General features: G+C 42.3%; 2 protein-coding genes across 5 annotated transcripts; one reads left to right on the top strand and one right to left on the bottom strand.

Annotated features, from left to right (window-relative positions):
- Nucleotides 1-18,714: 18,714 nt before the first annotated feature.
- On the top strand, nucleotides 18,715-23,658 carry LOC147891444 (uncharacterized). 4 transcript variants are annotated; one of them, XR_015542602.1, is made up of 9 exons: nucleotides 18,715-19,079; nucleotides 19,818-19,946; nucleotides 20,040-20,079; nucleotides 20,252-20,327; nucleotides 21,019-21,219; nucleotides 21,335-21,547; nucleotides 21,736-22,328; nucleotides 22,414-22,618; nucleotides 22,954-23,657. XR_015542602.1 is itself a non-coding variant. In XM_087389538.1 (7 exons), the coding sequence occupies exons 1-7, from the start codon at nucleotides 19,034-19,036 to the stop codon at nucleotides 22,096-22,098; spliced, it is 1,068 nt and encodes a 355-aa protein (XP_087245664.1). In that variant the 5' UTR covers nucleotides 18,715-19,033; the 3' UTR covers nucleotides 22,099-22,820. The 4 variants fall into 4 exon arrangements, 1 of the variants encoding a protein (XP_087245664.1); XR_015542601.1 differs by having other exon boundaries at nucleotides 22,428-22,618; nucleotides 22,954-23,656; XR_015542600.1 differs by having other exon boundaries at nucleotides 21,736-22,618; nucleotides 22,954-23,658.
- Nucleotides 23,659-33,922: 10,264 nt separating this feature from the next.
- Nucleotides 33,923-71,622, bottom strand: NTRC (NADPH-dependent thioredoxin reductase C). Its single transcript, XM_087389653.1, has 10 exons — nucleotides 71,237-71,622; nucleotides 62,471-62,684; nucleotides 61,991-62,096; nucleotides 61,604-61,869; nucleotides 60,907-61,186; nucleotides 49,678-49,785; nucleotides 49,501-49,587; nucleotides 35,004-35,108; nucleotides 34,509-34,639; nucleotides 33,923-34,316 (listed from the first exon to the last, which is right to left on the bottom strand). Exons 1-10 carry the CDS (start codon nucleotides 71,511-71,513, stop codon nucleotides 34,256-34,258), a joined length of 1,635 nt encoding a protein of 544 aa, XP_087245779.1. The 5' UTR covers nucleotides 71,514-71,622; the 3' UTR covers nucleotides 33,923-34,255.
- Nucleotides 71,623-72,089: the final 467 nt, after the last annotated feature.

Here is a 72,089-nt window from a genome sequence, read left to right as displayed (position 1 = left end):
GGTTGCTATAAGAGAGAGAGAAAAAGAGAGAGTGGGGTTTGATGCAAGGGGTCTAATGAAGGACCATAGATGTAAAAGATCCAAAGAAATTAAAGAAATTAAAGGTACCATGGAATGGGAAGAGGTAGAGAGGAACAAGGTAAGGAGTCTTTAGCTGAATGAGAGGGGTTGATGCAAAAATAGAGAGGGGGATTTTTATGTATAAAGAAAGAGAGGGGGGGCAGATGTATTTATATGGAGGGGGGGATTTTAAAATAAAAAGAAAGGGAAAGAAACTAGAAAAGAAGGGGGATTTTATTAAATGGGAGGAAGGAAAGTTAAAGATAAATAAAAAGAAGGGGGGAAAAAGAGTAATAGGTAGGGGAGATTTAAGAAACAACTATCTAAAAAGGGAAAAAGGGAAGGGGGGACATTAGATGTCGACGAAGAATTGTTCATGTAGAGTTAAATAAAAACATAGAGGGGGAAAGGGGGATTTAATTGTTTAAATTAACTTTTTTTTAACAACCCTTAAAGAAACGAAAAGGGGAGAGGGGGGGGGGGGAAACCAAAACAATGGAAGGAAGGGATAAATGACCTTAGAGTCCATGGAGAAGCATGACAGCGTAGACTGGGGTGATAAGGAGACGACATGGACCAGAAAGGACTAGGGCAGAGTTGTTGCAAGGATAGCGTAGGCTGACGGCAACTAGTTGCATAGAGGCATAGGCGAGGAGCGGAGTACGAGGTGCGGGTGTCACAAGGACAGCATAGACCGGTGGCAGCTAGTTGCAGAGAGGCGTAGGGGGCGAGCAGAGTACGAGGAGTAGGTGAGAGTGCAATGACTCAGTGAGCTTGCGGGGGGGTAGGCAATGTGTATGAATGGGCGGGGGGGTTGCGCAAGCCATAGAGACTACAAGGTTGCAGAGGAACGCATAGAGAAGGTGGTCGCAGCGTAGAGGTAGCGGGGAGGAGGATAAGTCTCGAGGGCTAGAGTCCATAGTGAGAAGTAGGTGAGGGGAGGGGTTTAATATATAGGGGAGGGTAGGGTAGTCGGGGAGTTGGGGGAGGTGAGGTGTCTAGGGGGATAAATTGCAAGGCACTAGGTTCACACAAGGACTACGGCCGCAACTCAAGGAAATTAGATAGAGTCGCATAGCGAGGGAGAGAAAAGGGATAGGCAGGGCGTGCATACAAGGTAAACTAGGGGTATAAAGTAAAGAGAGGAATTGAGGGATTTAATTTAGGAAGAGAAAAAAGGGGGGGGGGGGGAATAAAAATTAATAGTACAAAATTAAGGAAAAATAGAAAAAATAGGAAAAGGGGGGGATTAGAAAACTAGGAAAAATAGGAAAAAGGGAGATTAGAAAATAGGAAAAATAGGAAAATTAGGGAGATTAGAAAACTAGGAAAAATAGGAAAAAAAAGGGGGTTAGAAAAAAATAGAAAATTAGGGAGATTAGGGAAATAGGAATTTAGAAAAAATAGGAAAATAGGAAAATAGGGTAATTAAAAATTAGAAAAGATAGGAAAATAAGGAAACTAGGAAGATAGTGAAAAATTAAAAAGGGGTTAGGAATTTAGGTGAAGATTAGAAAAAAGGGGGGAATTAGGGAGAGAGAAAGAACTGAGAGTGTAAGTGTAATAAGGGGAGGGGGGGGGGGAGGGTAAAAATGTAAAGTAGCTGTAAGGGAAGAATGAAAGGTAAAAATGTAAAGTAGTTGTAAGGGAAAAATGAATAGGAAGTGTGTGTGTGTGTGAGTGTTTGAGTCAAATTGTAAACAAGTTTGCATAGTTTTGTTTTAGTTTCTAAACACCCTAGGATTGCACTCATCTCTCTCAAAGAGTTGTGTGTTGTAGTTTGGATTAGTTCCATTTTATGTTTTTAAAGACCTACCCTGGTGCTCATCTCTCTCTCTTGAGCTGAATGATATCGGTATGAGTTAAATTGCAAATGTATTTGCATAGGCTTATCTTATATTTTTAAAGACCTACGTGACCGGTCCTCTCTCTCTCAAGTTGTGTGGTATAGTTTGAGTTAAAATTTGTGTGTTTCATAGTCTCAAGTTTTGTGTTGTAGTGAGTGTTAGCATAGTTTTGTTTTAGGTTTTCAAGAATTGAGGCTAGACTCATCTCTCTCTTGAGTTGTGTGTTATAGCTTGAGTTAAAATTTAGAAACGTTTAGATTTTAATTGTCCATGACCTAGATTGAGGCTAGCACTCATCTCTTTCTTGAGTTCTATATTATATCTTGAGTTTAAAAACGTTTAGAGTTTTGGTTGTGTGTGACCTAGATTGACACTCAACATAGGCAAGAATAGTATAAGGATTGAGGCTAAAACTCATCTCTCTCTGGAGTTGTGTGTTATAACCTGACTCTAAAATTTAGAAATGTTTAGAGTTTTAGTTGTCCCATGACCTATATTGACACTGGACATAGGCAAGAGTAGTATGTTATAGTATGGTTTTTGAAATTACGATATTGCTTGAATTTTATTTTATGTCATAGCTAGCCCTGAATCCAATTTGAATTGTGTATTGCAAGTATATCACTACCAAATTTTCTAGATGGCTCACCTAGGTGAGTAGAGGAAGCAAGTTGATCATTCAAAACTCACTCAACCTCAAAGGAAAGTTTTGAAAAATGAGAACGTGCAATTCTTAATGATTTCCACCCAAGACATCATTGAGAGGGGTTTCAACAAATGGTGAAATTATTGGCATGCAACATCACATTGAAACCATGGCAGAGCATGGAGTGAGAACCCTATAAGAATAGCTCATATATATCTTCCCTAGTAATTTGGTAGACTAGTACTTGCACCACTTTGAACTCAAGAGTCAACAAAGTCTTCCTCAAATAGGTTGAGGCATCACCAGATGTGACACAATGTGGGAGGGTCTAGATGTTGAAGCAAGAGTTGTAGACATGAAGTATTCATGGCACACTATTCAAAGGAAAAGGAGATGCCACATCCTCATTTTGCATGTGCACCACGTCCTCCACAACCACAAGAGCACCCATATCCCCACAAGCACGCTTGCAAAAATTACAGCCACCATAAATGCACCCATGCTTGCAGTAATTGCACGCACAACCAAAAGTACCACGTCCTCATTTTGCATGTGCACCGCATCCTCCACAACCACAAGAGCACCCACATCCTCACAACCATGCTTGCAAAAATTGTGGCCACCATAAATGCACCCATGCTTGCAATAATTGCACCGACCATAAGTGCACCCATGTTTGCAACATTTCCACCCACCATAGTCTCTCTTTCCATATCCTCCATTCCTTCTAGGTTCAAACACTCCACATCCTCTTGCTATTTTCCTATTTGTTTCACATCCTCTATTACATCCACAACAAACAACCTTACATTCCATTCATTGCACGTCCTCCATCACATCCACATTGACCATATATTTCCCCATTTGTTGTTGCACATCCTCCAACATACTCACACCATCCTTCATACCCTAGATTCATTCTTCCCATTGCACGTTTGCTTGTGCCTCTTACTACACATCTGGATTTCTTTTCTACTAACACACACTTTCCCACACCTGCACCTATAGCCTTGCCATCACCACCACCAACACTAATATAACTTTTCAAGACACAACACCTTCACATACTACTTGACTAAAATTCCAGATCGACCACAACTCATGGTTCTCCAATGATGAGATGTGAGATTCACACTTGATACAACTATGGGCATGAGTACTACTGGGAATGCTAGTAGATGAGGCATCTGCATCAGCTTTATTCTTGGAATGTCTTAAGGAAAATCCATCTAAAACTTGGAAAGACACTTGATAATTTGCAAGAAAAATATTTGGAGCAAGCCACATGCTTATGAGATGTCTAGCATCATTAGACTGTGGGTGGAGTATAACTGATGAAAAATATTTTATTTCCATACCAAATAAATTTGGTATGGAAATCATTTGGATAGATGGTTGACCTATCTTGGCCATGATAGAAAGATTCCATCTTTGGCAAGACACTGAGATGACATTCATATGCATGTAAGAGCTCCACACGTATGTCAACATGTTTTGGATATTTTGAGCACACTATCCACTATATGCATCAACATAATGTCCTACATAATGATCTGCATGCACAAAACATTATGTTACATTTCTAGAGTCATCCAAATAAGTGTACTTGGGCATTCATGATTAGGGCATGAAGACACCATGGAGAATTGAAAAGCATTATCCATCATTAAAGAGTAACAATCCCACCATGGTGCACACATTCTGTCACAAATTTTATCGTACGGCACTGGAGTACTTGCGCAAACACTATTTTTAACTACACAAGATGTGTACACAACGTTTTACCACATCCTGAGGTGACATTTGTGTACCACCAACTCATATGGTCCAATGAAAGATCTACAAAGTAAAAATGCTACAAGATTTTGATATCGAAGGATGACTACTTGCCTCAATAGACTTTCTATCTTGAGCTACTTGCCAAACTTGCATTAAAATGTAAACTACAAATCATTTTAGATGAAGGACTTAGACATGTAGATGATTTCAAATAAGTTATACATTGTAATGCATTAAACAACATGAAACTTTTTGTATGCATTTCAACCCATGATGAGCATTTTGAATATTATTTTTTATTTTGAATCTAAGTCCTTTGTGGGACCTTATTACAACTACTTGAAGTTTAAATTGTTAATTAATATCTCCTCTTTAAAAATTCTTACATCCTACATTTTAAGTTCCATGCTTTATATTACAAGTCCCACACTTTATATTATGAATCACATGATTTAACTTGTGCCTCTCACGCTTTAATCCATACATCATAGCATTAATTTTTACGTCCAATGCTTCACATTTTAAGTCCTACGCTTAATATTATGAGTCCCATGGTTGAATCTTTATACAATGTGCATGGTTGTTATATGTTCTATGCTTTAAATTATAAGTCCCTTGCTTCACATTATGAGGCTAGTGCTCTAATTTCAAAGCCTTTGTATTTTTTTAATGACTTGTTGGCATTGTTAATGATTTTTGAAAAGATTTTAGCACTTGCTAATGTGATTGTCTTATTTCAAGAATTATGAAATGACAACATGAGGGGTCAACACCTTTATAGATCATTCTCAAGAGGAAACTCCAAACCCACCAACAATGGAGGGGTCACTTGATACTAATGTCAATTTTGTACCTCAAGAGCCCGATTTCGAGTTGAATCATGATGAGGCTTAGGAAATCTTAAGTGAATCAAAGAGTTCTTCTAGGAAAGGAGAGTTTAGGCATCTTTGACATTGATCCCATAGATGGTGACATGATAAGGTACCCATGATAAGAAACACATTATTACTTCAAACTAGAATTGCAAGAAAAAGATATTCACAATCCAATCTTGTAGGTTTGAGATAAAAGACTTTACCTTGCATCCTACTTTATTAGGTTATAAAGGTGGAAGAAAATATGCCAAAAAACCAATAGATTACCATCACCTTCATCCAACAAGTGTAAATCCATGATGTATCTACCATTGTATTGGTTGGATGGACAAAGATCACTTCTTTGGAATAGGTATGGGAAGATCAACTTGGCAAAATAGAGAAACAGGATCTCAAAGGCCTTGTGTGTTGACTTCACAAGCACACATCGACTTGGTTGAGCTAGCCACATCTATCATTTCTCTATGTCAATTGGGTGTTACCATCTAGAGGAGCGACAAGCTCAAATTACATCCTAGGTTAACAAAATCCAAACACTACAAGCTCACAACCAGGTGCTAGAGGCTGAGATCACAGTAAAAACATACATAACTATGTTTGGGGATATACACAAACGAGGCATTTGACTCGTTCAACTTTACCCAATCGACTAATATAGATAGCTAGGATATAAGAACAAGCAATTAAGGATCTATAGGCAGGGGCTCTAGTTCTTCTACTCCTTGAGGGTATGTAGTCTAATTTTGTGAACATATACACTTTTATGTTCTAGACATATGTTGTGTATGTAACTCTATGAACATGATTTTGAAGAGAGCATCCTTGAAGGAACATGATGTTTATCCTTGAGTCCTTTACATCCTTTCAAGTTATTTTTTAAAAATTAAGAATGTCTTTTCTTGGATGGTATTAAAGATCACATATAAATTTGCTTTAGAAAAACATCTTATGGAGAATTGGATGCCAAGCAAAGCCACAAAGGGCCCATTGACCTAGAAGGCATGTTTGATAAAAGTTCAATAATGAAGAAAAAGTAGCATCTGCATACCATCATAAATGCATGCCTCTAGTAGTACAAAATATTTACATCTCAAATTTATTACCTCATGAGTCTTCCAAAGACACATGGCATCCCCAAATGATGCTTTGTTACTACTATAGTTGTTATTTGTTTCCACTTCATGCCTACTAAGGTGTGAAGTGTGATAGATTGAGTGTCTCGACCTCAAGTAGTAGCACCATGTGCAATTAGAATATTCAAGACACACTAGGAAACCAATTGAAGATAGAAATATATTTTACTCAATCCACATACTACCAAGGCTCACATACCATTAAAAACCAAGATTACCTATGGAACTACGTGACACTGCCATGATATTAGCTAATTTTTCATTTCAATGTCATAAGAAACATAAATAGAGGGGGAGAGAGAATTATGCACATTTTAAAGTACACTGTGCATAATAATGTCTACAAATTGAGAAGTACCTTGTATAATTGAGGAGTATTGTTGTCTCTATCTCGGCATTGGTCATCTACAATTGTGTCATTGCTCATTGTAGCATAGGTGTTCACAAGTGTAGCACTCAAGTCATATTCTAGTGAGAGGTGGGTGAGAGGTGTAGACTAAAGCATGGAAAGCAGCTATCATGCATGCTTAGGTGAGAAAGAGGTCTTGATCACAATGATGGGTGAAGTCTCTCACCTCCATGGGAGTTCAAGGGTTAAGAAGGGGGTTGAAATGTTAAGGGGATAAGATTGAGAAAGCTAACTAGGAGTCCCATGGTTTAGAGAGGGTTGTAGGGTTTAGGAGGAGTTCAAGGTTGAGGAGTGGAGAGCTAGTCTTCTTCATGACTTCAAAAGGGGCAAAGGGTTGAGAAGGAGGATCAAGGGAGGAAGGAGGAGGTGGGAGGAGGTGGGTGCAGGAGGAGGTGGGAGGAGGAGGAGGTGGGAGGAGGTGGGTGCAGGAGGAGGAGGAGGAGGAGGAGTAGGGAGGAGAAGAAGGGAGGAGGGGGAGGAGTACAAAGGAGAAGGATGGGAGTAGGGAGTGCAAGCATAAGGAGTACAAGGGTAAAGGAATGCTAGAACATGGTAGTGTATGGGAGCATGGATGCAATGGAGATCAATCACATGAATACATAAGTGAATTTGAACACTGAACCCCAAATAGTAGGAGTTTCTTTCCATTGAGAGATCTTATACATCTCAGTTTCTACACAATTTGTAGGGGACTTGTCGATGGGACCTCTTTTGTAGAAGGCCTCTTGGGTAAGAGTCTCTACACTTTTTAAAATAACCTCAAGGGTGGAACCTCTTTTATAGGAGACCTCTTGGGGGTAAGAGATTCTACACTTTTTGGAGGAACCTTAATGGTGGGACCTCCTTTTAAGGAGACCTCTTAGGTAAGAGTCTTTACACTTTTTGGATGAACCTCAAGGATGGGACCTCTTTTGTAGGAGACTTCTTGGGTAAGAATCTCTATACTTTTTGGAGGGACCCCTTGATGTGGGGGTTAAAGGTCACTGTGTCTTTACCCCGGTTATGTACAATACTCAAGCACATATATAAATGAATGAAAAAGAAGATTAGGGTGTTCTGCACCCACCAAAACTTGTGTGGCTCTCTGTTTCTCTCTCTCCCTCTTCTGTTCTTGCTTCCGTTGAGAGCACTCTCAACTGGTATCAGAGCTTGGGTGATCTAGCTAAGCATGCGTGAATGCTTGAAGCTCAGCAGCTCTGTGGGAGGAAGGAGAAGCTCTGTGGGAAGCTTTGTAAGTGACTTTACTTGCATCCGAGTGTGTAGAGACCTTGTAGGAACCTTTGGAAAGGTCACTTTGGTTTTGCGAAGTGGTTTTGAGAGCCTGTTAATTGATTTCAAAGAAAAAGTCGTTTTTTGAGCTTTTCCCTATTCCGTTCGATGACAGAGACTCCGTATTGACTTGTAGAGGCAACTATTGCTTGCTTTTGGTGTCCACTTCACTTCAGGAGCTTGGAAACACCTTCATTCTTGAATCTGGGATCATTTCATTGGATTTCTGACTCTCTGTGTCAGTTTCTGCGTTTTTCTGCCTGGGTGTTGGAACTCAAGTTTGGAGCAACCATTTGCAGATCTATCAGTTCTGGTGGACTTAGGAGGTCCTAAAACTTCTATGTTGCTCATCATTCGCACTCCAGTGGAGTTTACAAATAGCTCTGTTTCCAAAAACGTCTTTTAGTCTGTGTGTTGGACCCAGTGATTGAGACCACGGTTTCCAAAACCGTCTGTCCCATTGCGTTCCGAACGCCCAAAAACCCCTACCTCTCAGTTCTTACGAGATTTGGTGGAGGATTTTCAGAGTTATAGATCTCTGTGTATTCGATTTCGTCTCTCTGTTATGCATTTTTCATTCTAAGGTTTTGAAACCTTAGATTTATGCCACATGGCAGTGGATAAGTGTTGACTCCCATTTCTCACTCATTGGTTGGGATTTTGGCATGCAACTGAGGTCAGTTGCAATCCAAGTAAGAGGGATGTTAACGGAAAATATATTGCTTATATATATCTTGTTTTGGACATTATTATTTTAGTCAAGTGTGACTATGGCAAAGTACTCCATAGGAGCACACCGGACGCAGCAGGGGTCCTAGTAGATACTTTGTGTGGTTAGTTGGGGATGCCTGACTAGCTTGTGTTTTGCCATGCTAGATGGTCGGTATTGTGGGTGATTCCATGTTAATACTGATGTCGCTAGTGTTATTGGTGTTGTGCTTGATTATTATGCTTTGAGCGCGGTTATGTTAGGATCGGTTGATTCGGTGATTCATTCAATTGATTGTTAATAACTAATGTAATTGGCGGCTTGAGTATAGGTGATGGAACTCATAGCGAGGATTGGAGTTAGTGCGAGGGTACCGATCGAGGTGTCATACAGCGCATTATATATGGCCATGGGCCAATTTTGTATTTGTTTTATTATTGCAAGTTTGAGCAATATATTTTGTTGAGGACATAATTCATTTTGGGACCTAAGATGGCTATGTAAAGCAAATCCCTCATTTTTGGATGAGAGGGATAATTTTGGCTCCTTGGTGCTTTTATGAAATATCATAAATACTCTAGATGAGGAAGCGTGAGCCACTCATCTAGGGGGGAGATTGTACCCAGTCTGCTGTCGCTCTCATGGTGTGATTGTGCTTTCCTTCTCCAATTGATTATGTGGTGAATTTGTGTGTTGAAAATATTACCTTTTGGTTTCAAGAATTGACCCCGACGTTGAAGTCCTTTCTTGACTATGAGTCATTGAGGGTACTAAAAGTGGAGGACACATGAATAGAGTCATTGCTCATGAAAGTCCATTTACTTGAAAAGACTATGTGGCTTTTTATTGCTTCAAAGGGATCTCCATAATGGGATGCTCTTAGCTTTATATGGCTCACAATCGCAAAAGACTAAAAGAAGAAGATAGTTTTTCCATTTAGGAGCCCTTAGGTTTCTAACAATGGAGGAATTTCTCATTAGCAATTGTGGCTATGTAGTATTAGGGTTTAGGATGGACTTGTTGATCCATGAAGTTGAGACTTTATAGGTTGCTTGCTAGATATCCACCACTCATAACCCTCCTTCACCCTTAGGCTTGGTACTAAATGACCATTTGGCTTACTAAATTGGTGATTTTTCCAACTTCTGACATAAAATTATTTGGCGTGATAGTGGTTTCACCTATACAATGAGTCAGTTATTCTAATCGATGTTTCAAACTCTTCTACAATCTTATTTTGATGAATACAAAAGGCTATAAGCACATAGTAATTTTAGCAACTTGACCGACATATGTCAACTTACATCTTCACGAGGTACAAGCATCTAATATGTCATGAGTCACATGGAAACTCTTATAGTTTCTAGGCATCTCCACTACTTAAAGAAGGATAAATTTGACGATTGTCACAAATTGGAGCCACAACGGCAAGAAAACAAAAGAGACATGTCCATGTTTGGTTTGAGAAGGGACCCAAATGTCTAGGAAATGAAGATAGATAATCTACTTTCATTGACCTAAGATATGTTGTGCAATGACAAAGTGACAAAAAAGTCCATGGAGCACTTTAGGCTTGGCTATGCATTGCTTTACTTGTGTTACTAATTAGTTTGAGTGAGAAAATTGCATCCCACATTAGTATTGCAAACAAGTTGAATAGATTCAAGAGGCTTTCCCATGGTTGCATCAAATTGGTGTGTGTATTGTAGTATATAGGACGGAATGGTTGCAGCAGTAAACATAGTTTGTTTCACATGTGTTGTGATTGTTAGTCCTTGCCCAAATGTGGTCTATTGTTGTGCGATGTATTGTAGTTGGTGTGTGAATGATCTACTGCATTTTGTGTTCTTGCATGAATTGTTTCATCTACACATTCTTTGTTTTGAAGTCCACATTGAAGTCTGCTACAATGTATCTTATCTTGTGTAGTAATAGTGCTAAGGCTTGTGTAAGTGTTGTTGTTTTTGCAGCAGGTGCTTTGTATACATTGATAGTTGCGATTTCTTCATGTTTGTTTGTTTTGTAAATTGTGATCAAACATATTGTTCTATCCATAATGATTTTGTCAACGCGTGTGATTTTGACTTTGTTTACAATATATGTTGCAATAATCGTGTGTTTTGATGCATGGACATGCATGAATCTTGGTAGTTGCATCGAAAGTGTGAATTCTCATGTGTTTCTTGAAAACAAAGTATAGATGCTACTAACATGTTTTTGTTTGCAAGAATGTCTTTTTTGTAATGTTGGAACGACCTTGTGTTTAGAGATTGTATGTTCATTTGTGTTGTTCTTTCCATGCTAAAGTTTTATTGAGTAGTGTTCCACTTCCTTTCTTTACATAGGTACTCCATTTCTTACAGCACAACATGGTCCACGTTATGTGTAATTGTTCTATTTACTGAGAAAATATAAGTTGGAAGAGTCATGAATGCAAGATAGTGCAGGTAAGTGAGCCATGTGTCTTGACGCCTGATGGATCAAATGCTAGTTTCTTCATGATGAGTCCTTATGCTCTATATATTGTCCTTGCCGCTCTGGTTGCCATGGGAATTACGTCCGACTGATTGTGCTAGGATATTTTTACCTACTTGAAATTCTCTCGTTACCTGAATGACGGGTGTCCAATGTGGGGGTAAGTCCATAGAACCTCTTGCTTTTATATCTTATACTTTAGCCAACCGTTGTGTCTTGGAATTGTACCCATAGAATTGGTGGGTCCCTATCCAAGTTTGAGTGCTTGAAGATCCCATCTGCGCTGATCACAATGCCATCTTCAACTCTAGAAGTCCTTCTTTAGATTCTATCCTTTTGTCTGTTGGGAGAAGTGAGAACTTGGCTGCAGACTTTCTCTGCAAGGATGCGTGATGATCAGGGTGCTCATAGAACCCGACTTATCCAGAGGTGAGGACAGCTTTCCTGGACAAGTATATGTGTGGTAGAGATCCTGATGGCATTTGTAGAGTGCTATGTTTATTGCAGCAACAGTCGACTCAGTTAGTGGATGAGTATGTCGATAAGTTCACTGTGTTGTTGAATAAATGGCAGGTGGCCTGAACATTGAATAGAAATGTTCATTTGCAATCATTTTGTATGTTTGCTTCATTTTCTCTCTATGTAGTCCCATTGTACGTTGCATTCGAAAGTCATAATGATTGTGCTCCCTTATGTTGTCAAAGGTTATTGATGTGGAAGTTTGAGGTGCATCTGATGTTGATTGCATAGGGATGGAGTATATTCTCTTGTTGACCGCTTATCTATCTTATTCTATGATATCCCTTGCACTATTGTAAAGCTCATGCCATGATTTGAACTCATTGTTGAGGCTATACTCCTCATGCACGAATGGCCGATTAAGCATGCAGAGGTCCCTATAATGGTTTTGGCTCCCTTGCTAAGTTGTAGTTGTTGAACCTTATAATTTGGTGTCTTCCCCTTTTCTTAGTTCTATTATTTATGATTTTGTACTCAGACACAAACCGTGTGAGCAAAAGATTTTTAATATGGAGGAGCTTTATAGTACTTTGTGAGGTTATCCTCAAAGAACACGTATGCACTATCTAGGTCCATCTTTTCTAGTTGGTGTCTTCTTTTGAGAAGGTTTGTTCACTAGTCCTCAGTTCTTGTTTTTATGTATGCAAAGTCTCTTGAACTACTTGTCAAAGGTAGCAACAATGCTAGGTACACTTTGTGCGTTGATGTGTTGTGCGTTTATTATCGCATTTCCTATTTTGCAAACTCTCTCATTTGTAGGCTCTTGTCCACAAATGATTGTAACGCTTGAAATATGGCTTGCATTGTCTTTTTGTCTGCTTTGGTCATGCATGACATATAATATGCTAATGCACTATGAGGGTTCAATGCAAGTTGAATATTCGTGTTCATTTTCCACAATTTTGACATTGTGGGGTTAAAATTATTAGTGTAAACATCCCTGGGTTCCCTCTTCAAGAATAAATTAGGATGTGACATTGTCACGCATAGAGCTAGAATGTGATCCTCCTCTCTCATCAAGTCTCACTAGATATGTATCAAATTCTATTTCCTTTGTTCCTTCATCCTCCAATGTGTTTTCTATGTGTCTTATAGAGTCCATGAGTGATGCACGTTCCTTTGTTGTTTCCAGTGGTAGTAGTATATTTGGTGCCGCATGGGTGGCTGCTGCGGGAATCCAAGTCTACATTTTTAGCCTCTTTTAACACAAGTCTTCTTGTGTTTATGTGTCTGCATATCCTTCTTAGGTAGCTTGAGCTTGTCATGTAGTTATCCATGAAAGTGATGATCTATGAGTCTGATGAAAGGTTGTATGTGGGTGCATTTTCAACCCATCGCAAGCCATGGTCATGCTTACTACCTCTGTTTTGGAATTATGTGACAAAGTAGAAGTCAAGAATTTTCCCAAGAATGGTGCAGTCCTTCTTCAACAATCGCTTCATTGCTTGGAATCTATGGATGTAGTACCTTGCAGTTGTGACAGGCTCCCAAATCAGGTCCCTTATTTTAGTGGCTATTTGTGGTGTCTCTATCGTGGTTTCTTTCCCAAGGATAGGAATTGTATGCACTCCACCAAAGGTTTCATAGCTTCTCCACGGTAGCAGAGAATGTTGCAAAGAATGCAGTGCTCCCAGTTGTCTTATCATAGCAAATAGATTTCTTTTGATTTTATGAAGATGTTCTCATGCATGTGAAGTCCCTATACCCTATTTGTGATTGTAAGAGCTTCTCCATATTTGTGTCTAAAATTGCGTCCCTTGCCAAGATGGTCCTATCCTTTAGTTTTCTTTTGCACACACGCACCACGTCCAAGACAAGACTTAACAACAATCTTCATTGTTTTGGAAAAAAGGTTCTCTATGAAGTAAGCAAATCATTTTTCTGCGTTTATGAGTTTCCATCTTGTAATGTCTTGATATGGTGTCCTTTTTGGGATCTTATATTTACATGCATTTCCATAGAAAATTTGTGGGAAGTCTAGCTCCTCACAATGGTTGTCCTTAAAATTAGACTCAATAATGAGAAGTCCTCCGAGGCTGCTATGTTAATTGGTTGTGCTTTAAAGTCTATGGCTTGTTGGCATGTACATATCCCATGAACTAGAGTGTCATTGTAGAATGATCTTTGTCCTGTGTTTGCCAACGTGTATCGCAATCATTGCTCACTATATTCTGTCCTTGCAAGAATCTTATGTTCTATGTCCATTCTGTTTTCAATTTTACATATATAAAGGACTCTCCAACAACTCCTCTAATGCACGTATCATCAAGTTGGGCCTCACAATATTGCTCATGTAGTTGTGTTTGTATTCTAATTTTCTCTTGATTGCTACTAGCACTTGTTGAAGAACTGAAAGGAAAGCATGAAGCTGAACACGAAATGAGAATGCTTGCTTGTTTATGGAATGAAGAAAGGTGAGGTCCATATTCAGGCACCTCTTACATGAGCCACCAAGCTCCACAATCATCTCCTCAATCAGCTCCTAGATTCTCTCAATCATCCTATGTGGCATCAACCACCACCTAACAGTGCTTATGGGCACCTAACTGTGCCTCTAGCACACACACATAGAAACCAAGGTGTGCCTAGGGCACACCTTGAGATATCCCATCATACCCCCCCTCAAGGGAATGCCTCAGGCTATGTCAAGGATACATCTAGTCTCATAGTTTCTCATGCCATCTCATGGTGGTCAAGGATAAATCTATGGCTAGGATCTCATGCTAGCAAGGGGTTCCCAAGGGTGTGAGGTAAACAAAAGGGATACATAAGACCTTCCAATGGTTATCTCCCCTGCATGTACATGCACACAATGTCTGCAGGAGGTACCATGGAGCAAAACACATACACATGGCCTACATCATATGGTGACCAGAGGTGTTTACAAAACACACAAAAGTTTATTTCATTCATTTTGGAGGACTATCCAAGCTGAGTACCTTGACTCAACATAAAAAGAGAGATCTAGAGCATATATGGAGATGGTTCAAAAAGCATAATCTTCATAGGATGCCTCATCTTGTGGAGGCACATCAACTGAAAGTAGATTGGCAGTTTCTGGCTTTGTAGTTGCTTCCTTTTTGGCCTTATAATACTTTTCATGGTGATTGTTTTTGCCACAATGTTTGCAAGAATTGATCTTGAAGCAATCTTTTGAGAGGTGATTAGTCTTCCCACAATGTTTGCAAGGGTTAAACTTGCCCTTTTGAGTTTTTATGGCATAGGCTGTGCCATTGCCTCTCCCGAGTTCCATGTGCCTTTCTTCTTCTTGAAGAGCAGTAATAAGACCTTCAAGAGTAGGATTAGGAAGATTTTTCAAAGTGGTAACAACATGATCATAATCTTCAGGCATACTTTTGAGCAACACTGCCATTGCATCATCTGTAGTGATTGGAGAGTTGATAGAAGCAAGTTGAGTCATGAGACTCCGCATGTGATTGACATGGGCAGCCAAAGGAGTGCCACTAGCCATCTTAAATTCAAAGAAAGCAATCTTAAGTGACAATTTTGAGATGTGAGAGCTAGCACCAAAAATAATATCAAGCTTCTGCCAAGCTTTAGAAGGAGACTCCAAATCAGAAATGTGATGAATATAGTCATCTCCTAAGCCAAGAGCAATAATGCCATAGGCTTTCTCCTCTCTAGTAGGATCTCATGCCAGGCATGTCGGAGCTGAGGATTCTCCAGCATTAGAGGCTGTTGAAGAAGAAGTTGAAGTAGGTTTGACAAGCCCCCAGAGGTTTTCCCTCATCAATGCAAACTTCATCTGCCATGTGTGAAAGCCTTTACTATTGAACTTATCCATATTCAAGAAGGTATCCATGAGAGGGTCTAACACAAAATGGCCAGTGTCTACTCTCTTACAAGGCTAGAAAGAGTTGAAGAGCTTCAAAGTACAAGCATTTAGAGTAGCAAAGACTTGTAACCAAATTCCATACTACAAATCATAATGGAAATGATGCTTCAACTTGCATGCTTCATAGAGGTGGCTAAATGAAAGTATTTCAAGAAAATCCACATATAGCAACTTAAAGGAAAGTTGTAGCCACAGTTGTACTAATGCTATTCAACACTTTAAAACATCAGAAATGCTAAAATAGCATCTAATGTAGCATCAAACTCACAACATTGTCAAAACTATCCAAAACAGAGGCCTGAATTTGGAGGGCTTGTATCTCACTCTTCAAAGCAAATAAAAGAGGGCTTTCTAGGTAGAAACAAAGCTGGTATACCAGAGAAGAGCCATTGAGGAGGAGAGGCGAAATGCCGCGTCATGTTGCCATAGTCAGCAGCTTGAAAGTCGATTGGTTTTTTTGCTGTTTCTCCCTCCCTGGTGGACCATTTCCCTTCAAATATGGACAGAAGCTAGCTCATACTGTTGTGCAAGCTTGGCTCAGAGGAATTTTGGAATGGCTGCTCCAGCAAGTCGCATTGCAAGAAAAGGTGTCAGGAGGAAGATGACTATTGCGCAGTTTCATGGGCAGCATTCTCTAATTCCTCTGACGTGGAAGTTTGCCCATACACGAGGAGTCTATAGCTCAGAGGATTTGGAGAATGGCGAAAAGATGAGGGAGAACAAGCTCTCACAAGTTTGGGGAAGAAATGGTGAAGATGAAGAAGAAGAAGATGGAGAAGAAGAAGATGATGACATGGCATCAATGGGCTCAAGGAGGATCATAGTGCTCTGATACCATGTTGAAGAACTGAAAGGAAAGCATGAAGCTGAACACGAAATGAGAATACTTGCTTGCTTATGGAATGAAGAAAGGTGAGGTCCATATGTAGGCACCTCTTACATGAGCCACCAAGCTCCACAATCATCTCCTCAATCAGCTCCTAGATTTTCTCAATCATCCTATGTGGCATCTACCACCACCTAACAGTGCTTATGGGCACCTAACTGTGCCTCTAGCACACACACATAGAAACCAAGGTGTGCCTGGGGCATACACCTTGAGATATCCCATCAGCACTGTGGCTACATCTTTATACTGTCAGTCAGAGACTGGATCAACAAATTTCAACAACCATTTGCTGCCCACGCCTGGCCATGTGGCAACCTACCACTGCCCGCCACTGTCTCACTCTGTTCCAGGCCCTTTTGTACCTATTGACTGGTCCAGTCCCAGACGTGAAGAAGAACAGTAAGCAACCTCAGGATGAGTCAATGGCACCCCAAGGACATGGCGTCTGCTAGTTTATAGTAGGTGTTTGGGTTGACACTGGAGCCACCGGTCATTGTTGTGTAAAGCAATTTAGAGAGAGCTCTATAACTAAAGTTTCTATACAGCTCAATTAAGCAACAAATGACATCTGTGTTCCAAGGGTTCTTGTCACAAAATTCTGTGAATCTCACAAAGTCATAGCCCTTCAAGCTATTTCTTGCTTGTTCCATGGGATTTGATGTTCAAGAGGAAGGTCTCACAAGTGCATGGTTATGGCCATCAGTGTCACTTTACATTCAATAGAAGGAGATTCCCTTAGAAGGGACACGAGATTTGATTGTTACACCACTCTGAAGTAACACAAGAGGGCATGCACTATATCGGTGGACATGCACTAAAATAGAGAGCAACAACCAATAGTAGTAGTAACTATCTCACTTGAGGGCACTTAAATGTAGAAGTATGGAGAGATAGATTGTGAAAGCAGAGGAGAGAAGACATATGAGCACGCACATGCCAATGGTGGACTAACTCCCAAACAATAGGAGAGGACTGCAATGCACATCATTGGCACTCATTTGCACCAAGCTGTAGATGCTGACATGGGATTGTTTCTGTATAGCATGACCAACAAAGGAACACATAGCCAACGGGGATAGTATAAGAGAATGAATTGCCCATTTTAGCACTGTTATAGATAAGAAGTAGTAAATGAAAGGACCATTAGACCCATTGAAGTGAATGTAGTGTCCGATGACCAGAATGAATTGTGGGTTATACAATGAACTAAGACAACTTATCATTACCTCTATGGCATTGCAAGGAAGAATGAAATCATCTAAAAAATGGTCAAAACAACAAACTCCAATAAGAAAGAAGATTGTAGTAAGAAGTACAGTCAAGCTCCAAGAAGGACCTCAAATGGGCTTCACATACCGACTCTGGTGGGGACAAAAGGAACACAAGCCACAAAGGCATTCCAAAGGTTATGAGGAGCCCCATGGTAAAACGATTAGTGTCTAAGATGAGCTGCTAGACTCGAGGTTGGAATAGTTGTTAGTGGTAGCTTAATAGAAGTTGAAGGAAGGAGCTAAAGACAAACCATGTGGCAACCATAGCGACAAGCAAAAGAAGCTATGAAGATAATCAATTGTGAGAGTAGGTCAGGCTGTATAGAAGGTCCAAAGATAGGAAGAAGGAGCTTGAGGTGCACAAGAGACGATTGTAGCAACTATAGGGGCCCTAAATGAGGCTCTAACAGCAAGCCAAAAGGAGTTGCACAAGTAGCAGAGGCTGTAGAGAAAGAGAGAAGCCCATAAACTAGTGCGATCAAACAAAAAGTGTAGCATGAAGCTGCAGCACCCAATAGAGTATACAAGAAGATGGCATGAGTGAAGACAAAACGGGCAACACAACAATGCATGGACCATACCATCGGTGAAGGCAGTTGTATATGATGCATGCATAGAGACCCTGCGAATTCAGAGTACATAAGATGTATCATCACGCACATGGTAATGGTTGGTTTCACTCTCATAATTAAAGGCCACTGAATCATGTCAACACTAAGCATGAAAGTTGTAAAAGAGAGAAGCCTCCTCATCTATAACACAGATATCCCCGACCATCACGTACGATGATGCACTCGGATTCGATGCCAAAACAATCGCCATGGCTTCAGCAGTGCAGACCACTAAGCTACTAGAGCGAACATAGCGTTGGGCACAGAGGAGAAGGAAAGCATCATATCAAGGCAAGTGGGCAGGACAAGAGGAAGGTGCGGACCGATTGCCCTCGTTTTTGCCTCACCACTCTTGGAATTTCCTCTCCCCGGGCAGGCCAAAAAGGGCCGAAGGGTGACTAGTAACTACACCACTCCATGAACGGTGGGGAGGTTTGTAACCGTGGGTGTAACCGTGGGGGTCGTTTCCATCTCTAGCTAGGGTTCGCTCGTTCGGGATTCCACTGCAGAATCTGTGGAAGGTGTGAGCTCCAGCAAATCAATCAGTCAAAGTCTCGCTTCTTATTTCTCTAGAGGTCTTGACTGGATTTTTTTGTTGATCTTATTCTGGTTCGAAAGATCAACGAAAATTGGAGAGACCTTCGGGAGGCTCTATATCTCATCTTGGTGGCACAAAGACACGAAAATGGTGGATGCGCAACGAGCTTTATTGGATGAGCTGATGGGGGCAGGTAGAGCCTCGAGCGACACTGGAATGTCCTCTTGACCTTACAAAGTCAATGAATCGCATCAGTGTGCACACGTTTTGATGAGGAATCATCAAAAATCTTTTCTTTACATGACAGAAATCTGAATAAAAGTTGAAGTAGGGTTCTTTCGTCTGCTTGAACAGATGGTCCTTGCGACATGTCTCACAAAGGAAAAACGGATTTCTTTTTTGAACGACACACTAGCCCGCTTCCTAGCGACCTTTATAATTTTGTGTGAATGCTTCACAACAACGGTTTCGCTGTTAAATGAAGAAAGTTAATTTTTAAAAGGGCGCATCAAGAGATTGCGATGCAAGCCATGAATAGTAGAGCCAGCGTGGTGCCTCTTTATTGTCTTAGGGATGCTGTGCGAATGTTATCATTCGCTGACACTGCGATAGCGTAACAACCTTGCTACTGAATTGAGTTCAATTTCATGTTTTAGTGATAGTTTGTTGCACTCCTTCAACTGCTTTATTGTCACACACACTTTTTTGTCCTCAGAAGCCGCCCACGTTTTATGATTCTTCTCAAGACCGTTGTAGTGACGTGTTCTTGACCCCCGACTCGACGCTTACCCTTGAAATTCAAGAAAGAGGTTTTTTGGGTCTTGTTTGAACTATCATCAGATTTTCCATGACTCTCATGTTTTTTTGATGGCCGCTCGTATAAGGATGCGATATGTTTATTCACTTGGTGCTTGGATGTTCACCAATCCAGCTCGGAATCTCACAGATGAAGAGAAAAAAGGTTACAAAGAAGTTCGATGGGATGACAGAGAAGTTTGTGGTTGTTATCTTGTACGATTCTGTCCTCACGATCTCTTCGTCAACACTAAAAGCGACCTTGGTAAGCAGTCATTTAGGTAACCTTTGTAATATGCCGGGATGTTGTGCAGTGATGACTATAAAGACTTCTGAATTGCTATGGTGGTTGTATTAGGTCCCTGTCCAAGGATCCACGATCAAAAGCTCAAGGAAAGGTGACTATGATTGACTTTGTCATTGTTAGTCAGCTTTATTGAAAGGGACGTCCATTGTAAGAATGCAATGTGGTACTACGTCAATTGGTACTACGTATTGACCTGAGGTGTTTTAATACATTGTGTGATGACATGTGCTAAAGGAAGGATCTTTCTGATTTTGCTGGTGCAGCTTTGAGCAATCAACCAGGCATGATCTGTATGTCCCGAGATTTGAAGCTGATCTTGCTCAATTTTGTGACAGACTGGTATGCTTGTATTTGCAGCAGCTTACCACTTATTTGTCAAATTTGCAGATCTATTTTCTGGTTTCATGTTGCCTTGTTTGGTTTTGTCACCTACACGCATTGATGTATCGTTTGCAAGGCTATTTTCTAGTTTCCTGTTGCCTTGTCTAGCTTGACCCTTATATGTATTGATGTATCATTTGAAGTGGTGTCTTTTTACCTTACCTACTGCAAAGAAATCTTGAGCTAGTGCAGTACAAGTGGGGCCAGCAATGATTGTTCCCAGGGGGATCTCCGAGGTTGTGAATGTTGACGGACAGCCTTTCACCTCAGAAAAAATAAAATTAGATGTGAACGTGAATCGTGCCTTTCTGTATATTGCCTATAACCTTTGCTTGTCCTCTATGGTGGGGATGTCAAAGCTTTAAAAGATTGCCTGAATAAACCTATAATTCTTTTGGTATAGTGCTGACATGGTGACATTGCACAGAACTGCATGGCCATATTTGTGTTGTCATCATGAATGATGCATAGTATCGTGTTAAGTCATTGTTTTGGAAGTAATTATTACATATCGATGCAAGGAAAAATAATTCTTCAATACGGCTTTATATAATTGTTCCTTGTATGGAGAAGGAATCCAGTTTACACTTGCTGTATTGTATTATATTGAAGGTATATTTGAGGCATGCAATATTTCCTGTCTCTGCAGGTACAAGATTTGGATAGAAAAGTGAGAAGAGGACGTGAAAGAATTGCTCAAGATGTGGAGACTCCTCCATTGGTGCCCATGTCAGCAGAGAGATCTGAACAGCTGGCAACATGTGAAGAGAAGATGAAGAAGTTGCTTGAACAAATAGAGCTTCTTGGTGAAGAAGGCAAAGTGGATGAGGCGCAAGCCTTGATGAAAAAGGTTTGTAAGTCAGCTAGCTACTATCTCTTGGCATCGATTATGACATATGTATGGTCCACCCTTGATCTTTTATCAACTGGTTTGGATTCTTACTTGGAAGGTCTGGGGTGTGAAGGTCGACTTGTTGAATGCAGAAAAGAGTGCTTTGTTGCAGCAGTCATCAAATGAGCGGGGGCTAATATCATCGCAAGAGAAGAAAATGGCCCTTTGTGAAATTTGTGGCTCTTTTTTGGTGGCAAATGATGCTGCGGAGAGAACACAATCACATATTACTGGCAAGCAACATATGGGCTATGGCTTGGTTCGTGAATATCTGGGTGAATACAAGGTAAGCCGGTTTTTATGGTATGGGAATAGTAAGGGTCTCTTGTTGGGGATACCATTAATGCTTGGTGCTTAATAACACTTGAGAAATGATGTTGGGTGTCTCGCATCTGTTCTGCTTTTGCTGTGGTGAGAGTTTTGGCTCATAGCTTGCCATGTGAAGTAATGTTCAGACTTGTGGATTATCTGCAGGCAAAAAAAGAGAAAACAAGGGAAGAGGAAATGCTGTCCAAAGAGAAGGAAGCTGAATCAAAGAGAAAGAGCGACAAAGATTCAGAGAGGGCAAAAGAAAATGGGAGGGGCACACAGAGAGGCAATTATTTGAGGGAGAGGGAGAGGGAGAGAGAGAGAGAGAGAGATGGAGATTATCGCTATTGGGGAAGGGATAGGTACCGAGATCGGGATGGGGGCATTATATTGCGAAATAGGGATCGTGAAAGAGAAAGAAATAGGGATAGGACACGAGATCGGGAATTTTCACGGACTAGGTCACCTTCTCCCCAAAGGTCCAGTTCCAGGTCTCCTATTCGTCATTGCAGCAGGCGTCGTTCATGATCTCCTCACTTACTGCTTTAGAATCTGAATACCTTGCATAAGTCTCTGTGATTTTGAGATGGTGAGCCAGGTGGCTGTAGTAGTTTACCTTACACCTGTGATGCGGAGCTTGCTGTCAGATGGTAATTGTGAGGTGACTGAATCTAAATGATAGTTCAGTTAAGGATATCTGTCTGCAGATCTTCAAATTCATTCTTGCTCTCAACATCAAACATTTGTTCGCTCTTTTGGTATGGTATTGCATTCTGGATGGATATATTTCTGCTTTTCAATGGCTCCTCATGTTGGAACTGTATTGTAAAAAGTTTGTGATAGAAAATTCCATACAGGGCCAGGTTGCCCCGTTCCAGATTGCTTGGAAGTGCTGAAAATAGTTGAATTGTACTGATGGGATGCCACATGTGCGGGTTTCACATTTTCTTGGCTGAGACTGCCGAGGGTCAAATTGTTGATAGAAGATTGTCATCCTGGAACTGCATTAAGAGTGGCAATGCTCAAATTAGTGTTGGCTTTCTCTCAGGTTAGTCTCGCACATATGTTGGTTCTTTAACACGTTTATGTGAATTGCGAGGCGTGTTGTCCCCCTGCTTTCCCCTCCATGCCTTTCAACTGAACAAGGAAAGAAGGAAACTTTGTCCTTCCACCAGCAGTTTTCCTTGTTGGCAGTAGTTGGCTTGTTCTTGATGTCCTTAATGAGTTTCCGAGTACTAGAAACCCTGATAGTCTTGTTCAACAAGTTCATTCTTGTGTTACAACTCTTTTCAGGGATATGAAATTTTCAAGCAGTGGTTATACTTCTTTTGTTTGTGTTGCTCGTCACTTTTTCTTTTTCTGAAGCAGTTTTGTTTCATTTAGGTGGCATAACTGCAATGCTTCAAGTTGAAGAACCGATTCTGTGTAGCTCAGAAAGGAAATTGTGAAATATGAAATGGTTTTTTGACGGTCAAGTCTGAAAAGCTTGAAATGTTATTGCCTTTTCAGTGCTGCTGTTATGATTTCCATTTTTTACATATTATATGGAGAGGAGGAAAACTTATGCAGGAGAACTTGAATGGTCGGACAAACAGTTGGGTTGGTGTGAAATTACAGAGGTATACTTGCAAATTCGAGTGCTGAATATGGGCGATGGAGCTTGCTGATACAGGCCTGAAGTTGAATGCTCTAACATGTGAGGAATCGGGATACTTGACCATATATTGATTGCCAACGCTTTTAGTTATTCTGCTTGTGGAAACGATAGCAGATTGCTTTGTGTGTGAAAGGGGTATTTTAAAGGGATGGGGCTCCTGAGGACTGTATGAGGATGTTTACTGTTAAATCAAGAATTGCATGGTGAACTTTCAGGAGTCTGGTTCAATTTGACATTGTGAAGCGAGTGTGGGTCTTGAAGACTCTTCCCATTGCATGGTTGAAATTCCACTGGTCTGAATGTGAGCATAAATAAGTTATACTTTTTGAGCACCGAAGCAAGTGGATTTCTGGTTGTGGAAGGAGATCCTTCTAGCTACTTATGGTGTAATAGTTACAGTAAAGGACACGACGTACCGAAACCCTGGCTATTTTTCCTGCCATCCTGAGGCTGTATTTTTATCCCAGTGCCAGCTTTCTATTACAGGTTTTGTTATGGATTAAGTCTTGTTCGTAGTCGCAAGTTACCCTAGAATCAGACCTTACACCAGCGTCTTTATTGGAGCAGGACGAAAGCTTGTTGAGTGCTCGCCTATATGCAAATTCACAGTGTTTCTCTCGATAAGGTAGGTTTCATGGATGATCAATTTGGAGGCTTAATAAGGGGGTGTCCCTTGGGGGGCTCTGTTGACCTGGGAGCTGAAAAGGCTAGTGCTTCTTTTGGGCTTATTTGTTTTTCAAGGATCTGTGTCCCCCACAATTTACTTGTACTGAGACAAATGATTAGAGCCTTATATATTTACCTCCTTTTGCAATATGCTGCAGTTTTTGCTAAAAGTTGTAACATATTTGCCTTTCATTGTAACATATTTGCCTTTCATGGCAGCAGCTTTTACCTAGCCTCTTCTTGAATCTCATCACTTGGCCAACCACATAAAACAAGTCTCATAAAGTTAGTTGCTTTGACTCATGTGCAAGTATAATTGTGCAGATGTCCCTTGACTTGCATGGCCACTCGCTATGCCACAGTTTTGGTCCTCAATGGTATGCAGCTTCCCTGCTAAAAGGTATATGTTTAGGGTACCATAATGTTCTGCTGCAACTATTTTACTCGCATGTAACTTTGTCGGATCACATGAAACGACTTTTATTGTGTCCTATGTAGTATGCAGAATGTATTAAACTCTAGTAATAGGAGCCATAGTCCTTGTGCAAATCAAAAGAAGAGGAGGTAGATTCATGTTGTGGGAGATGAATAGCTTTGGATGGGGTTTGAAAAATTAAAAAAAATTGCATTTTTGAAGAATGTTACACTTGAAATCTTTTACATGTATCAAACCTATAATCTTTAATTTAAGAACTTAGATGGCTACTTCACGAGAAATATAGAGTGTGATTGTTTGAACGTTTGCACTAGTAGTGGCACTTGTTTAACAAGTCACAAAAGTTGTCAAAGAAGAGGCTGTTCCATGTATAAATATGGATTAAACAATGAATTTCTTAATAAAGAGCTCTACATTGAGCAATGCAAAGACAGGTGCAAAGTGCTTAAATTTATACAATTTTGTAGTACATAAATAGTCAATCAACATTAGAATGTGAGGATTCATTTCGTTCTCTATTTTCTTGAATGTTGGACTAACAAAATGTTTTTTACGTTTGCTGACTAGCATGCAAGGCTTGTGAGGTAGTCTTGAATTCTTTAAGCTCGCATATTGTGAGTAATAACTTGCATCTAGCTCTTGAAAAATGGTGATCCATATGAGAAAGTGACTCTAAGAGTGATTTATGCAAGGAGCATAGGCAAAAGTAATGTTAGTTGCTCTAAAAATATTTGCAAGGCATGGTACTTGTGGGATACAATAGTATACTAAACTAGACATGTCCCAAGTCCATGGAGCTGCAAGGTGGTGAGAGTTCAAAGCCTTGGTAGTTAATGGTAAAAACTTTTGCAAAGAGGTGCTAATACAGGATTTGCCATTTAAGTCAATTGTGGTAAGGTAATGCCTTGGTGGGTAATTGTAAAATCTTCCATGATGTGCTGCTAAAGCAGATTTACTGTTCAAGGCGATTCCCAATGATCACAATACATATGGAGACCCCCTTGGAGAAGACATGGCCCATATTGCTTGTACAACACTTTCATTTAATGCCCTTCAAGTTGCATGTAGCAAAGTTTGTGACTTGTTGGCCATGTGGCCTAAAAAGAGTTGGTAGAGATTTATAGTTTATTAGAGTAGAGATCTAATGTACAATAGTGTGTAGGTTCTGAACAATACTCTAATTAAGTATACCAATAAGTAGGGAAGTAAGCAAATAAAAGGGGAAGGGTTGAACAAAATGGAGGAGGAAAGTTTCTTCGAGATCTTAATGAAAACCCCAACTAGCTACCTTCAAGAAAGGGGCCTCCTTAGCTTCCTAGGGTGTAGATAATCCATGAAGCCAAACCTTGTCAGGGAAGTATTTTGCATATAGCCCCGCCATCCAATATGTGAGATTTAGACACCCACCCACCCTTCATTATTTGGTTCCTTAGAGAGGCTCTCATTTGTGTTCCATACATATCCTCCTAACTTTGAAGTGTGAAAATCTACCAATCTACCCCCTAAACAAATCTATGCAAAAGCAATTTTTTTGACTCTAATGGGTACCATGTGAAAAGTTGAACACAAAACATTACCCAATTCTAAACCCTTTTGGTTGTAATCCACATTTATTACAAGTTCTTATACATGCATCCTTTTCACATCGTAAGACCTTATTTGCACTTGTATTTTTCACTTATCCCTAATTTACTGATCCTTTCCAACCCAAAATCTTTATTGTGAGCTCTACTAGTGTTGTTGGGGGTAGAAAAAGCCATACTAGTGTTGTTGGGGGTAGGAAGAGCTAAAATAAAATTTGCTTCTCTTTGATATGTTGAAGTCCTATGTCTATACAACCCTTGGAGAAATGGAAAACTAGTGGTGGCTTTAAAAGCACAAGATACAGTTCATGATTACCTATCTTGATGACTTTTGTGTATTCTTTTTATCACATTTACAAATAATTCCATTTTTGGTCTAATTGATTAGTTAGTTGCTTGGGAACCATTTATCAAATTTTGATTTCCAAGATAGCTTAATCGATTAAAAATGCTTGTTTAAACCTTCAAAAGTGGCAATTGAATATGATGTCAACTTGAGGATTTACAAAACATTGATTTGCAAAATGTTGCAATTCAAAGTAGTTTAGTGGAAATTAGTGAGAATAGATGTTATGATCTTAAAAAAAGAAAGGTTTTCTTTGCCAAACATATTGCTTCAACAATGCAACTTAGGAAAAGGTTTAAGGCACATGTTAACATGAGTACTATGCTTCTAGCACACGTCAACATGGTCTCTGATCTTTGGTAGCTCAACTTGGTAATTGAGAGTGAATGAGCTAACAACTTTTAGCATTTTGTGAGAACACAGTGGGTGTTCTTGGTCCAGGCTTGGATTCGAAAGAGATAGCAAAGCAAAAGTCACTTCCAAAAAGGTGAAGTGCCAGAGATTTCCCTAGCAAGTCCAAAGGTGGGCAAGGCGATAAATGGAAGAAAAAGTGCAAGCACATGCAATGGGAACAGAGTGCTTCAGAATCGTTGAATAGAGTTGAAACATCTATAAGATGTGGTTTACAATGGAAATGAGGCTAGTTGAGCCAGATAGAACATGTAGAGATCTTAAGGAAATTAGGTTATGCATAGTATTGCTAGCGGCAAAGAAATTTGATCGTGACATTGGGACAGTGGAATCAAATGCATCACAACATGTGTGTTGCAGGTGCAACTAGTTTAAGACGCTTGATCTAGTTAAGGTGCTCTAGATGTTCATCTAGGAGACAATCATCCACTTCCAATTATGGTGACATACCAATTTAATTTCTACATATAGAACTCAACTCCATTCATGATGTGCTATACTACCCTTGTTTAGAAAGGAAGGAACCATTGGGCATGGATTAAGAGAGGACATTTTTTTAAAGTTATCAGTTACATCCCTTGGACAAAGAGCATGCATGCTTGCACATATTGATTCTCAACTATGGCACTAGATATTTGGACATCTTCACTTTAGAGACATGTAGACACTTGAATGCAAAGACATGGTCAAAAGACTCCCAATTGTCAAAGAGTAGAATTTATATGAAGGTTGCTTATATGGGGGATAGCATAGAGAGCCTTTTCCCATAATCAGGCCACAAGAGCCAGGAAACGTTTAGAGCGAGTGCATAATAGGATACATGAAATGAAAGCAAAAATTAAGCATGCCACAAATTCATGAATCACCAAGAACATAGAAACTATGAACAAAGGAATCAAAGGGAACTTGGGGGTACGTAGCATGGGGTCCAATCTGCCCCCTCTAGATTGTGGCTCTTGCTCTCCATCCAGTGTATCTATATCTAGACGTACCCCTTATCCACAATTCGAAGGATTTCTCAACATAGCTCCATGAGCTCTAAATATCTCAAGGCTTAAGATGGCATCATCCACAATTGGTAAAATGGATTAACCCACGGCTTAATTTATATTAATTTACAATATTGGTTCATGGCATTTATCAACCATTTGACACTGAGCTTGATCTAAAGTATCTTTACTCTCTCCATTCCTTGTTATCCAATTCATCATCTATACCCAAGCTACTAGTTGTGTTAGTTGTTCACACTCAATGAATCATCATCATGCCAACTAGTCCTAATATAATTTCGCTTGAGATATACGCATCAAAATACACACATTACGTCCCACTACAATAACACCAGTCACACTAGTAACATTAGTATTAACATAGAATCACCCACAATATTGATTATTTAGTTCGGCAAAACATGCGCCAAGTTATGCGCCCCCGACTAAACCATGCAAAGCATCAACTAGGATCCCCACCACATCCATGTGCTCCTATGGAATAATTTGCCATAGTTAGCATCACTCCTCTTGCTTGCGTTGCAACTAACCGCATTGTGTACTTGACTTTTTGAGTCAACAAGAAGAGACGTGAAGTATCTTTGAGAGATCTTAAACTTTCATTAATGAGTGGGAGATTATTATTATTCTTATATTGCACTTATAGAAATTACCATACCTCATCATTAACGAGTGGTGTAAATATACATGGTTCTCCGTAGGAATTGCAGCGCGCTTTGGTAGGGAGACCAGTTGACTTCCTCTTGCACATGTTCTCAGCAGAGAAATCCCATGTCAACATCACCTCCTCCCTGGGACGTGCCTAGAGGTTTGGTCCTTGCAGTTAGTAGGAGTGGAGGGGTATGTATAATTGGTATCCCAAGCGGTTGCCCCAGAGGTATTTGCTTAGGGCGAGCTCATTTGAGATCATGCAACATGGATGGGTCTTTAGGTAGGAGAGGCTTGGATCGATATCCTGAATGTATACGCACTCGCTTTTGCAAGCATCACCGGTTGACTTTCGGCGGCGACTCACAGATTGCTTCCTAGAGGTGGACTCGCGGATTGTTGAAGGTGACTTCAACAACCTCAAGTTCATGGAGATAAGCAGGGAGGAGACTCTTTTGCAAAGATTCCAGTTGGGGACAGCAGTACCTGGGAGCAGTTTATTTTTGCGATCAATGGCACGGATCCATGGCATGAGTCTGACAGGATTCCGGGTAGCCAGCAATTCCCCTTTGGATAGTCGGCGTCATGACGGGCTCCTGGAGCGCTTGTACAAATTTTACACAAGGGACTGGGCCCTTCTCCATGACGACTTCATCGGCATTCTAGTAGGTACCACGACGTCAAACAATTCTCCGATGGTTCTTCACTTGGAGCAACGTCGTCACGGACTTCCCCAAAAGGGGGTCCATATACCAGGTGAACTCCTATAGGAGGTGGAGTGTACGTATAGTAGGCAATAGCGAAACTTTGGAGATGGCTTGAGGACAGACCCCTTGAGGGGAGGGCGGTATGGGTGGCTAAGAGGATTCATCTTAGCAATCAAGAGCTACAGGGCTAGGCTCTCAGACGAAGAGCTATCCTTTAGGAGCGGGAGAGAGCACTTCGACGAGACCTAGTGTCTATCGAGTGACTCAGGGAGCAAGATCCAGGGTCCTAGTGGCTTAGGGACTGCCTATAGTGTGCACGATTGGAGCTACAGGATCTAGAGGTTCACAAAGTAGAGTTCTCCTATCACTCTTCCCGGGCTAGATGGGTCCAACAGGGCGATAGGATAACCAAACAATTTTTTCAAATCACAGGACCATGGTCTACAGGGATCTAGCTCCAGTGACTTAGGGGCTCACAGGGACATATACACACTGACTCTCAGGAGATCCTTGAGATGTCCACGGCCTTCTACCGACAACTCTTTCAATCGGAGGAGGTTTCACCCACCACTCTTCTGGCCAGAGAGGCAGTTTTAGGAGACGGTCCCCTCAGTTGTTACACAGATTCTTAATAGACGATTGGAGGCTCCCTTTACTAATGAGGATCTTTAGGAGGCCCTATAGGCTCTTCTAGCCTAGAAGTGCCCCGGAGAGAATGGCCTGCCGACTCCGAGTGTCATTTGGTGCTTCTAGGAGGATATCTCCACCCTACTCAGGTTAGCTTGCCATGAGATCTTTGACTCCGGTTCCCCTCCGACATTCCTTGAGCAGAAGATGGATATGCTTGATTCTGAAGGGGGTTGATAGGTCAGACATCCATCAGTACATGCCTATCACCCTTCTTGACACCGCTTACAAGATCTTGGCCAAGGTCTTGAGCTTGTGTCTGCAATGCAAACCAGATTTGTCCAGGGGCGTAGCATCTTGGATAACATCTTCACTCTCTGGGAGGCGGTGGACTGGTCTAGGGAGGAGTTGTAGCCTCTCACCATTCTTCTTCTTGATTCTGAGAAGGCATACGATAGAGTGGAGTGGTCTTTTTTAGAGGGTACCATGTAGAGACTTGGCTTCTCAGAGAGATGGATCAGAGGGGTTTTAGCTCTTTATGCACACAACTCCAGCAAGGTGATTATTAGGGTACACATAGGAGAGGTTCCCGATTTAGCGATATATATATATATATATATTCATCTATGTATGTATATAGGACTATCTTGTGGCCCCTGATTTATTTCTTTTTGTAATAGAGGCCCTTGGTTACTTTCTGTACTCTCAAGCGCTTGGCCTTATAGGGATGAGGCTTCTGATTCAGCAGGAGGAGGAGCTTCTAGAATTCAAGTTTGCAGAGGATACAACTCTCTATGTGGATGGCTCAACATCTAGTCTAGAGAGGGTCAGAGGTGCCCTGTCCATTTATTGTGAGGCCTCTAGTGCTCGCATAGATTCCACTAAATCTCTTGGTTTCTTCACAGGCTCGGAGGGGATCCAAGAGGTTCAACATTGGGAGCTAATTTTGGCTTTCGGTGGATCTCGAGAGGGAAGATGGCGAGGTACCTAGGTTGCCAGGTTGGCATTGACATCTTGACAGAGCAACAGTTTAGTCTAGTCCTAGAGAGTGTTCCGCGCAACCTATTGTATTGGAGCTTCACCAAACTTTTACTTGTGGGGCAAGCTTTGTTGGTGTTTCTATCGGCGGAGAGCTACAACGCTTGGTGAGGAACTTCTATTGGTCTGGATCAGATGGAATGCGCAATACCAAAGTGAGAGTGGCTTGGCAAACTGTGATTCTACCTTAGGCACAGGGTGGACTAGGCATTTTTGATTCAGAGATGCAAAGCAGAGCCCTCTTGGGCAAGCTGGTGGTGAGAGGCCTCACCCTAGGAGCTAAACCATGAAAGATCCTCCTCCACCAGGGGCTTCTTGGAAACACTCCTCACACAGGAGGTCAATGGCTGCAGTCCTACAGGTGGATCTTCTCTAAGGCTCCCTTGACAGGGAAGGATTCTCCACTTATGAGGAGTCTTTGTAGAGTGGCAGAGATTGGCGGGAGACTCATTTGGGCTAGGCTGTCTTGCAGAGAGGAGTTTGAGAGACAACCACTCATTTGGCACCCGGAGGTCAGAGACTCGGAGGGGCACATGTTAGGTCAACAGACTCACATTGGCTGGATAGCACTGGACAATGGACCAGCTAGACCCTTTGGGGCTTGGTGATGGCTTCCTAGAGAGCTAGAGGCCCGCAATGAGGCTCTTTTTCACCTACGAGGGGCACATACTAGGATGATGGAGAACGAGGTGACGAATCCTGGATTCTTTGGTGGGACGGATTATAGAGTCCTTGGATCCCCCATTGCTGGTCAGGCAGTTCTAGTGGACAAGAGTATCGCTCAAGATACACTTCTTTTGTGAGACCCTCGGATCTTGTTAGTCTCGATTTTATAGGGTCGGGACTTGGAGGCTCGCTAAAAAGCAGAGACAGAGGTAGAGCATGAGCCAATGGTGGACCAAGAGGAACTAGAGTGCTAAAGGGTTTGGATAGTGGACTGCCTAGGTAGGACCTGGTATATTAATCCCACCATAGTCTTATTGAACTCGGAGGAATCATTGTGGCATCTGTGGATTTGGAATCCAGTGGGATCTAGGAGTGGTAATGGCCAGCCCGCATAGGGCAATCGAATCGGTGGTGGTCTCCTTTTCCTACATGACTCATATCGAGCGACGCCTACAGCTCGAGGCAACAGCATGGTCCCCTTCAAGGGAGAGTCATTGGCTAGAGCAGGACATCCTGAGAGAGGTTATTTCTTGTTTCTGGCCTCGCCTTTGGACAAGCTTGTGCCCACGCAAGATTTTCTCTTTCTTTTGGTTGCTGGCTCACGAGGGTCTCCCCATTGGCCCCTGGCTGGAGCATATTTGAGTAGATGGTAGATGCATTGGCTGCGCGCTAAAGGAGTTTTGGAGACGATCCGTGGGGCTGCTAGGTTGCATAGCGGATATGGTTGGTGTCTCTCAGGATCGTGGCTAGCACACAGAGGATGAGTAAAGACTTCACTTGGGGGATGGTGGGCTGGCTCACTGAGGGCGGACACCCCTTCTTGATTAATCATGTCTCACCAGCATACAGGATATATGGACAACAAGTCTCCTGGATAGAGATTCATGATGCATCTCAACGCTCCCGTTCGTGCCCACCCCCTCTACTGTAGGACAACGTGTGGGAAACAATGTCCAACATTACTGCCTAGAACATTTGGGTCGCTCGGTACATCTGAGTGATCGATGGCTATCCTAGTAGCCGTCTAGCAAGATATCAATCACCTTCAATTTGTGTGCCATTCGCGAAGCGTGATACTCTAGGTTTGAGAGCGACCGCTAGAAAGGCGAGAGTGCTTTTGCCAAACATGGTTGCTAGGAATCTTCTACAAGCTTTTCACAAGGGGTATTCGCACATTTGGGTCGCTCGGTACAGTTGAGTGATCAATGGCTATCCTAGTAGCCGTCTAGCAAGATATCAATCACCTTCAATTTGTGTGCCATTCGCGAAGCATGATACTCTAGGTTTGAGAGTGACCACTAGAAAGGCTGGAGTGCTTTTGCCAGACATGGCTACTAGGAATCTTCTACAAGCTTTCCACAAGGGGTATTCGCTTGCTGCATAGACCACCATCTCAATTGCTTGCTCCTATTCGGAATCTCTCTAAGTAGTGAGCCGTGAGATCCGAGACAAGTGGCTATCATATAATTGGCGCCTGTCTTTCTTTTGTATTTTCATTGGCAACTCCCTTTGGAAGCTGTCTGTATGGTTTTTCAAAGCATTAAGAGAATTTACTCTTTTCAGGAGAAAAAAAAGCGATGTATATGTTCTCTATAATGTGTCATAGTGTGATACTCTTAACTTACCCATGAATTAACTAGAGATTTAACTAGGTGTGGTCTAATATGGCTACATACATTTGGATAGGTTTGGCTAGACTCATCTTATTTTAAGGAAATCAGCTAATTTGTAGTTCACTCTGTAGTTAACCATGTTTAATGATATGGGGCCAAGGTGAATTGATTGGGGGTGCAACCAAGTTTTGATTAGCTAGAGCTTGCATGTGTGTTGATGTGGCTTACGCATGTGGATCTCATTTGGAACAATCATGTGGCATTTTTATCGTGTCAAAAAGTATAGCTTGAGACGTATTGGGTTGACTTGTAAACGTTATTTTTAAAATAATGTTGACGGCAAGGATGGTTAAAGAGAGGTGTGTCCTTGGAAAATAACATTCGTCAAGGCAAGGATGACTTAAGAGAGCGGAGGTTGATTTACGTGAGTTAAGAGAGCCAATATTATGCTGCTTTTCCAAAAAAGCAATCATGGATCAACTAACACCTTAGAACATCGATTCAACATCGATTCACGAAGAGACACCTGAAAGACTGATCATCGCTCATCAAACCATTACATAATTCATATTTTTTCTTAGAACTTTCACTTCAAAGCGAGAAGAGACTCCTCATATCCACATTGCTTCTCTACATTGTGGGAAAGCTTTTCCTACCAGAAATATGTTATAATTCATATTCTTCTATTTCTTTTCAGAAAAGACACTTCAAATCCAATGCAATTATCACCAATTTTAATGAAACGACTTATAAACATAATTGTCATGTCATCGTCATATGTCTCTGTGTGTGTGGACCACAGAAAAATAACACAGTAAAGATGGCCATCCATGCTTGCATCCCTTACTTGATTTTCATCCTTAAAAAACCTGGCCTCCGCAAAGCCTCTATAAAACTTTTAGCAAACACATGACAACGTACCAATTGAAATTATTGATCGGCTGATTTTTTTGCAAAAATAATGGCAAAACACTGTTTTACACTGAAGAAAATTACTTCAAGGATTTCACTCTGATGTCAAATTGCAAGCTTGGCTCTGAGAGATTTCTGAAATAATGGTAACAACAGCAACGTCTCAATGGAAATTAAGTTACAAAGCCTAGATTACACTCATTGGGAACAATTTTTATGCGCTTAAGGCAGTATTCAGCTGATTGACCGAAACAAGCTTCATCCTCCTGCTCAAAGAATCCTGTTGAAGAAGTAGCGAGACACCTATATATTGACCTTACAAAGTTCAAAATTTTACCAGATGCGTGCCTATGCATTAAAATAGGTCACTTGTTTGTTTCAATAAATTCTCGATAATCCTTCTTCATCTTCACACCAGACATCGACCTGCCACGGATAAAATCCACAGTATCTTTACTAATTCCATGGAAGAAGACTCTTAAAGCAAGCATGTGAATGGAGTTAGAAGATCTAAATTGGATATCTAATCAAAGGTTTTTCACCTGACACTACATCAATGAAAAAGAAATCAAACTGTCAAATGAAGATGAAGAAACTTTATCAGATACGATTGCTTACTTCAGCATTTCCTTGTGCTTGAAGAATTGAACGCAAGGTGTTCCCATGATCCCAGCTGCTTCAGCAATCTCCGGGTCTTCCTCTATGTCAATCTCAACAAAATGCAGCTCCTTTTCATATTCATCTATGACCTGCATGTAAATGGTAATGAACGATCCCATATATTCAGTTTAATACCAATGAATATCCAAGAATACAGCAGATTTCCACGATGACCCTCAAGCATATGATGAGAAACCAAGCGCTTGGTAATGCACAATATTCCTATCTACATCACTTGTCTGGATCCGTGAATCTGGTACTGTACTTGTAGAAGCTACGGGTCGCATAGACTTAAGTATGAAACACTCTGGTTGTTGTCTTTTTTCAGCTCATATCAGCCATCTTTGCAAGCTTTTGGAACAAAAACCCACGTTAACACAAGCACATGCCTACACACAACAGTATCGCTGTATAGAGCCACCAAAAAGTAAACAAAAGGCTTGGTTCACTTACCTTACCAAGAATGGGCTTCAATGTTCTGCATGGTCCACATGTCGGGGAAGTATACAATACGATAATTAAACGAGGACTCTCATGGTAAAGCTTCCGTAGAGCATACTGCATGCAAAACAAAGCATATCATTAGATATGCCTTCACATTGTTCTGCATACTGACAGCTTAAAATAGTACCCTTAGATTTCCCTAGCCTTAATGGTTACTGCAATGCCATATTCGTCAACCGGTCAATGAAATGGCGTACTTTTCACGACTGTGCCTGCTTCTCAGGAACTCTTCCAGGGGCAACAAATAGTGCGAAACCCAAAGATGAAAGCTTCAAATGAGTCATATACACCTCTCTCTCTCTCTCTCTCTCTCTCTCTCTCTCTCTCTTTTCTGTTCATCCGTAGCTCCATCCTGTCCGCTTTCAGCATCAGCCCTTAGCCAGCAGAGCCGCCAGCAGCGAGTGCAGCTCTACCCCAGCCAGCAGAGCCGCCACCAGCGAGGGCAGCTCTGCCCTCAGCCAAGCAGCGCCCACCAAGGTCACCAACAACAGCGCTTCCACCACAGCCAGGTCAGCGGGGAGTCAGTGGGAGTCGGGAGTCACGAGGTCAGCAGGGCTTAGCTCGGGGCAGGTCGTACAGTCCAGGTACACCCCAGGTTAGGCTGCGCCCTTGGCGTAGCTCTGGGGGATTAGACCCAGTCAAAGGGCTATCAAATTTGCGCAGGTCAGTCCCATCGCAGAGTTCCCGAAGCCAAAGCTGTTCCCCTTGATTCCAGCTAACAAGAAGCCATCCTATGCTGCCGTGGCTTCAACACCCTCCCCCTATGCCTTGATTTATCACAGATTTCAGAGCAAGTTTGACCCAAATGAGCAGGTTTATTTCATACACAGAGATGTAAAGCTCTACATTGCTTCTTTCGAGAAGGCAGTTTCAGAAATAGAGAGCAAAGGCAAATAAGAAGCAATCTAAGAAGTTTTCCAGAATGTAATACTGCAGCTCCTGCACCACAGCTTGTGACCAAATTACAAGCAATTGTCACCACTCTGCTCAAATCTATGGAAATTACAGCAACAATGAATCGCCAGCCCAAACATTACGCCACAACCTGGCATTGTACCGCCCCCGTTGGAGATGGGTTTTTGCTCATTCTCCCTGGACAATTAGGGGCAGGAGGGTGAAGCCAGTGTGTGATTGGAGCAATTGAACATTGGCTCAGCTCATCGTCATAGAAGAGGGCCCTCGATGATGCATGCAGCTTCCTGGTGCAACACAGCCACTTTTCACCATGCTTGGCTCCCTTCCGCCAGATATATGCCAGCCTATACCAACGTGGAAACCTGCTCTTAGAGCAACCTCTGTGTTCTGACAACCACCACCAACATCACCAAACACCCAACACAACAACACCAGATCGACAAATGTGATGTCTATGAAGTGGTCAAAGAGCAGGAAGCTATAGCAAGGAACAAGAAGATTTTACATGTTGGGGGATTCCACGACAGTTGCCTTAGCTACTTTAAAGAGGAAGAGGATTGCAGTGAAGAAGATAAGATTATCCAACTCAAGAAGGCGATACTACAAGTCGAATGGGATGAAAATGACATAAGCCTTGTCACTTGGAAGGGAAACCAACACATGTTTATTTCAAAGAAAGGATTTTAAGAGTCAAGATTATTAAGACAAACCAAGAAGCTGAAGGGTACAGAGTTTGGATTTCTGAAGAGCTCACTCTGACTCAGCTCAAACAAAGGACAAGTAAACTCACCAAAGTGAAGGAAGCACGTAAAGAAGGCAAATGGGTGGTCTATCAAGGTGGGAAGGCACTCATTCGAGATTTAAAACCTAAACCCAAAGACTCTCAGTCTACTCACACCACTCTTAGTATAGTATCTGAATGTAGTCATGCTATAATCACTCGGGGCTGAGCTGCTATATGCACTCCCCCATAGACTCCTCAGTCTTTAACTGATGTTGATGATCATTTTGCCCTTTGTCTTATAGGCCTGTGAGGTCTTTTGTAGATGTTAATATATCTTTCTTTCTCTCTCTCTCTCTCTCACACACACTTTTTTTTTTTGTGAAACCAGTAACTATATTATTAACATGAAATCAATGTACATTACATTAGACTCCAAAAGAGAGCCTAATGGAAGAACTCAAAAACAGTAAGAAAACACTTCAAGGCTAGTAGCATCCAAGTCCCTCGCAGCATAACTATCATATAAAGATTGCTTGAGGGACATTCTGAAGAAAGCATATGCCTGAGGAAACTGTTGTCCCATCCTAAAATGCAATCTCTGTGTCCAAATAGTCCATAGTACCCAAAAACGAGCCCAGTGAAAGAAAAGGAGGAATGGAGACATCTGAGATGAGAAGCATCCAAACATCCAGAAGAGTTTCCCGAATCTGATAGAGGAAAACCGAAGCCGTAGCAAATGAGAGACATGAGTGATCAATATCCGAGAGTGCGGGCAAGACCATAACAAATGTCTCACGGTGATGAGAGCAACGGGGGCAGGAAGAGGAAGCAATACGACGTGCTGCCAATTTCACCCCAATGGAAAAAGCTCCCACTATACACCTCCAAAAGAAAAGCCTCTGTTTCAATGGCAATTTAGCTTTCCAAATTTTCTTGAGTTGTGATTGCCACCAAGATAAAGGCCTATCCAAATTCCAAAGAGTGTTGGCATGCTTATCAATCCATGGCGGTGGAAGAAGAAATCTGTAGACCATCGAGGAGGCCAGATTATGCATTGAAAGTAAACAGGTAGCGGGAGATAAGGAAGTCAGATTCCAGTCCAGTAATCTGTCCTATACAAACAGTGGAGGAACAGGAACAAATGGCTGCAACATAGTTGTAAGTATTCTCCAAATGGGCCTATGATGCAGACCCAAGGGGAATGTCCTGCAAGCTTGTGGAAATGAAAGCACATAACCATGTTGATCCACAACATCTCCGACAAATCTTATGCCCAATTTCATAAGATTATATGCTTTAATAGGTGCCTGTAAAGCAAGAGGCGATTCAAACACCTTGCTCCAATGGATGCTTTCCAAGCGAAGAGAATTACCATGATGGGAAGAAGCACCTGACCATTTAGCATAAGAGAGAATTCTCTTCCAATCATGAATAAAAGCAGTAGAAATAGGACAACCAAGAATTTTCCCCTGAAATGTGGTCATGACTGCTTCCCAGTGATCTGTAATCCAATGCCCATATGCATGAGACGTCAGAATGCATGGGAAGTAGTCGCAAAGCCTTTTTGTGAGATTTGCTTTTCCAAAATATCTCTATAGCCTGGGACATATAGGAAGCCAAATGCTTAAAAGACCAGGGAAGAAGAGGCAAATAAAATTGCACATATGCCATAATGATAGACTGTACTATTTGAAGTCGAACATGTAGAGGCCAAGTGGACAAATGCCAGTATTCCAGCTTCTTGTTAATCTTTTGAAGCACCCATTTGAGCTGTTGTTGAGGGGTAATATTCCAGCCAATGGGATACCCTAAATGCCTCACAATAGTATGGAAAGAAATAATGTGGCCTGGCCAGAGAAGTGCATGCCAATCAGCTTCTTTCAATGCTAGAAGATTCGATTTTTGAAAGTTAATATGCAGTCCAGTAGCTATGCCAAAATCATTCAGTGTATGCATCAAATGAGAGAGGTCACTTTGAGAATTCCTGGGCATGAAATATGAATCATCAGCATATGCCTGTGCAATAAACGGCTGTGCCCCTGGAATTTGCAAGCCATGAAGCTGCCCTGTATCTGCAAGATGGCCCATATGCAACAATAACGGATGAGTAGCAATGGCATACAGTATCGAACTAAGGGGGCAACCCTGTCTCACTGAGCGGGTCATAGTCCATGTTCTTGACAACCCACCACCAAGCAAACACTGTGCAGTGGCATGAGAATAGAACCAGTAAATAATATGGACCAGCCGAGGGCCAAATCCCAATTTATGCATATCTCAGAAATAAAATCCCGATGGACAGTATCAAATGCTTTCGCAATGTCCACTTGCAGAATGAGAACATCTTGTTTAGAATATTTGGCATACTCAATTGCAAGCAAAACATTGGAGATGTTGTCAGTAATCTGCCTTCTCGGAACAAACCCATACTGCTTGGGATGAAGTCCTGCTTGCAAGATAAATCGAACCCTGAGGACAATCATTTTGGCAATGAGTTTGTAAATGACTGGCATAAGAGATATGGGCCGCCAATCAGCCATTGTCTCACACAACCTTTTTTTGGGGATCAATTTGACAAGGCCATGTTTCCAAGAAGGAGGAAGAGATTGTTCTGCCCAAGCATGATTGATCATAAAAAGAAGAGTGTTCTTGAGATCACCCCAAAATGCACGGAAAAATTCAACAGTCAATCCATCCCAACCAGGAGAGCTGCCTTTACGTAAATGACTCAAAGCATCATCCTGTTCATTAAGCATAAAGGGCTGCTCCAATGCATGAGCCTGTTCCCGAGACAATATAGGCTGAACATGCATAAGAAATTGAGACCTAGCTGCATTCACTTGCATCGAATAATCAGGCTAAGGAGAAAAGAGATGCTGGAAATCACTAGAGCATTGCGATTCCAATTCTGATTTGGAAGTGGTCCAGGTGCCATCATCTTGCCTGATTCTGCAAATATCCTCCTTTCGCCTATCCACATGCAGGCTTTTAAAGAAGGCTTTGGAGGAGCAGCCCTTATCCAAAAGGGGTTTCATACGAGCTCGGATTTGCCACTTCTTTAATTTGCGAAGATCATTTTGATGGATGATATGAACCGCATAAGCACAAGAATCCTGTTCAGAGGAGGTGAGCTGCCTATGAGAGCTGATTACATCCATTTGTTGCTTGTGAGATTGAGCCCATTTCAGCTTAAGCCTGAGGTTTCCCATGTAACTTCGTCCATAATCTTGAATAACAGCCTGCAAGCGATGGGCAAGACTGACCCAAGCGAAATCCATGTCCTCCTGAGCATGTAAGAGGAGGGGACGGACAGCCACTCTCACCATGTTTTGAAATTGTTGATGAAGCAAATAAGCACTATTAACATGGAGTAGGCGACGACCAAAAAAAGGCATATCATCTGTCAAACGTGCTATAGATAATGTCAAGCATACTGGAAAGTGATCAGATAGTAAGAGGGAATGATCAACCCATAGTGCACATGTGAAACTAGCATACTGCTGAGCATGCAACAAATACCATCTGTCAAGTTGAGCCCAGTAATGAGTAAAGGCATTGTGACGGTATGTATAACCCATATCTCTATCCCTTGTTGAGAGCCATAATCTTATGCATGCAAGAAAGAAAGCATATCCTCCCAATGTCGAAGCTCAATGGGAATCATGTGAGAACGATGAGTGGTGTTGTCTTAGATGGCAGGCAAGTTATTAAAGTCTCCACACAAAAAGGCATTAGATAGCCATGGATATTGTTTGAGGGAGGCCCACATTCGAGCTCTTGTCGCAGAAGTTTGAGAGGCATAAACAGATGCTATTTCATAAAGATCAGCATGACAGATGCATCTGATCACCATCCATCGACCCTGGGGGTCATTGTAAGCAACCGTGGGCTGCATATCATGTTTCACCAACATGCATACCCTCGAAAAATGCATTGTACCAGCATAAAAGATGTCATAACCAGCAAAGTGGCCTTGTTGGCCAGCCAAGAAGTGTTGGTTGTGTTCCTGTAAAGAAATCACATCGGGGTGCATTCTATGTACATAGTGCCAAAAAAGTCTCCACTTACTGACATTGCAAAGACCTTGAACATTGTATGTAATGCAAGTAATTGAAGTAGACATAGAAGATATGTACAGCCGAACCAAAAAGCATAGTAAATGTATAAGCTGTCAGGCCTCAGCCATGACATCGACGTCCACCTGGCCTCCTGGATCATTAGCTCTATAGTCCTCATCATTGTCACATACAGGGATGCCCCTCTTGAGCACATCAACCCACAGTTGAGAAGTGAGGCTATCAGTAGGGGTAGAGGCCTGACCAGGGGTGGAAGTAGAGGCATCCCAATGGCGAGATTGTAACGGTCGTGGCTTGAGCGCAAATACCTTTTTGGGTTTCTGCCAGGCACCCTGGGGAGAGGCATTAGATTCTGAAATTTTGCCCTTTTCCTTATCCTTTTGCTTGGCTGAAACCTGGACCACATTTTCTTTGGGAGGGACATATTTAGATGCCACATCACCCAACTTGCTAGGCATAGCCTTAGGCCCCGGACCATAAGTTGGAGGGGAAGTATTTTCTGGAGCAATAGCTGTAGGTGGGAGCTGATGCAGGATTGCAGGACACTGTGAGGCTAGGTGGCCAAACTTATGACATGTGAAACAAGCACCTGCAAATACTCCCCATTTCAAGTCAAAATATTTTTCGCCCAAGGGAACATCCTCCACCTCTACCGCAATAGAAGGAGGGGTTGGGTGATTTGTATCCCAAAGAACACAAAACCGATTTCGATTACCCGAAGGGCGGGGCGGGCATACAACTTGCCCCAAAGTAGCTGCCAGACTTGGTAACTCAGCCCTCATATAATCCGGAAAATCCACTACCTCAACCCATACAGGGCAGTGATGTCGAATGAGACCGTGATAATCCTTTTTTCGCGACCATGGCATGACATGTACCATTTGTCTGCCATAGAATAGAGGAGACATCTCCAATATCTGTTGACGATATGAGGCATCCAAAAAGTGCACTTCATAAAAACCTCGAGAAGCAAAGTATACTCCTTCAACAAAGCAACCTCCCAACAAAGCCTGAACCCACTGAGCTACATCATTTGCTGAAGGTAACTTCCCTGGGAAGAAAATGATAACTGCTTGCTGAGAGAACTTTCAGAGAGGAGCAACCAATGAGGGAGGCTTCAGCTTTTACTTAAGGGCTGGGGGAGGTTTGGCCCACTCCTTCCGGCTGTGGTGAAATTCATCCTTGAGCATGTCGAAAACATAGTGAGCATCTACAGAGGTTGAGGTAGAGAAATCGACTTGCTGTCTTTTGGAGTCCCGGGACAAGTCCTTCCGGGAATAACTTTTAAGATGGTCTTCCATGGAGGTAAACACGGCAGGATTGATGAAGTGGCAGAAAAAAACCAGAACTGTACGGCAGGTTTGTACAGGGCAAACAGTACGGAGAAAGTATGGGGCAAACAGTGCGGGCAAGACGGGACTGTACGGACCGTACGGATGTACGGAGGAAGTTGTACGGAAGGAACTGAACCGTACGGGGATGCTGACAGGGCACACGCAGACTGTACGGAAGAAGAAGAACTGGACGGAGATGCTGACGGGGCACGGGGAGACTAGACTGTATGGAAAAGGACAGCGGTGTACGGATGTACGGAAGGGGCTTCAGAAAAGGTACAGCGATGGTGATGCAAACAGGAATGGGAATGTTCGGGGCTGTGCAGGGGTGAGGCAGGCCTGTTCATACGGCCGTACGGTAAACGTACGACGACCGTACAGGTGTACGGACAGGAGGGAAAGTTGTACGGGATCCTGGCGAGGCTGAATAGCAGAGAATTACAAGAAACAATCCTAAAAGCAAGGACAAGCAACTAGTTACAAGCATAAGAAGATATCATTATATGATCTCTCTCTCTCTCTCTCTCTAACCGTCAAGAACTTGAAAATTCTTGACCCCTCCACATCGGAGGAGATTTTTGTATTGATGATTAGGTCCCATGGGTCATTTTTGGCCACCCGAGGACGATAATAAATTCTACTTCTACTTCTACTTCTCTTTGTCTCTCTCTGACACACACACACACACACACACACACACACACACACACACATTTATGTGAAATCCATGTTTTTTTATATTAGTATGGAGATGCTGACGGGGCACGGGGAGACTAGACTGTATGGAAAAGGACAGCGGTGTACGGATGTACGGAAGGGGCTTCAGAAAAGGTACAGCGATGGTGATGCAAACAGGAACGGGAATGTTCGGGGCTGTGCAGGGGTGAGGCAGGCCTGTTCGTACGGCCGTACGGTAAACGTACGACGACCGTACAGGTGTACGGACAGGAGGGAAAGTTGTACGGGATCCTGGCGAGGCTGAATAGCAGAGAATTACAAGAAACAATCCTAAAAGCAAGGACAAGCAACTAGTTACAAGCATAAGAAGATATCATTATATGATCTCTCTCTCTCTCTCTCTCTCTCTCTAACCGTCAAGAACTTGAAAATTCTTGACCCCTCCACATCGGAGGAGATTTTTGTATTGATGATTAGGTCCCATGGGTCATTTTTGGCCACCCGAGGACGATAATAAATTCTACTTCTACTTCTACTTCTCTTTGTCTCTCTCTCTGACACACACACACACACACACACACACACACACACACACACATTTATGTGAAATCCATGTTTTTTTATATTAGTAAAAAATAGTCCGCAAGAAGGAGACATCCACTTACAACATCTGAAAATCTCATTATATGACAAACATGCAGGATAATCACGATCCCACGCATGCAGGTAGTCATAAAAGGATTGTTGTAGAGATGCCTGGAACAAGTGATACTTAGCTAGGGAGGAGGGATCACCAAAGATCCTATGGTTGCAGTCCTTCCATGGAGACCATAGTGCCCAATAACAACCCCAATTAAAGAAATGATCAAACCCTTGCCTAACAAGATGAACACCAAACAGCTAGAATGGCCTAGCACTAGGGAAACGGGCCTGAAGACGCTGCTATACCAAAAACAAAAAGTCCAGAGATGCTGGGCAATGCCACTCCCGAAAGGATAGACATCGGGGACAAGTGGCAAGAGCAATATGTCGATGAGCCAAGATCTGTCCAAATGGAAGAACCCCAAGCAGAACGCGGCATTAAAAAATCTATTGCCGAAGAGGGAGTTTGCAAGTCCAAAATTGTTGCAACTTTTCGTCCACCCCCAAGAAGTACGTGTGATACATTAAGTGCGCTTTGCATGACGAGAAACCCAAGGAGAAGGCAGCAGAACCTTATACAACGATGCAACAATGATATCAGCTAACAATACTGAACAACAAGTAGCATCATTTGAGTGAATGGCCCAAACTTTACGACGGTTTAGAATCTCAAACAAGGCACTAGCTGAAAACCATGAAGCATCTGTGACAGCTATAAAACTACCAACGCGTTTAAGCACATCATCCACAAGGCGTATGCCTTTTAACCAAATGAAATAAGAACGGTGGGGCTCTTGCGATGCCAACAAGTAAACACCTTTGACCGATGAAGGCTCTTAGCACACAAAGAGTTTCCAATGACAGTATCCCTGCCATTCATTTAAGGGCAGAGAGTATGTGCTTTCAATCAAAGAGTGAGTGACAAATGGACATCCCTTGACCTTGCCATCAAAGTGACCCATAATAAAATCCCATTGTGTAGGCTGCCAGTGACCAAAGGCTGCAATAGAAAAGTACAAAAGGAAATGATGTATCATGTATATCCATGACTAATTACCCTGCATGGAATCTCACTCTATTGGTAATGAAGGTCACTTGAGGTTCTCTCTCTTGAAAGAGTCCATTCATCAATAATATCACCTGCCAGAATGCCAGGGCTTTACTGTCTTGATACAACCAATAGATGACAAATCCCAAAGATCTCACAATCTGCGAAATGAAATCCCATTATATAGTATCAAATGTTCTAGTGATATCCACTTGCAATAAGAGTACATCTTGCTTAGTGTACTTTGCATATTCAACCCTCAGCATTGGCAATATTATCTCTAATGTGTGCGCGGGCAATGAACCTATACTGAGTAGCATGTAAACCCTCATGCAAAATACCTTTTATACGAGTCACTATCATCTTAGCAACCAGCTTATAGATGAAAGGCATGAGTGTAATTTTACTCCACAAAAGACACACAAACGTTTTCCGAGGAATAATTTTATCAGCCCTTTCTTCCAACTAGCTCACATTTGTTGAATTCCCAAGCATGAATAACCATAAATAAAAGTGCACGTGAAATGGCAACCCAATATTGCAAAAAGAACTCCACTTTAAGGCCATCCCTACCCAGGAATTTTAATCTGCCACATGATCTGATGGTATCTTTCAATTTCAAGTTGCATAGCCTGTTAAGGAGGTAGAATTTAACTGACATGTCAAAGAAATTCCTGCCGTGCAGACCTCACAATATGTGACGGAATAACAACATTCCCAAACTGTTTGGCAAAGTGACTAACACATGCCTTAGCAAGTTGGGCCCACAAATTGGCCTAGTTACCATCCACATTTTAAACTCTGCAAATGTTTGCCATTTGCCTCTTATAATTGAATGGAGGAGCTCCCCTTATCTGTAAATGCCCTTTGCTTGGCCTTAGCTTTCTCAACCTTTCTACAGTCATTACATTGTAGGAAACGCATAAGCTACTTAAGTAGCCTCAACATGAGATAATTCCCGAAAGTGGCTGCTTTCTGTCAAGTCTTGACAAGTGCTTTTAGCCTTGGCAACATCCTCCCTAAGAGTATGCATGTAATTCTTGCCATACTCACGAATTACATGCTGCTTACAGGTAACAAAGACAATCTATATCTATGTGCATCATGCACCATTTCTTTGTATGCCTCATGCTACAAATAGCTATTATTTATTAGAGCCAATTTTTTATCTAGCAATCTATCATTTTGCATATCATAAGAAGATAGCTGCAACCTAAGAGGAGAATGGTATGAATGCGGGAAAGTATAATCAGCCCACATATTACAAGTGAATACACCATATTGATGTGCATTAAGCATATACCAGTGATCCAGATGGGCTCGATAAGTGGACTACGCATTATGTTGAAAGATATAGCTGGAACCAAAAACTCTAAAACGAATCTGTATTCAGCTTTGAAACCCTAAAGACAAATCACTGTTGGTAGAAACGCAGCCTGGATCTTTGATTTGCAGCAGATAATCACCAAGATACATTTCGAATTTCATAGATAACAGGAAAAAATAGCATCTAACAGCTTCATCTGACGAGGAGACGCAACAGATTTCTTCTGGAAATCAAAACGAACTGAGAGAGGGAAAAAAAGAAGAGAGATGCTACTTCCATGCAATATTTTTGCAATATTTCACAAGAACTTCACGAAAGAACTGGAGAACACAAACTGAAATCTGAAAATCAGAATTGCAGCACTTATCTCAAAGATTCTTCGTGATAGAACAAAGGGAGAGAAGAAGGAGATGCAGCACACACAACACTAGGGCCCAGAAATAAAGACTGGACCCCCCGGAAGGTCTTTATTGCAATGCTACTTTTACATAAAAGCCAAGCTTTTTATGCTTTCTTTTTAAATCTAGTGCTTTTGGTGCCTTTTTTTTCTCGTGGGCCCTCCTTTTAAAGAGGCGTCACTTTGACCATTCTTTTAGGCCTTGTGGGATCTGCTTTTTTTGCTTTTCTCCAGACTCGAGTCCTTTTTGCACTCTATTAGGTCCTACACCTTGCACAAATAAGTTCCAACACTTTAACCCATTAGAGGTTAGCGAAATGCATGCATTCCTAGTTCTTGGACTAATCCTAGTCCCTTGTGGGCGTCCCCACAGTTCTCTTTTACTAATGCAAAGCAAAAGTAAAACAAAGCTTATTCTAGTTAATCAAAGTCAACTTGCTTGACCATCGTCAATACAATAAAGATTCCTCTTTATGTCTTGGGAGAAGTACCAATTCGGTGACAATAGCCAAGAAGCAAACGCCATGTCTCTTTCCAGCAGTTAGTAAGACCAAACTCATTGCACTCGCTCAGAGGCAAGCATATGCGTATGACCAGATGTATTATCTCCTAGGAGGCTTTGGCGCATTATTAAAATCCCCACAACGAAATGCATTTGCCTCCAAGGATACTAAAGCATACCCTACCAAATTATTGGACTACTATGTGATGATTGCAAAGCATAGACCGAGACAAAATCAAATATTTCTCCGTGCAAAAGATATTGCATTACAATCCATTGACATTCTCGGTCATTGAAAGCCACAACATGCTCAAGAGCATGTTTCACAAGAACTATCACTCCAAAAAAAGAGAGTTCACTCACAAAGAAAATGTCATATTTTGCAAAATGCCCCATCTAATGCTGATTATGCTCCTGTAAGGCCACTATATCAGGCTGCAATCTCTTGACATATGCCCATACAACCTTCCATTTTTGCATGTCATATAACCCCTGTACATTGTAAGTTAAACATTTTATTGGTGCCAACATATTTACATATTTTATTTGTGCCAGCCAAAAGATGAAAACAAACTTAAATGCTTCCTTTGAGCATTAGGGGAGGAGTGTTCAAATTAATGCTCCTTTTTAATGTACTGGTCTTGTGTCACTGTTGGACCAACCAACAGTCGTTTTTGAATTCTGTCATAAAGTTAAGCTCAGCTAGTGGCCAATACAAATTTCGACCTGCCATGTGGCACTGCCACTTCATCAATGGTTGTGGAAACCCTAATTTTGTACTACACAAGTCTAGTTGTGTGAAGTCTTGTGTGTTGTTTTCACACATTTTGTACATGCTGTCCCTCTCTGAATTGTGACAGAAAGGGAATGAAAGTAGGCTGATTTTTCCATTTGCAATGGTACTCAGCTGATGCTATGCATACATCCCTTCTGGTTGTTGAATTCAGCTGAAGCTATGCATCACGTCTGGCTTTGCCGTAAATGCCAAAAAGTGCACCATTTGGTGCAGGGATGTGGGCTGTTTAGGGTAGGAGGTCCAGCCTCCAGCAGGACCTTTGAGAATTTTCCACCAGCAGGACCAACTGGCCAACAATGTCAGTTGTTGGTCAGGCAGCAAAACCAAGCAAGCAAGGTTGGCCTGGTTCAAGACCATGCCTGACCTGATTCGACCAGGTAGAGTTGCTTGAAGCTGATCTGAAGGGAGGGGCTGAAGGGCATCGTTCCGACCCTAAGGTTATAAGAACCCATGTTGCATCAGCTCTTCAGCCACGCAGCAAGCAAAGGGGTGCTCTCACCTTAGATATCAACTTGGGCTCTTAACATTTATTCAGTTATTGGTTGCCATATCTTACGGTCTACTTCAGATCTAAGTGTGGACATTCATATATGCTTGTGTATACATATTGACTAGGATCTACATCTTAGGTCTGATCTCATGATAGATTACTGTGGTTTGGGTATGACATTCCAAGCAAATCCCATTCTCCAACCAGGTATCATAGCCAAGGAGATTCTTCAACAATTTGCAGCTCCGCTGGTATAAAAAATGGCTTGAAAAGAAAAAATGCTATATGGACGCTTGTAAAACAGGAAAAAATGTATTACCGTATGCAGAAACAAGCATCATAGTAGAGAATATCTGCAAAAAACACCTTGAAATGAATTTTGATGACAAAATTGCAATAGAGCCAAAAACTACACATCTTTATATGGAGAATGCCACAAACTATATGGGCTGGGCATATGTTTGTATGGCGGTACAGACTGTACAGAGCCTTTACACACACACACCCCCCCCCCTCTCCCTAAAAAAAAGAAAGGGCTTTACAAACATCCGTGCAAAGTGTCCATTCCCTTAGTTGCTCCTAATATTTCCTAGAACTCCAAGACACTGCACAAAATGCAAAAAGAGTCACACACATAAGAAAGATATACATTGGAAACACTTCACAACTGAAAATCTCCAATTGTGAAGGGATGCATGGACAAGCTCCACTACCAAGATTTGGTGAGCACATGAGAGCAACATTACTTGGCCCTCATGTCAATTGGAGGGAAAAGTGAGCATACAAGTATGAGCAAACACGGAGCAAAGGTGTGTAAATGAAAGGAGTAGGACATTAGGAACCCAACATGGAGCTAGAACCATGAATCCCAGTATCAATAGCCAAAGCCTAGTGAAAGCCCTGATCCATGTAAAGTACAATTCTCGTCCATGTAGGGAATTACAAAATAAATAGTATAGAGCTACAATACAATAAAAATTGATGAAGGGTCAAACCTTCTGACCATTAGGACTCTAGGAATATTACATCTTATTGAGATTCATTTCAATTAATGTACATGCTGGGTGTAACCGGTTCGAGAAGACCAAAATTTTATCTTCAAGAGTTGATTTATTCATGACTTGTCTAGTTTGTGAGCTTTAAGCCATAAACTGCATCGTTGATGGCAAAGTATTGATCAAGCAATAGAAAAACTGTTCTCCTTATATTTGAATTTACAATGTGCCCCAAAACCTAATTTTGGGTCCATTAATGATGATGATAGCTGAATTTACCATGTGCCACCCACCCCCTAGCCCAAGAGGTAGTTTACAGAACTCTCCCTATGGAATTGGGCAAGCCCAAATTCCCAGCAGCTCTACACCTTGATTGCTAAGAGCGGGCATCATCTGCCATATTGTTTGTAATGCATAATATACAAGGCTATTACAAGTAGATGTTCAAAAACGATGGTTTCCAATATAGTGCTTTAATGAGCCACTTTACAGCCAAGGATTTTGGAGTGGCAATACACATACCTGGCCTTTATGCTTTGTCAAAGTAATGTCAAAGCCCATATTTACATCTTCAGATGTCAGTTCCTTCTTCACTGTCTCCGCCTTGGGCTGCCCGCATTAGAGAGAAAACAGTAAGAATGACTAAGGGTTTGGATTAAACAGGAAAAAACAAGAGTCATTAAAAATGCTGGCTCATACCTGGTGAAATTCAACAAGTAGATTATTTTTGGCGAGATACCGCTCTGCAGACAGAGCTGCCATGCAACCTGACCCAGCTGCTGTGACTGCCTGTCTCCACTCTGGGTCCTATGCATACCACGAGATGAAGAAACTGTCAGCATGTAGATTTAATCTAAGTAGAAAAGCTTCAAACAACATACGATATATTAAAGGGGCCACTCATAAGTGCCATACACAAGATCATGGAGCAAACTAAAGGTAACTACTCAAAACTGTCTTTTATCATTTGCTAAACATTTTCTATATTGCAAGAGGGTGTGTGTGTGTGTCTTTGGCCCATCATTACGGCAATCTCTGTATGATGCTTTTCATGAGAATGACTTAGATGTATCTTCTTTAGAGGTGTTTTCCCACTGCTTTTGATTTTTCAGAATAGTCTGTTTTCCAGGCTATTCTCATTGTAAAAAGTTTTTCTTATTATAAATTCAGTGGTTTCACAAAAAAAAAAGTGTGTATTTGGCACATTATTTCTACCATGCTCCAACCTTTTCACTTGTTTCTCGCTTGTTTTTCACTCTCCCTTTATTGGATTGGAAGTTTGATTGGGAGCTTCCTGGTTAGTCTTCCTTTTCATTTGTGGATCTTTTTGCCAAGAAGGCTTACCATTTATTGCTTCCATGGCCTTGGATTCACGACCACGGAAATCACTTTTGGCATCTGTTTAAGTCTTCTTCTTGGTGGAAGGTTTCTCTTCGGCGCATCTCAAGCAGTAAGCTACCTCTTAAGCAACGAGTTTCCTTATGGCGCTGTTTGGTGGGATCTTTGCTGGCTGCCAGGTGAGAATTGCTTCTTTGGCATGGCATACTTGTTCTCATCCATGGGAGATTGTGTTGTATCTACTTTGGATCTGTCCTCTTGCTCGTGATTTTCTTTCCAGATTGACAACGGGTCTTTGTGCTCATTTTCCTTGGATTTCGTTAGGCAAGCAGTTTTGGTTGTTTGGTAGATACACTCCTATGCTAGAATCTAGATTATGTTCACTTCTTCTCCTGGTGTCACTATTGGACTCTTTGGTCGTGCTCATACCCTTTCACTATATGAGCACGCTTTGGTGGATGTTTTTCCCTATTTCGATCATCCTTGTATCAGCCTCTCTAGGATGCTCACTCTCTTGGAGACCTTCCTTTGGCCCAATCAGAAGCGTTTTATTATTGCTTCTAGTTTTGAGTAGTAGCAGTTCCACTTTGGACAACTATGAAAGTACATTCTTCTAAATGAAGCATCTACTTTACCAAAACAAAAAAGAAACTCTCTCTATATATATATGTGTGTGTGTGTGTGTGTGTGTGTGTGTGTGTGTGTAGCTTGGTAGTGGGTTGTCAAGGACATGGACTATGACCCGTTCAGTGAGACAGGGATGCCCTCTTAGCTCCCTACTATGTGCCATTGCTACTCATCCGTTATTGTTGCATATGGACCATCTTGCAGATATAGGACAGCTTCATGGCTTGCAAATTCCAGGGGCACAGCCGTTTCTTGCACAGGCATATGTTGATGATTCGTATTTCATGCCTAGGAATTCTCAAAGTGACCTCTCTCATTTGATGCATACTTTGAATGATTTTGGCATAGCTGCTGGACTGCATATCAACTTTCAGAAATCGACTCTTCTAGCATTGAAAGAAGCTGATTGGCATGCACTTCTCTGGCCAGGTCACATTATTTCTCCCCATACCATTGTGAGGCATTTAGAGTATCCCATTGCCTGGAATATTACCCCTCAACAACAGCTTAAATGGGTGCTTCAAAAGATTAACAAGAAGCTGGAATACTGGCACTTGTCAACTTGGCCTCTACATGTTCGACTTCGGATAGTCCAGTCTATCATTATGGCATATGTGCAATCTTCACTGGTCTTTTAAGCATTGGCTTCCTATATGTCCCAGGCTATGGAGATATTTTGGAAAAGCAAATCTCACAAAAAGGCTTTGCGACTACTTCCCATGCAGTCTGTTTGTTCTCCTAAGACTCATGGCAGACTGAATATTCTTAATCTTCAGTTTCATATGTTGGCAAGAAAGAGCACTATGATTGCTGATTTCTTTCAGCAAAAACAGCCATGGGCTATTATGCTAGCAGCTATGTGTGGAAACATGAAGTCTCATGCATATGGGCATTGGATTACAGATCACGGGGAAGCAGTCATGACCACATTTCAGGGGAAAATTCCTGGCTGTCCTATCTCTACTGCTTTTATTCATGACTGGAAGAGAATCCTCTCTTATGCTAAATGGTCAGGTGCTTCCTCCCATCATGGTAACTCCCTTCGTTTGGAAAGCATCCATTGGAGCAAGGTGTTTGAATCTCCTCTTGCTTTACAGGCACCAATTAAAGCATATAATCTTATGAAATTGGGCATAAGACTAGTCGGAGATGTGGTGGATCAACATGGTTATGTGCTCTCATTTCCACAAGCTTGCAGGACATTCCCCTTGGGCCTGCATCATAGGCCCATTTGGAGAATACTTACAACTATGTTGCAGCCATTTGTTCCTGTTCCTCCGTTATTTGTTCAGGACAGATTACTGGACTGGAATCTGATTTCCTTGTCTCCTGCTATCTCTTCACTTTCACTGCATAATTTGACATCTTCGATGGTCTACAGATTTCTTCTTCCACCGCCATGGATTGATAAGCATGCCAACACTCTTTGGAATTTGGATAAGCCTTTATCTTACAGTCGGGTTCAGTACAATTTCTTCCTGATGTCTCTTCCTCCCCTCTTCCTACTGCTCCGACAGATGGCTCTTTCGCTTTCTCTGCTTCAGCCCCCCCTTCTGCCTCTGCTCCTCCTGCACGTGTCTTCTTTCCGCGGAAGCGTGGTGGTTTGCCTCCCTCCACTTTGGTTAAATCGGCAAAGCTGGATATCACGGATGGTCCTTCGTCTTCCCTTCAACTGGACCTCTTCGCCAACTGTGTTTTGCTTCTGTCACAGATGTTCCTTCATCAGGTTCACCGCTTGTTTATTCTTTGGATTCTGCCCTTCTGGCTTTCGGTCTTCGACAGGCTCAGCAGCTTGGGGTCTGTCTCTACTTTATGGATAGGGTTTTATCTGCAACTCAACTTCGTTGTTGGGCTGAAGTTGCAATGGGCCAGTATTACCTTTCCTCCTTTGTCTTCCTAGGCAAAGGTTTTTATTATGCTCATTGCTCTTCAACTGATGTGGTGGAGCGACTTGTCAGTCGTGCTCGTATTCGTGGGGCTGGTTTCTTTGCTTATGTGATGCCCTGGGATCCACTTTTTGATCCGTCTGCCTCTCTTCTAACTCACTATCCCGTCTAGATTACCCTCAAAGCATTGCCTCTGCCTCTTCTTCAGCATCTTCCTACTCTTGCAGTGCTTTTGGGGAGACGTCTACATGTTCCGAGACACGAGTTTTTGCAGGCTACTCGGGATGTTCGCCTTTGTATTTTATGGGATATGATGCAGCCCGTGTCCTCTACTCTGGATCTTGATTTGGGATTTGCCCATCCGATGTGCATCAGACTGCATTTTGCCTCTTTTCCTACAGCATGTTATTGGTGCCGGCAGGTTGGTCATTTTGCACGTGCTTGCCCTTCTACTTCCATGCCCGCTCCTCCTGCTCCTTCCACTGTGAAGGTTACTCTTCCTTTTCCTCCGGTTTCTACTAAGGCTTTACTGGATAAGCCTTCTTTTATTGCTCCAAAGCATTACTGGAGGAAGGTAGAAAAATCACAGGCCAATCTTTCTCTTGTCGAAGAAGTTCAGGATCTGACTCCGAGCATCATTAGCCTCCTCCTCAGGATATGGGCGTGCCCCTTGCAGAGGGGATCATACAGGATGTTGCACATGCTTTTTCTCAGGTTGATCCTCGAAGTGAAGCTGAAATGCTGAGTCCTGCTTTATCAGATGCAGCTCTTTCATCGGAGGATACAGATGTTGATCTAGCTCCTTTGCCTTTGATGCCTATGCCAGAGTCTTTTTCTGTTCAGGATGTAGATGTGCCATTTTCATTGGATTCTTTTCATCCCATGTTACAATAGGTTTTTGACCCTGTCATTCAAAAATTTCGGGTGCTGGGCTATATTAAGAAGAATCACAAGGGCAAAAAACAACTTGCTTTTATTGATGGTGTGGTTTCTACACTACATTAATTTTTACAAAGCAATAATCTGAAGCTGGAGGATGTTGTGTTTGATCCTCCTCCAGCTTGATATGTAACTTTTTACTTGGCTGCTTCATGACTTTTGCTCTGAGGCTTTACTTGTAAATTTTTCCTTTATACTTATTGGTGGGTGTTTACCTCTTTTGGGGTCCCACACATTAAATATAAGATTTCACCCCCAAAAAAAAAATGTGAGTGTGTGTGTGTCTTTACATACACATACATACATACATACTTGTTTGTGGCTTACCCAAAGATAACCATAACAGAGTCACAGTGAAACATGCTTCCAGGGACTGAAATGTTTCGCCAGAACGGCTGAAATAAGGCATCTACAATACGTGCAAAACCTTGACATGCTATAAAACTGTTGTGCAGCTCATTTAACTGTTGGATATCATAGCCAAAGAGTGTGTGAGATGTGTTGTGTGATGTCTTGTACTAGGAGATCTAGTAGTGGTTTGATGTGTGAGTGCCATATGTCACCATGGGACTTATCCCATATACACTTGGTGCTAGTATGTGAGTGTGTTCACTTGTCTCATTTGATGATGATGATGATGGCGAATAAATGAGCCTTTCATCATGTTTACATTTGAATATCACTTCTTCTCTCCCTAGCCTATCTCTCTCTCTCTCTCACCCTAACACGGTATCAGAGCAGGTCAGCCCTGCCCTAACTCGCCCTTTAACATCATCATCTTCTCCAGCCTAACCCTAATTCTGCTCAGCTCCTTCTTGTGCAGGCGCCTCTAGCTGTCTCTTCCTCTCAGCTCATTTCCGCCTCATTCTACCACCTCCATAGCCAACCGCCTCTCCATTTCTTGCTGCCTCCATTCACGAGCTCTTGGAGGTCTAGGCGTCCTTGACAGCCTGCTGGTTGACCCTTCCTTCAGGACACATCTGCACGTGTGGAGGTTTTCAACCCCAAAAAGAGCCTTTTATTGCTGCTGCTGTGTAGTCGACCACCTGACAGCATTCTCTGCAGTACTTCGAGGCCTTTGAAGGCATTTTCGAGCAGCTTCTTGGCTTCCAGCATATCTACTACATCAGCCGCCTTTCACATAGGCAACATGCATTTGCACTTCGAAGTACCCTGGTAAGCCGTTTTGAGGATTCCAGACCTGCTGCAGCACTCAGTTCTACATTTCGGGGCATATACTTGCTGCTTTTTAATTCGGGTTCACTTTTGGAGCACCAGTTTGCTATTGTGTTTTGAAGCCCGAGACCAGCCCAGTCCTTTGCTGGTTCTTCATCTCAGGTTGCTGCCCGCCTTCACGAAGGCCTTTGCCATCATGACTTTGCTGTCTTCTAGTTCCTTGCTCATGGAGAAGTTCGAGGGGGAAGGCTTTCCCACATGACAAACCAAGATGCAACTGCTCCTGATGCGTGAAGGAGTTTGGGGTGTTGAGGACGACAAAGTTGATGCACTTGATCTGTGACAACACAAGCTTTGGAAGCAGCAGAATGCAAAAGCCATTGCCCTCATTGGTCTGTGCTTGGCCAACTCTCTCATCCATCATGTGGACTTCAAGTCAACTGCTAAGGAGATTTGGGAGACGTTATTTGGTAATAAAATCACCAACTCCAAAGTATTTATGAAGCTCAAGTTCTATGATTTGAAAATGGAAGAGAGTGATGAGTTGAGTGATCATCTAGCTTTCAATCTCTTGTTCAACAACTCTCAAGTTTGAAAAGCACGCCTGATGATGAAGATATGGATGGCCTTATGAAGAGTATGCACGGGACACTACGCCTTGCCACTACCACGTTTGATGATATGGTGGCTCTACTCATTGAGAAGGACCATCGTAACAAAGAAGCCATGCTTGCCTCTCTTGGTGATCAAGCATTTGCTTCCACAAGCACATGGAAGACCAACAAGAATATTATTTGCAGGTTTTGCAAGAGGAAATGACATATTGAGGCTCATTGCTTCAAGAAGAAGGAACAGCAACAAGAGAAGCACCATGCTAGTCTTCTTGCTGAAGAACATGCCGAACTTGAAGAGACCCTTGAGGAGATGCATGCAGCCACAGGTGAGGTTCACGGCCTCTCTCTCGAGGAGCCATATGACTCGGATGGGCTTTCTAGGCCCTATATGCTATGTGTTTTTGCGATGAGTCAATAAAGGTTCTGAGCCTAGAGTTGTCCCTCTAAAATGAATGTCTTTGGAGTCAATAAGAGGTACTCTACACTGAGTTGTCTCCCAAAAATGATTGTATGGATTTTGACCTTGGTATGATGGTATTGACTACCCAATTCAGAGTAAGGGGGGGTGACGAGTGATGGTCTACCCTTACCGGTCACAAGCTAATTGAGAAGTCACTATCACACGAGAGGTGTTGGATAGTTGGACTTGCTCTTTGTAGGATTGCGGTGGAGGGGGGATCGATCTACTCCTTGCGTGTTGAGTCTCATACTCTTTGCTCTGAAGGGGGGTGTTGGAGATATCATAGCCAAAGAGAGTGTGGGTTGCACTAGGAGGTCTAGTAGTGGTTTGATGTGTGAGTTCCATGTATCACCATGTGACTTATCCCATATGCACTCAGTGCTAGTATGTGTGTATGTGTAACCTATAAAGGCTAATACTTCACTTCTCTCATTTGATGATGATGATGCATGAATGAGAGCCTTTCATGGTGTTAACATTTGAGTATCACTTCTTCTCGCCCTAGCCTCTCTCTCTCTCACTCTCACCATGTTTCTAACATTCACTCCTCCTTTTTTGTTGTTTGTTGCTCCATCCTCTCCCTAGCTGGTCACTTCTTCTTGCTCTACTCCCTTGGAGCTTGCAAAGCCCCTTTTTCATCAGCAACTTGGTTGGCAGATCTCCCAACAGATTGACTAGCAGATGAACCAAGTGGTTGCCCATGCGTCTCAAGACAAAGGCAAGTATCATGTATCCCAACATGGGGATCACTCGGACAGACAAGATGCCTTCTCAACACCACATGGAGGTCTTAAGGAAGATGCTTGCCATCCCTCTAGCTTTCATCCTTTCATGTCATTTCCCATGAAGTAGTAGGCACCCTACTATGGAGAAAAATTTGGCCATGATGGCGCACTCTTTGCACCTTTGCAAATGGAGCCCTCTATTTTGGCCCAACCCACTCGTGTACCTCTATTGAGTGTGCTCATGAGAACCATTGCCCTCATTACCACACCATCTAGCATGCTTTAAGAGGCAATGGATCCACGTCCAAATTCACAACATTGGAAGAAGAACGAATCCTATGATGTGCTCCTCATCCTATTTGGGATAAGAGTGAAAATAACATTTTGCTCATTTGCTGTAGGAGTGTCTTCCTTAAATTTGTATACTGTGAGCATATCTTGGATATCCTTTGCAATTATTTTGGCCATCCCTAAAGCCATGAGCATCATCCCTCCCAAGGTTAACATAATGGTGGAATTGCATGTCATCCCAAACGTCCTCAAGTAGAGCATGATATGATGTAAAGCATGTCATCGATGCCAAGTTGGTGCTGTCGGTACTATTGCCCTCTTGAAATGCATAACCTCCCATTTGATGCTTAGGTTACAATGTGCGGCTGTAAGTACTTACTTGCAACAAGAGAGGTGCAAGCGCTCTGGCATGCATTTGCAAGAGTACGCCCATACTTGGTGGCACCATATGCAAGACTCTCCGCATAGAGCGACCACATGGGAGTAATTTAAGGGGTTGATGGTCATCACTTTTGTGTCTCCTCTCATCTTGAGTAAAATTTTATGCATTGACACACACACTGGGATTTCTCGAGGCTTTTCCTCTTCATGCACACATATCAAAGAAGGGAAAGTTGCTACAATTCATTCAAGGATTGCACCCCTCCGTGGCATCTATGTGAGGGCCTGTGAACCCTAGACCATCAAGCAAGCTACCACGCTTGTGGAGGCATTTGACATGCTAACAAGTACAAGTAGACTATGGGTAGTGCGCATGGGAATGAGAGGAGCCCGGCATAACAGAATGGCATGACATAAAGGCTGCAAAAGCCCTTATGCGAGGCCTTAGAGGCACCCCTAAAACACGAAGGAAAGTCTAATGCTACAGCAGAAAAATGTAGTATCAAACAGCATACTAGAGCCATCATGGACAGCAAAAGAGGGTAAACTTAAGTGTGGTGAGAAATGGACTCCCGAGCACAAGGAAGTATGCGAAATGCGAAACTCTAGGACACCCAAACTTAGCATGATCATAGAGTTGGCTGATGAGGAGTTGGCCGATTCTTTTGAGACCCTTGGTGTGAGCCACGTGAAAAAAAATGGACCAATAGATCCATGACAAAATCCAAGTTGACGTTGGAAATGGCCTTGAGTTTCCTTTTGACCCTAGTGGTACTACAATGCATGAAGAGCATGCCGAGCACACACACGATGTTCAAATACAATTGTTGAGCACCACATTGCTACATCACTCCATGTACAAAATGATGCGGATAGAAATGTCCCTAAAAATGTAAACCCCCAAACGAGGAGAGCTCAGGGGCTTGATACCTCACGATGTATTGGGATAGATGCATCAGTAGGGGATTGGATGAGGCTGCCATGTGTGCAGCAAGATGGCTGCTACACGGACAGCAGGCAGAAATCCTCTTTGATGGTTATTTTTGGGCAGCCTCAAGGGCCACCCTGGCCAGCAGCAAATAGACCCTTGGTAAGGGCACATGGGCTGGAGCAAAAGGAAGCAAGATGGGGCCAGCAGAAGAACCAATCTGTTGCTTCTTTGCAGGCCTATAAAGTCTGCCCATTTGCAACCCTGATTACTAGCCCTGCTCCCCACCTGGCAGCCATTGTACACGCTGCATGATGACCTTCTGTACCGGACCAAGTGCCCGCTGCTACTGAGACGTCTGCAGCTGCTGTACAGTCCTTATTCGGATCCGCCCACCAGGTATTCTCTCTTTCTGCCACCCATGGGACCCATTGCAAGGGCACTTGTATTCTAGGAGTTCCTACCTGCAGGTCACATGTCAGGGTGAGGAGCAGAGGGATCAAGGGATCTCCACCAACATTTGTTGCAGGGCAGAAGTCCTAGACATCTACAGCACACCTTGGTGCAGACCTACACACTGTAGGAGAGCATAAGGGGGTGCAACGGAGGGGGCTTGTTCTGCAGAGAGCTTATGAGCGGATTTTGTAGGAGTGCTCCACCTAGAGCAGCCACTGAAGTTTCATAGGAGACAAGTGGTGATCTAGGAGTCGTCTACAGCAAACAGTGCCCAAGTTTAGTGCCCTACCTCAGCGGTTGTTTGCTGAACGTTGTTGCCACATTCCTTGGTATGAGACTGGCAGGCTAGTTAGGCAGTTAGTACAATAGTACTAGACCTATCTAGGGTTAGTACACTTAGGACATTTAGTCCTAAGTTAGGCCTACTTTATAGGCCACACTTGTACTTTCATCATTAATCCATTCTTGCAAGTACTCTTCCTCCTTCCATTGAACTCACTCCTTCACTCTACAATGGTATTAGAGCACCTTGTTCTTGATCCAGCCTACTCCCCTCTTGCTTGCACAGCTGCAACACTTCCAACAACTCCGGGCAGCTTCGGCTTGCAGAATCCGATCGCCATTTGCAGCTCCAGCTTGACTAGCAGATCCGTATAGGCGCCTTCAGTAGCCGTACAATCCTGCAACAACCCACCGCCTCTTTCTTTTTGTTTGCTGCCACGTGCTGTTGCATGGCACTGCCATTAGTGCCATTCCCGTGAACTATTGCTTGGGGCTCTGTCCATAGATCCATATGGCAGCGCTTCCGTCTCTACGACTTTGCGCTTCTGTCCATACAGTCCATATGACTGTAAGGACCTACATTCTCGCATAGATCCATACATTTCGATTGATACTACGCCTGCCCATTCACTTGTGCATGAGCTTTCTGACAATCCAACTGTAGATCTGTATTTGATGTACAGTCCGTACAACTGTACTGATTTTGCAATTTGCAGCTCTGGAGAATGCAGTGCACATTGGACAAGTACATCTGCATTTGTGATTTCCTCGGATTTGCCCTCAATTTAGACATTTGCTCCTTGAAAATTTAGCGCTTTTGCTCTAATTCTTCTCACATTTGCTCTTGTGCCTTTGGGGTTCTTTATTTAGGTACCCACAGTGCAAATCGCTCGCTTTTGAAGACATATATCCTTGAATTAGTGGTTAGACAGAGTTTCCTTGAATGGAGTTTTACAGGCCCGAGTTTTGCAGGCTAGACTTTTGCAGCCAGACATTTGCAGGCCAGCATTTGCAATCAACCTTTGTGGGCAGATTAGTGCATTCAGCTCAGATTTGAGCAGCCATTTAGGGCAATCACATATGCACACATTTGCTGTCATTTCTGACTAACATTTGTAGATATTGCAGTCAGATTTGTGGGCAACAAGCTCATTTGCAATGATAGCCTTGCGGCATTGGCATTTGCTTTTGTGCCTAGCACATTATTTATTTGGGGATTTTGCAATCCCAAGTAACGATTTTCTTGGGATGATTTCAGCCGAGGATAAGCTCAATGGGACCAACTATCCCATGTGGTCGCACATGGTGTACCAGTTGTTAGTTGCCAAAAACCTTTGGGGTATTGTTTCAGGAACATATGTGAGACCGGTGTCTCTGGCACATGGCGCCACTACACCCACTACCTCAGGTGTTGGTATCGTTGCTACATCTGAATCATTTACCACTGCTGCCACAGTGCCTCGTACTCAGGATCAGATCTGATGGGATGGGAGAGATGCACAAGTACATGCCTTGATTGCCTTGGCAGTGAAGAGTATTTAGGCCAAAAGAAATGTCCTTCTAGGGCAGCAAGAGTAACAGCCTGTGCATGAACACTATGGCACACAATCATTCATCACTTTCCTTCATTACTTTAGCTCAAACAAAGACTATGACACATAAACAATCATTCATCAATAGATACCCATCACAAAGGTATTCACTATAGTCACACATAGTTGGACAAGATGGCATTTACTTATGAGAAGCAGGCTTTGAAGTAATACATTCCTGAGTCTCTTATGCTAATCTTGCAGTTGATCATGAGAAACTTCCTGGAAATCACCTGTAAATCTCCAGCAGCAAAAACACCCTCAACAGACGTTTCAGCTCCACCATTTTTAACCACAACATAACCTGCAGAATCAAGCTCTACTTGCCCTTCCAGAAGCTGGCTGTTGGGTTTATGCCCTATTCCATAAAACAAACCCCTGACATTCAAGGTCCTTTCTTCGTCAGTCCTTGTGTCAACAACAATGACACCAGCCATTTGATCTTTGCTGTTGCTTGCTATATCCACTGTCTCTGTATTAAAATGGACCGTCACATTAGGATTATCCAGAACCCTGAGAAACAGAGAGACAACAGAACTTAGACAAAACTCAAAAAACTCCCCTCAAGATTATAGAATAAAATTCACAAGCATGATCCCTATTATATGCATGTTGGCAAATAGAATCACTGTATGAGCTGTGAAACTAATGATCGTAAGTTTGTATATATCCTACATAACGCTCAGACTCAAGTTCACTCACCCTTACAAATTTACATATACTACAAAATGCAAAGATAAGAAATGAATGAGGGAGAGAGGTAGAGAGAGAGAGAGAGAGAGAGAGAGAGAGACGTCCTCTAGAGCCCATTATAGCCTATACACCTAAAACACATTTCATACTTACAAGTAATCTGCATGAGTGAAGAGGGTGAGAAAGACAGAGAGTATCATGACATCAAAGAGGGAACCAAGCACAACAAATAGATACCTATCCTGCATTGCTCTAGAGGCTCGCATATGGTCTCTCCGAACCAACAGATGCACATGGGAGGCATACTTTGTCAGATACAGCGCTTCTTCAGCTGCTGTATCACCACCTCCCACAACAGCAAGCTCCTGCCCTTTAAATAGTGGGGAAGCACCATCACAGATGGCACATGCACTGATTCCCCTGCTCCAAAATTCATGTTCCCGTGGTAATCCCAGCCTTTTTGCAGTGGCACCAGTTGCAATAATCAAGCTATGGCACTTGACCTGAAATCATCCATACCAATCACAAACCTAGTCCATATCACAAACCCCAAAGGAACCTAGTCCATATTACAAACCAGAAAGATCGATAAGAAGATGGGAGAAACGTCATTCTCTGGCTCACCTCATGCTCACTGGTCCTTACAGTGAATGGCCTGTTCGTGACATCAATGAATTCTACATCTTCTGTCCGAAGCTCTGCACCCCATCGCTCTGCCTGCTTGCGCATTCTGTCAATAAATCAGCTTGAATAAGATAGTTATTTTCAGAATTGTAAGACAACTGCAACCAAATTGGACTTCACTGGAATGTTAAGTCTTGCACAGGCACTACGCTAAGGCATCCCGTATTCTTTTATAGTTTCTCATACATAAGTGTAGGATGAATATCACCAATAGGTTGCACCTACATACCAAGCTCCTCCCAACATGACAGGGAGAGAAAAGCCAGAACAACTGTTTGCAAGGAAGCACCTCTAACTCATTAAGCTTAAAAGCTGAATGGAAAATTGACCATCACCAACAACTTGGAAAAACAACCTCCCAGCCCCCATAATTTCTGGTTCATTCAACAAATCTATAACGAACAAGACTCTGCAACCAACCTGTCCATTAAGTCAGGACCTGTTATCCCTTCAGGAAAACCAGGGAAGTTTTCCACCTCTGTAGTAGTCATCAATTGGCCACCGGGTACACCACCAGCTTGATAGCCTTCAAAAACGACCGGCTTGAGATTTGCACGGGCTGCATAAATTGCAGCTGTATACCCAGCAGGACCTGATCCTATGATCACCAGGTTCTCCACACCTGCCTTTGGCACTGAAAAACCAGAAGTAAATTTTGGAAAACTTATATAGCGTTATCACCGGCACATTGCTTATCCTTTAAAATATCTAAGTCATGCACGCGCAAACACAGACATGCTCACAGATAGAGAGATACACCGATAGATATATACAAAGATAGGTAGGTAGGCAGGCAGGTAGGTAGATAGACACATGTGTGCAGCGCACGAGCGCGCACTCGCCACCGCATGGGGGGGCGCCCACGCACACATTATATACCTTCATAAGACTATAATATGTCTTATGTTACAGAAAGGGATAAAAAACAAAGACGTTCATCAGAAAAGTGGGGAAAAAGACTAAGCTGAAAAGAAGGGAGCAAAAGACTAAGCATCAGAAAATGGGGAAAAAGAAAAAGCTAAAAAGAAGGGAGAAAACTACTTAGTAGCCAAAGCTCCGCTTATGTTCTCATAGAACATCCAAATGTAACCCGCCATTTAGGTTAAAAAGCCTTTGTACTTTCTCCTACAAACCTGATGCTGACTAAGATATATAAAAAGGGAAGGGGAAAAGAGGGGCAGGGGGAGATTGAATGGTATATCTCAAAAGGCCCTTGTCTTTGGTGGAATCTAGCCAGTCTTTAATATGGTTAAAAGTGGCAAAAATCTAGCAGACAAGTTTATAAAAGCTTTGTGAAGGCTTCATGATGAATTGTATGGTATCCCTATAGCTCTAGCTTAAAACAGAGTATAAAAGAAAACTTATAATCTAGATGAATCAATCAGCACTTTAACTTCATTACTTAACAAACTCTTTGAAGTTCAACCTAGCATCGATATTCAAAAAATGACTAACATCGTCTGCATCTAGTTATAGTGATGCCTCATTGTTGGAAGTATAGGGTCAATGCCCCACCTATAAGCCCCCAAATGTGGAGAGCTACATATGACTCTGGGTACATCGATCAGTAGGGGGAAGGGATGAGGCTTGCCATGTGGGAAGCAAGATGGCCGCCACATAGGCAGCAAAACAGATTCCCTCTCATGTTATTATTTTGGAGCAGCACAATGGGCCACCCTGGTCAGCATTGAGGGCTGCCTGTATGCCCACATTTAGGGTAGGCTGTGCCCAACCATGAAACCATACATGAGATCTTGGGGCTGGTGCAGGACCAGCAGAGCAGCAGCATCTAATGAGGGGCTGGGGCCATTTATAGGCCTGGTCCCAGGTCGGCAGCACAGCAGCACAGGTTGGCCAGAAGAGGCTGCATACAGTCTGCAACAGGCAAATGACAGCAACAACTGGTCAAGGCAATAGAGAGGCAACAGGCCTGTCAACAGGCCTGTGGAGTAGACAAACTACGGTGAAAGACTGGTCGGCCAGTTCCAGCTCTATACATATGCTTTCTTTCTTTCTTTTTTTCAGAAAAAGGAAACTTCTAGTAATGCTTGAAATGCACCGTACAACTCAGCTTCCAAAAGGAGATAAGGATGGTAAGTACAAAGAGAAACAGCTGGCTGTTAGAAAGAACCAGCCTGTTTCCTAGAGACCTTAGCTCATTGGCTAGGGAACAATAAGGGTTGTGGCCTATACATCCAGCAGATGTCTCCTACGGAAAGGGTGTAAAAGAAGCCTGCAGGCCAAGCCTTGCAGAATAGCTCCTGCCTTTCAACAGTCGCTCTCCCAAATGGCACGCAAGGAAAATATGATGTCCTGCAAATGGGAACGAGGGTAGCCGTCGGAGTGATGCGTTATCCTCCCATCGCCTCACTACGCCACATAACCCAAATGTTCCAGGCAGTAATGCTGGACATTGTCTCCCAAACACTATCCTCTGGTGAAGGCATAGGGCTAACACAAGATTATCACATGTTGTTCATACGGAAGCTAGTTTCCAAGTTGCAATCAAACTTACTATCTCGGTTACTAACAATACTAGCTAGTAGACCATACAGCTTGAAAACACTTTCGACAGACATTCTTGCCAACTCTTAAGGGTATTCAATTTTTCCTAGTTGGAATAGAATGAGCCATCTTAGTCAATGTATCAACTATGACCCACACAGAAGCATGACTTATATGTGTTCTTGGTAAATCAACCTTAAAATTCATAGAGATACTTTCCCTTACTTGTAGTAGAGTAGCTTGTGGAAGTCAACAATAGCACAAAAAATGGTAGTGAAGAGGCAAAACTAGATGTACATAGATTGCAATACGAACTGCAACGAGAGTACATAATAACAACCCTAGGACTAAGATTAAGACTAAGGCCTAGAAGTCATACGCTGACTAAGGTGACCGAATGCTCCAAGATAACTAGTGTTGGAATATGATATACCTAGATGAATCCAGGAACATTCCCAAACTCATCCTCTAAAAACACAACATAGTGCAGTTTCAATCTCACGACAGTCAATCATAAGATTAAAAATCATAAACTCCACCACGCATAGCAGGGACTAGCTACTATGACATCCCCACTGACGTCATCAGCGCCCAACAGTGGGTGTAGACCATAGTATAAAAGTATGCTCTCACATACAAATCCACACACCCACACATACTTGGGCATCCATTTATACAAAGTCTTCGTACTGAGTTTCTATTGACACTCCGGAGATGAAGGGCAAACTCAACCATGACGAAGGCTAGCACTAAAGGAGAAGGCTAATAAAAAAGTAGTCCAAATCTCTTCATTCAAGCTACAACTGCTTGTGAAGTCTAAACGATTTCATTTAAGTCTCTCCCAAACGAGCATCTAAAAATCTAGCTGATAGGGCAACTCACCATTTAAGATAGAAAGAATTATCGCAATACCAGCAAGCCGCAACTTGGACGAAAACTTCACAAGGTGAAATTTGCATGTCCGCTAATACGACAGAAGCATATACCTAGATGAATCCAAGAACATTCCCAAACTCATCCTCTAAAAACACAACATAGTGCAGTTTCAATCTCATGAGAGTCACTCATAAGATTAAAAACCATAAACTCCATCACGCATAGCAGGGACTAACTACTATGACATCCCCACTGACGTCATCAGCACCCAACAGTGGGTGTAGACAATAGTATAAAAGTATGCTCTTACACATACAAATCCATACACCCACACATACTTGAGCATCCATTTATACAAAGTCTTCATACTGAGTTTCTGTCGGCACTTCGGAGGTGAAGGGCAAACTCAGCCATGATGAAGGCTAGCACTAAAGGAGAAGGCTAATCAAAAAGTAGTCCAAATCTCTTCATTCAAGCTACAACTGCTTGTGAAGTCTAAATAATTTCATTTTAGTCTCTCCCAAACGAGCATCTAAATCTAAATCTAGCTGATAGGGCAACGCACCATTTAAGATAGAAAGAATTATCGCAATACCAACAAGCCGCAACTTGGACGAAAACTTCACAAGGTGAAATTTGCATGTCCGCTAATACGGCAGAAGCATATACCTAGATGAAACCAGGAACATTCCCAAACTCATCCTCTAAAAACACAACATAGTGTAGTTTCAATCTCACGAGAGTCACTCATAAGATTAAAAACCATAAACTCCATCACGCATAGTAGGGACTAGCTACTATGACATTCCCACTGACGTCATCAGCGCCCAACAGTGGGTGTAGACCATAGTATAAAAGTATGCTCTCACACATACAAATCCACACACCCACACATACTTGAGCATCCATTTATACAAAGTCTTCGTACTGAGTTTCTGTCGGCACTCCGGAGGTGAAGGGCAAACTCAGCGCCCAACAGTGGGTGTAGACCATAGTATAAAAGTATGCTCTCACACATACAAATCCACACACCCACACATACTTGAGCATCCATTTATACAAAGTCTTCGTACTGAGTTTCTGTCGGCACTCCGGAGGTGAAGGGCAAACTCAACCATGACGTGTTGGAATATGAAGCCAAAGTGAGTCAAAAATGTGTGTTCTAGGTGGTCTAGGTGGTGTTTTATAGTCTAGTGAGTCCTAGACGTGCCACGTGTCATATTGGGAGATATCCCATAGACATTGTGACTTTCTAGAGTCTAGTGTCACACTATATAGTGTTGTACTTGTCTATTGTCTTTTACAACAGTCAACATCAAGCTATCAATACATTGTGAGTATTTTGGTTATTGCTTCCTTTCCATTTTGCCTTTCATTATGCTTTCCATATTTCCATTCCGTTCCTAGCTAGCTACCATGTCTCTTCATATGGTATCAAAGCCTTCCTTCCTAGCCCTTCCTTTCCTCCTTGCTTCTCCATGAGGTAGAGGGTGGCCGGAAAGAGAAGCTGCCCTCTCTTCTCTTGGAGTAGCTCCCCTTTCCTACTCCTCTCCATTGAAGGCTTCATCAACATTGGGATTCTCCTCCAACGTTATCTTCTCCAACTTGAGCTTCTGCCATCTCTCTTCCCTTCCCTTGGTGAGCTCTTCTCCTTCCTTAGCTACAAAGACGTCCTGGAGTGGTGCTATTTCTATTGCTCTCTCTGTGACCTGCGGACGATGTGATGCTTCTATCTAGATCTGGAAGCAAAATCACGACTTTGTGTCTTCAGGAAAGTTGTAGGGGACCTTGAGTACTACAATTTTCGTTTTTACATCATTGCAATCTGAGTTTTCTATGAAAAGATATAGCTTCTGCAAAAAGTGATGAAAATTATTCCTGCGCACGGATTTTGTTCTTCAGTTCACGGGATGATAGTTTCCAGCCTACTATCACTATCTTCATCTCCACCTCCATCTTTTGCTGCTCCAATTGGCGCCCACGAAGCTAAGCTATAGCTGCCCACGCAGCTTCTCTTGCTGCCCACGTAGCTATCCTCTCTGCCTGCCATCTAACTGCGCATGTTGCTTCTAGTTGCTGCTCGCCATCTAGCTGCGCACGCTGCTTCTAGCTGCCCAGGCTGCTGCTCCTGTTGCTCACGCGTCTCCTGTTGCCCACGAAGCTCTATCTTCGCGCCATTCGAGCTCCCACATTGCACACCTCATCTGCCTTCTATAACGGTGTGTAGACTCCACACTAATTTACAGCAAGAAGATAAAGAAAAATGATCTTGATGTGAGGTACGGTTACTTCCCGACTTCTCCGATTACTTCTCTGATTGCCCATGGTGCTAGGCTTGCATATTGAGTGACTCTACTAGTCCTTGTGGCACCTCTAGCCTCTACATTGACTTTTTGGTGACTCTCCATCTTCTATTTTGAGAGTCATGCCATGACCGCTTCCATGTAGCTACCCCATGGACTTCACCAACACATATTTTGGAGCATCCATGCCTAGTGCTCCATCAACATCGTCATCGACTCGCAGGGATGTGCACACATGTGCAGTGGCTACTTGGAGGACATCTCTTACTCCTAAGAGATCTGTTTTTATTATTCCTACAACTTGATGTATTTTGGGATCCTCTGCCCTCGGTAGTCCCCCTAAAATGATATGTAACTGAGTGTTTGGTTGTCATTGAGTCTAAAGGTCCTTTGCCTTGGATAGTCCTCCTAAAAAGATGTATTAGTTTTCCTATTTTGATGTGTGGTTTCCTAACATGTCCTGTTATGAAGCCAAGGGGGGATATACTGTGGGAGCCATGTATTGGCATTGATAGGTCTATATGTTTATCAGGCCTAGCTTGAGAGTTCCAGGATGTTGGTGCATTGGTCTCCTAGACCTCTGAGTTGATCATGCATCCATGCATGATGAGACTCTGAGCCATGCTAGATGAGCTTTCTATGTTATGCTCACTAGCCTCTGAGCCATGCTCACTTGCCTCTAAGATTGTGTGGGAGCCATGTCTAGTTCTAGATCGGCATGCACAATTTTGATGACCGTCATTGTCATGTTCTGTTATTGGTTCCATTCCAGTAGTCTCTCACCTTGCCTTCATGGGGGGGTGTTGGAATATGAAGCCAAAGTGAGTCAAAAATGTGTGTTCTAGGTGGTCTAGGTGGTGTTTTATAGTCTAGTGAGTCCTAAACGTGCCACGTGTCATATTGGGAGATATCCCATAGACATTGTGACTTTCTAGAGTCTAGTGTCACACTATATAGTGTTGTACTTATCTATTGTCTATTACAACAGTCAACATCAAGCTATCAATACATTGTGAGTATTTTGGTTATTGCCTTGCACTTTGTAAATGCATCACCTATACTTTCCTTTATAATATCTCAACTGAATATCAAACGCTTGCAGCCCATCTTGCCTTTCAACTCAAGCTGATTGCACAACCACATGATACTTTTTTGGACAAAGATAACTTCAAACTTAACACCACACAAATAGTGCCTCCACGCTTTCAAAGCATGGGCCATAACATAGAGTTCTTTCTCATATGCTAAATAATTTGTCTAAGCTGGGTCTAGTTTCTTGCTTTCAAAAGCCACCGGTCGGATCAACATGGCTCCCACAGCTCTATTACTTGCATCAGTTTCAAGGACAAAAAGTTTATTAGGATCAACTACTTTCAATGCTGGAACAGTTTCTACCAATTGTTTGATAAGCTAAAAACTTTTTTCAGCTTCCTTAGTCTGGGCAAATGTACTTTCCTTTTCCTCAAGCTAGTTTGTCATAGATACTAGAACCTTAGTGTAATCCTTAACAAGTCTCTACTAGGAGCTTGGGAGACCAAGGAATATTTGCAGCTCTTCTAGGGCAACTAGACTAGGCCACTTTAGAATAGCTTTAACTTTCTTTTGATCCATACGTATACATCCTTCGGAGATTATATGACACAAGTACTTGACTTTGTTATAAAAGAAGTTATAATTGGACTTTTTGGCATACAACTTATGCTGTCTGAGCAACTCAAAGACTAATTCCAAATACTCTTGCTTAGTCTTAGAATGAGTTGTGTACAATGCCATGCATGCTCTTGTGCATTATTCGTAACACATGTCATGCACCTGTGCACTTTTGCATTCCTTTTTTAAATCATTTCATAGGAGCATGCATGAAATGAATTGTATGTGTCACCGTGTGTTATATGCACATTCTCAGTTGTAGCTTTTAGGGTATAATAGTCCACTATCACAGACATGTTATCCATTCAAGAATCAATAAGCGTGTGTACAACCCAAGTTACACTGACACATGATCTTGTGGCTTGCCTTCGTGTAGTTTGTAACCTTCTGCACAAACAAGTTGTTTGCAAGATGGCTTCAACTCACAGTTTCGCTAGCTCTAAATGCAAGGATGGTGCTGAGTTGAAAGCTACTAAACTAGGCGTTTCGAGAAAGAAAGAAGAAAGAAAGAAAGAAAGTCTATTAATGTCCACTGGAGACCAAAAGGTCTATGGGACAACAAGAAACCCTCTAGTACATCTGCTTTAGGAAGGGCACATGGCAGCTCCCAAGGAGTGCAAAAAGCAACCCATATTATTTTAGAGTACCTACATGATATTCTGGAAGAGTAAACAGCCACACATCAGTTTAAGACAAAGAGTCTTTTGGTTTTGATTTAAACTCTCTGATTAGTGCTACGCCTTCACAGTAAACTGCCCATTTTCCATGCTTTTTGGTAGCCCTGACTTTAGCTAATTCAGTTGCCTTAATCTTGAGTTCAGCTTGTGTAAGCTCCTCTGCTATCCATACTTTGGTGCCCTTCAGCTTGTAAGATTGTCGAAGAAGCTTGATCCGCATATCTTTTGACTTCACTGTAAGGATTGCATGACCTCTATAGTCCCAGAGTCCGCTAGAACCTCTAGTAGAGACACATGCCCCAGGTGCATAGCCAACCCCCCACAAAAGCGATCCAAGCTTGAGACCTGAACAAGCTTTATTTTGGATCAACTTCTGAACCTAATGTCAATTCTTTTCTACCAGAAACCTTTGTACTCATCCTCATCCCAAGAAAGGTATACCTAGCCTCTAGCCCTCCAATTAAAAGACCTTGTAAGTACAGAACTTGGTGAGATCAGATCGATAGTGTACAGAATTCTTTCCTACCAGAAACATTTGTATTCATCCTCATCCGAAGTTTGGTATACCTAGCCTCTAGCACTTCAATTAAAAGGCATTATATGTACAGAATTTGGTGAGATCAGATTGGTAGTATAATAAAACCAATACAAGCTCTAGTTGAAACTACTAGTCGATAGCCACCATCGAAACTTACTCTATCAGGCCTTGTCCCTTAGATAGTTCTGAGATCACCAGTAATGAGGACTTCATCCTAAGGTAACTTCTTACTTGGCAGTGTGTACGGACCAAGCTAATTTTCTTAGCTCACGTCGTAGATAAGGGAGCAGAATGCGTCCACATATTTGTAAGATTATAAATATACTTTGATTAACTCCAAACGTCAAAAGGGAATCTTCTAAATCGTCCAGGATGGCGACCAGCGGCTGGCTTTATGCAAACAGCCTGTCTTTTAAAAGCGCTGAATGCTTCTGTACATTACTAGGCTCTCGTAACATGTCAATTGTCCGGCCTTCCTTTATCTCTTTAACCTTAATTATATACGAAATGTAGTGCCGAATGTGAAGGATGTAATGGCATTGGTTTTACCTTGGACCGTTTCTCATAATCTTCATAGTTATAACTGGCGCATTAACGGAAGACATGACTGCAGAGAAAGAGAACAAAGAACGTCTACCTGCATAAGTGCGGATTTCCTCCGTGGCTACAGCTGCCCGGGTAGTGTTTGTGAAACGCCGCGGCTTGGAGTCGATCCACAAAAGACCCACGAGAGCGCGGTGGGAGAGGAAAGATTTCCCCCGGACTCTGGAATTGAAGAAGGGCCCGATGCTGGAGAAAGAGGAGTCGTTAAGCAGGTGGGAGGGCGAGGGCGAGGAGCAAGAGCAGGGACAGGGGCAGTCGGAAGGTCGCGAGAGGCCCCAAGCAGCTGTAGTGGCCGCGCAGGCAGCGGCCATAGCTGCTGTAGAGCAATGACTATGGCTTGTACAACCGCGGCTTTATAGCAAAAGCAGGCGGGCCGTCAAGAAAACCATGATGATGATGAAGAAGAAACAGCGCAAGAGAAAAAAAAAAAAAAGAGCTTGTGGCTGAAACTACAATGAATCTTTTCTCTTTGCGGCTCATTTTATCCACCACCCACATTTCAACTCAACCCAGATGAGAGGCTCTTCCTACCATTCTAAATTAACTCCTTGACAATGTACTTTAAATTTACCAACGTCATCCTAAAGACTAGTCATTAAGGGAAGGTCTTATTAGAACAGAGACAAATTCTCAAGTTCTTATCCCTTAAGCTTACAAAACCTCTAAGAAAGTTAACTTTTTGCCATCGTTCTAGCTTTGATTCCAAAAGTGTCACACAAAAACGTACAACTCGTGCCTTGTGCAATGCTAAATTGTATTGCCAAGCTTAATTATTTGGAGAATTTAGTAACCCAGACCAGCAAAGCTAACTTGACCAATAAAGCATGGGGAGGTGCTTTGACTCTCCTTGAAAGTGTGGCCCAATTTCTTCAACCTAGCAAAATTCT

This window comes from Dipteris shenzhenensis, chromosome 18 (assembly GCF_047967505.1).
Source record: "Dipteris shenzhenensis isolate YYH24624 ecotype China chromosome 18, Dip_SZ_1.0, whole genome shotgun sequence".
In the NCBI taxonomy this organism is placed as follows: Eukaryota; Viridiplantae; Streptophyta; class Polypodiopsida; order Gleicheniales; family Dipteridaceae; genus Dipteris; species Dipteris shenzhenensis.
The sequence above is the reverse complement of the archived record's forward strand: the minus strand, read 5'-3'. Positions and strand labels throughout refer to the sequence as shown.

Coding starts and splice junctions, on each gene's coding strand:
- LOC147891444 (XM_087389538.1), top strand. CDS start 19,034: ATGGTGGATGCGCAACGAGCTTTATTGGATGAGCTGATGGGGGCAG. Junction 20,328..21,018: donor CTCAATTTTGTGACAGACTG/GTATGCTTGTAT, acceptor CTGTCTCTGCAG/GTACAAGATTTGGATAGAAA. Junction 21,220..21,334: donor CGCAAGCCTTGATGAAAAAG/GTTTGTAAGTCA, acceptor TGGGGTGTGAAG/GTCGACTTGTTGAATGCAGA.
- NTRC (XM_087389653.1), bottom strand. CDS start 71,513: ATGGCCGCTGCCTGCGCGGCCACTACAGCTGCTTGGGGCCTCTCGCGA. Junction 61,870..61,990: donor TAAGGACCAGTGAGCATGAG/GTGAGCCAGAGA, acceptor GGATGATTTCAG/GTCAAGTGCCATAGCTTGAT. Junction 49,786..60,906: donor TTGCTGCTGGAGATTTACAG/GTGATTTCCAGG, acceptor TGGTATGCATAG/GACCCAGAGTGGAGACAGGC.